This window comes from Peromyscus leucopus, chromosome 9 (assembly GCF_004664715.2).
Source record: "Peromyscus leucopus breed LL Stock chromosome 9, UCI_PerLeu_2.1, whole genome shotgun sequence".
NCBI lineage: Eukaryota > Metazoa > Chordata > Mammalia > Rodentia > Cricetidae > Peromyscus > Peromyscus leucopus.
The window spans coordinates 20,460,024-20,532,112 of NC_051070.1; the positions used below are offsets into that span (position 1 = coordinate 20,460,024).

Genomic DNA, 72,089 nt, shown 5'->3' on the forward strand with positions numbered 1-72,089 from the left:
ACCTGCATCAGGGGTTCTCATTAAACTGTGGCCTAGGAATTTAATCGTATGAAGCCTGATTCAGCTTTGAGGATCCACTTCCAAGTTAACGTTTATAAACATGCGCCAGCTCATTATTGGATTTTAGCTATAGGCTTTGGTTAGTCTCTAGGAATACCATCTCTTCAGGGAAAGCCCTGCTAGGGTAGGAGAATTCCCTCAGATCATGGTGTGGGCTAAAAGAAGGAAGAAAAGAGACAGAGGGCAGGAAGGAGGAGGGAAAAGACAAGAGAGAAGTAGTGTCTTAAGACCAAAGCCTGGTTTCTGCCATGTCCCTGGGGAATTCTGTCTTAGCAAAGTGAAATAAAAACGATTTAAGAGAAATTTCTACAATTTGTCTGAGTAGGACAGAAGGTGGTTACTAGGTAACTAGGTACTTAATTAACAAAGTGCTCATTCTTGGTTTCTGGACTAAACAGAAACTCCTTTGATTGCAATGCCTGTGGGAAGATGACCTACTGAAAATAATCTGGAAAAGGGAGGGGGGGAGTTTTATATACTCTAGTATTTGAAGACTATAAGATATTAGTACTGTATTAGGTCTCCATAAGTCCATAAGAAGAATGAAATTAACTCAGCCCCCTCTTCTCCCGGCTAGCTGGATACTTTGTTCTAATTATATTGAAGGAAGCCATGAGTAGCTCCTGTGAAAACTTTCTGCCTTGTTCAACTTTAAAATGAATAAACACGAATAGCTATAAAAAGACAACCTCAGAAAAAGTCTCTTGTAGTCCAGAAAGGGTCAGGTTCTTTCACCAATCAGCTACAGCTAGTTGGATCTTACTGCACAGAAAAAAATGGTCTCTCAAGATAGAGTGGAGCATTCAACTTTATCAAGATGATTCTCAGAGAAAGAAGAACCATGCACAAGTGAAGAAGCTTTTCCTAAAGTGTCAATTATAAGTAGGTTGAATAGAAGGATAATGTGAATGACTTCCAGAAGGAAAATGTTAATGACTTCCAGGAAAATTCACCTATAATGTAAGAAAAGGAGGATTTGAGAGTAGGATTTTAAATACAAACTGAAGACTGCTTCATCAGAGTCCTTATAACACTTGGAACTTTCATCTCTGTCAGTCCCTATTATACATTTGAGCCTTTCAGTCCTCATACTGGAGGAGGCAGAGGAGGAGGAGAGGAGGAGGAAGAGGAAGAGGAGGAGGAGGAGAAAGAAGAGGAAGAGGAAGAAGGAGGAAGAGAAGGAGAAGGAGAAGAAGCAGCCGGCTTTATATGATGCCTTCAAGAAAACAGGCTGAAATTCTCTTCTCCAACATTATCATGACATTGGCCAGCAAGTGTTTAGATGCTGCCTTTCAAAAACAGCATCTGGAGACTGGATTCCTATTTCTTTTTGGCTTGCAAAAATCACATTTTGTTGCTAAATATAGGACTATGTATAATAGACATTTAGAGTTTGGGTCTTTACCTTATAAGGTAAAAGTAGGTGTGGGACTGTCATAAAATAGATAATGCTACAAATTCCACTGGCACCATTAACAAGACCCAGCTGTGCATCTTAGAAGCCTCAAAGATCAACTTGTAGGCACTGTGTGCATTTAGCCAAGTCTCATTATTTCTGAGAACATTTCAGAATTGCTAACAGTTCTATTTTTGCATGTAACAGATGTATCAACAAATGCTGAATTTTTAAAAATAACTTCTTAAAAGTACTTTTGAAAATCCAGTAAGTTACAAACTATTAAGGTTTGTGACATGATGCTGATCACAGATCATCACTAAGAGATGGTTTATCTCCAACACTCTAGAACTTTGTACCAAAAACTGTTTATCCATCCCAACACTACAGTCTTTATGTAAAAAAGAATTCTGAACAGTAAAGAAATCAGTCATACTAATTCATAATGCCATAATTTATATGGATAATAGTGTTAAATATAAAGCTTTAAATAGTGTTCAGGGGCTGGTGAAATGGATCAGTAAGTAAAGGCACGAGCCACCAAGGCTGACAGTCAGAGTTCTATGCTAGGGTCCACATGATGAAAGAAAGAATCAGCTTCAGCAAGTTGTCCTCTGATATCCACACACATCTTATAACACACACACACACACACACACACACACACACACACACACACAATGGAAAAAGAAAGTGGCATTCTAAAGTAAAATTTGAAACTTCTGCTGTCCTGAGCCAGGTATTTATACCTTATACTACCATCTATGAAAGCAGCTTATCAGGAGCATGTTTTGTGTCTGTAACGAACACGTCATCTGAGCTGGTGTAGCTCTGAACCCGATGTCTACCAAACTGTTTTTACTGCTTTCTGTTTTGTTGGCTTGTTTTCAAATGGTTATTGTCAAACTGTCAGAAAGATCTCCCCTTTGTCTTTCTGACCAGTGAACCAAGTCATTGCTGACTTTCTCCCTGCCCCGCCCCCAGAATTCCTGATTATCAACACAGTTGATCATCACACAGAAGCAATTCAGGGCAGCTACAGATGCTGATGGTTATTGACAGTCCCATGAGTCCATCAAGTGTACAGTGAGGACACCCTTGCTAACGACACTCCAGCCTGCAGTCAACAGTGTCACCACATCATCCTTACAGAGAACCAGGAACTCTTTTCATAAAATGGGTCTCTGAAAGCTGGATATGGTGGCTCATACAGGCAATCCCAGTACTTGGGAGATAGAGTAAGAGGGCCAAGAGTTTAGTGTCATCCTTAGTTACAACCTGGGCCTAGATGAGAACTGATATCAAACAAATGAACTATAACAACAAAAACTGTCCACAAAACAGCAGCAGCAACAACAAAAATCTCTGATGTGTCCTAGACAACCACTCTATTCCAGACACTATACTAATGTTTTTCAAGTCTGTAATTTGAATCTTACAGTGGTGACCCTCTTCTCCTTCTCACCCAGGAGATGTAGTGAGCTGAAATGATTGACATGGGCTTCACAGGGAAGGGAGTGGCCGAGGAGCAGAGCCGTCCCCCTCTATCTCCAGCCCTCACTTTCCTGAAGGCCTGGATGCCCTCTTGGCTCTAATCCAGGGGTTTAAAATGAAGTTGTTATCAGGAAGGTACTGGAGTGTTTGCCAGCCGTGACAAGTCAGTCTTTGAGGCTTTGACTAGGCTTGGACTAGGCTTGGACTAGGCTTGGACTAGGCATTGACTAGGCTTGGACTAGGTTTGGATTAGGACCTCATAGAAACTTTTTAAAAGTAACTATGTTATTGTTCTAGTTTAGGAAGATTCTAATCCAAAAACTTAAAGGCAACTGTTATCCACAGAAGAGGAAATCTATTATAGACTGCAATCCTATGAAAATAAAGGCCATCTAAAGAGGATAGACATTACATTACGAGTTCTAGATGAAGTCAGTATAACATTGTTAACATCAAAGAGTATTCTCACACATATATAAACAAAAATACCCTTTTCTTATGAACAAACCTTGCATTAATTCCCTTAACTTCATCCTACTACATCATATCTTTGATTCTTAGATAAGGTTTGGTACTGTGTAGTTGGTTCCTTTGCTCATATGCTATGAATATTTCTATATTTGTTATATCTTGTTTATTTTGTGTGTGTGTGTGTGTGTGTGTGTGTGTGTGTGTGTGTGTGTAAATGCATGTGTGTGGAGGTCAGAGGACAACTTGTGGGAACAGGTATCTCCTTCCACTATATAGGTCCTGAGGATCAAACTCAAGTTGTCAGACTGACATCGGACACCTTTGCCCATTGAGCCATTTTGCCTCCCCACTGTGAGTATTTTTAATACTCAAAACAATTGTCGGTTTTGAGTCTGAAATGTATTTCTTCATATTGCACAAAGAAGACATCTGCAGGATTATTTCTGTTGTCAGTCACTTCCAGAAACTGGTTGTAAAGAGCAACATAATGACAAGTACAGGAAATGAATCACTGACCATCTGACCTTCATCAATGTCCTAAAATTTAAAGCACACACGTACTTGAACATCATTTTTCAGCTGCAATTGCCTATCCCTGAAGCACCATTGTGCTTCCAATCCCACTTCAGCTTTGCTAATGGTGGAGGCTTCACATACATTTGACAACCATAGAAATTAAGTTGCGGTTTGGAAGATGGATTTTGTTATTGTCAAACTGAGCATTAGAAATATCTTAGGAAATACTCAGGAGTCTTAGATAATGTGATGAAAATGCTGCAAAGACAGTAACATTTTGCCTTTCCTTCCTATCCCTGAAACAAATTCATCTTCTCCCTGGGGTAAAGGTAAGAATAGCATTGTGCTCAGACAAGGTTTTCTATTGACGGGAAGAAGCTATGTTGTGTCTGGAATTCCAAAGGAAAAGGACAGTTTTGGTTTGTAGGCAAATCTATTCGCATTTATATACTTTGGATTTAATAACTTAAATATGTTGTTTTTCAGAGCTAATTTTAAATCGAACACTGTTGATGTTTCCAGTGATATCTTCAGGAAAGATATTCCTCCTGAAAACAAAAGCTCCTTTTTAAAAAAGTCATGTGCTTCAACTAATTCTACACAAAAAAATAAATAAATAAAAAATAAGAAATAAGGACCCCACCCCTATTCTCTCTCTCTCTCCTCTCTCTCTCTCTCTCTCTCTCTCTCTCTCTCTCTCTCTCTCTCACACACACACACACACACACACACACACACACACATACACACACAGAGTAATAGCCACCTCCTTGTGGTAAACTAAAGGAATTAAATGTGCCCATAGAATAAATGATCAGATCATGTCACTGAAAATATAATAACAATAGAGAAAGATAATATAGTACATATATAGTAAGAATAACATTTAATCATTTGAATTCTATAAAATATTAATTACTTATCTATTTGCATGCATGAAAATGATTAAATGTACCTAAATAATAGTAATATTTTTCTAGCACATGTATTACTACAAAATAAGGATTATTCATTGAAAATGCACTAGTAACACTTCCAATAATTATTTAAGAACTTATTATCCAAAATAAATTTTCTATTTAACATGACAATAAGAAACTATCTTACTTATTCAAAGTTATAAAATAAATTTTATAGTTATTATATTTACTTAAAAGCATAAAGATTAATCAAAGGATTGGAAGAAATAAAGCTGCCACACTCTATATCACAACTCATGCTGTGGATAACTTCATCTAACACATCCTAGCAGTGATAATCACTCACTTTTCAACTAACTTGAAATTAGACAATTAGAGAAAAATAGAAAACTGTTGTAACACTTTTTCTATCATGTTCCTAGATGCCAGATTCATCTAAATTCCAGGTGAATAATTGTTGTTTGTTAAATGTGTTAGCAATTTCTTAAAAGAGGGAATGTGTCCTAGATTGGTCTTGGGCACTTCTTCTCTGTCTGTCCTTGTCCTTGTCACTAAATACAGACTTCCTCAATCTCAAATTCCCAGATAGGTTTACTCAAACTCTTATATAATGCCTAGTTTGTCCAAGGCCTTAACCTAGAACAAAGCAGGGTAAAGTTCTATAGCCCAGCCATCAGCCTACCTTTGCTATGGAATGGGATCTGGAGACTCAAAACACTCAGTGTTCTTCAACCTCAGACTTCTATATTCAGGAGTGTAAAACTAAGTTGTTATGAACAGTCTTCTGCAGACAATGGATAGATGATAGATAGATAGATAGATAGATAGATAGATAGATAGATAGATAGATAGATAGATAGAATAAATAAAGTAGTAGAAAGGTAGATATTATATATGTACATAAGAATCCATGTGAACAGATATATTTCAATGGATTATCTAAAATAATATGAAGCAATTCATTTTTAATGTGCTCCATTTATTCTCAATTCATTCTACAATGTATATATGCTTCAAAACATCAAGCTACATTTGTGTATGCCTATACTCTTATCTACCATTTTAAAAAGCCAACAATGATATAGGCCAAGTCCACCCCCCAAAGGAGCCTCTCATTCTGAATCCCCTTCTGTTGCTCCATGCATTTCCCAAATTCACTCTAGGAAAAGACAATTGATATACTTTTTTTTTAGTTTTGCTGCCCAAGGGGGACACAAATGGGAGTTCAGGATATATATGGGTGAAGGCCCTTTAACGTTCCCCACCTTAGGATAGAGATTCCAAAGTGTTACCTCTTAAAAACCTAGTATATTTACCATAGTAACCAAAAGGCAATGCGGTTTCCCATCTAACTGCAGCACAGCATCAAGCTATCTGCCAGCATCATGCATCCAAGACTAGTGCCTCCCACCCTCAAACCAATGTTTATCAACACTCTAGTAAAGGACGCTACACACCCAAAGATTTCTGTTTCCTGGACCCTGCCTGTTATTTCCTACTTGTCAGTCTCAGGCCACCACCTCCTGAAAGGAGACTTCATGCTTACTTGTCTTCACCTGGCAATTGAAAATCAGCCATGAGCTCAGGGGGCTTACAAACCTCATCTTCCATGAGTACTGTCCCTTGGCCCTACAGCAGACCTGCTGATCCTCTCTCACCTTTTTTCAGTATTTGTAGCACGTAGATGGGCACAAGCCATCCTCATGTCCTCCGAATCATACCTAGAACAGGATCTGTGTGTGTAGCTAGACCTACCGACATGCTTGCTTCACAAAAAAATGGAAGACATAATAGGACCATTGCTCTCCCATTCTCTAGCCTACTCAGAAGGAAACTGGATACAAGCCATGAGCTGCCCTATAGAGTGTCCTACATGGCGAGAACCTGGTATCTGGGAGTGAAGATAAGCAGTGTTCCAACAATCACCTTAGGAGCTCAAGCAGACTGCCTTAGTTTCTTTTCCTGTTGCTGTGATAAAATACCCTGACAAAATCAACTTAAGGAAGAAATAGTTTGTTTCAGCTCACAATTCAGGAGGCAGAGTCCATCCATAACTGCTGAGAAGTGGAGCTTGGAGCAGCTGGTCACATGACATCTGCCACCAGAGGAGAACTATGAATTCATTTTTGCTAGTGCTTAGCTTGCAATCCCCATCTTATGCAGCTCAGGATCTCCTTCAAGGAAATGGTCTCACATACAAATAAAATAGGTCTTCCAATATCAATTAACGCAATCAAGACAATCCCCAACTGGCCAATTCAATCTAAAAAATCTTCTCATTGATACTCTCTTCCCAGGTGACTCAATTCTGTCAAGTTAATAGCTACATTAAGAATCTCAAGATCTGCTGCCCTCACACATCAAGAAGTCTGTAGTTCAGAAGGCATCTGACTGTATCCTTAGAAAGATCCAGAAGAGCACCACTCACTTAAAAAAAAATTCTGGGATTCTTGACCAGGGGGTTTTATTTAACATTGTTTCTGATTCTAGCCACCAATCTCCTGCCAGCCTACCTGGTGTCTGATACCACCCCTTCTGGTATCTCTAAATACACAATTCTTTCTTCACTTGAACAGCCTCTGTTAGAGTCAGTCTCTATAGTGGAATCCAATTTTGTGGGCCTTTTCCATTTGTTTCAAAGTGTGGAACTGCAGGCATGAGAAAGCCAGAAGGAGAGATGGAAGTGAGTGAGAGAAGGGGGTGAGGCTTCCCAGATGTCCTGCATCCTCACCCTATTGTGAAGTCAAGCACACTTGATACTGCACTGCACTGTCCTTTCTCATTCAGCCACTAGCTCCTTCCTGTCTTCATCCATTTGAGCTCCAAAGGACGGAACAACGAAGATTTTCAGTAGTGCAGTTTACATTATAATTTATTTATTTGAACTCAGTCCTCTCCATTTCATTACAGAAGTGAGGGAAGGGCAATAAATCAGTTTCTTCAATCCCAAAACATTTAGAGAGTTTTATGATTCCACTATTTGTACTTTTCTATTATTGGTATTATAAAGTACTTAATTTCTGGAAGATAGTGTGGTTTAAATATAAGCAATGTATCTAATTGCCGTGGCAAATTAATTGAAAGATGAATTTATTTTGGCTTACGATTTTTTGAGGGGGCACAGTTGGTCATATGAGGAAAACGATGATGGTAGGAATGTGAGAAGTCCAAAAGGAGAGAAAAATGAATGTTTATATGTGGGGCCCACAGAGACTCCAAGGTGTGGCCTTATTCCATCTTGACTCAAGGTCAGAGAATCCAAGCTTGTTTTGCCCCACAAAGCTGCATAATAGGATGTTTTGGCCAAAGATGCAGTTACCAAATGTCTTACACTATAAGGCCTAATTACAGGATACTTTGCCATAAGGCATGGCTACTAGATGTTTTGAGAATTAAGGAAGTGTTTACACTTGTCTGTACTTTGTCCTTGGGGGAGGGAGGTCTTTTGCTTCTCCCCTTGCTGGTGTATAAAAAGCCCATGAGGAGTAAACTCGGAGTGACTGTGGTATTGACCCAGAGCTCTCCCGATGCTATTATCCTGAGTCTCTGTCTTTTTCTTTTACATTTACTCCTCTATTTTTCATATACATTATTTCTCAGTTCTCACTCCTCCCTTCAAGGACTGTTCAACAATCAAGCAGGACTCGGCATTTATATTCAGCTCATTATATATATATATATATATATATATATATATATATATATATATATGTGTGTGTGTGTGTGTGTGTGTGTGTGTGTGTGTACTTTTTACTTATAGAATGGCACCACCTACATTTAGGGTTGGACGCCCATCCTAAATAAACCTTTCTGGCATCTATGAAGACCAGTCAGAGAATGTCTCCTAGGTGACTCTAAATCCAAGTAACTTGATAATGAAGATTAACCATCACACAGTTTAACTTAAAAAATTAATTATGCCATTATTTTTCTTCATTGATACATAATCCTTGTATATAGTACCAGGTTACATAAGGAGAGTTTCATACATAGAATATACTATGCAGATATGCAAAGGTTTAGCCACCCTCTGGATTCGCCATTGTTGAACCCTGCCTGCCTCTCTACAGGCCACTTGGTACCTACCTCCTCAGCAGCTTTCCTCTAGTGCCAGACTTGTATCTCCCAGTTGTCTGCATAAGAAGTGAGTCTCTAGGTACAGCCCATGAGATGGCGTGAGTAGTTTCATTTGGATAGCCTAGTTGCCAGTGAAGCCACTTCAGAATCACTTTCTGCACGGGAAGTGCTGGTTCTCTTTCTTCATAGCCCCAAAAAGAAAAAGCAATTTCCTGTGCATGCACATTAAAGAGACTAAAAACAATCTAGTGACTTTGGGACAGCTCTGAGAGCTCCAGCGGCTCCTTCACCGAGACAAAGGAGTGCCATCACTCTGAGCACCTCATTTTTAAAGGACTGTAGATCTCACTCTTCATACATGTACAGTTAATAGAACATCCAGGAAAATCCTTGTTTCCCTTTAAGCTTTGGTGCAAGCAGTTCTGTACCCCTACGACTCAACTCCAAAGCGTGACTGGAAACCTTTGTGTTGGGGAAGCTGGCCTCAAACTCACATTCCTCCTGCCTCAGTCCTCTGAGTGCCAAGATCACAAGTGTGCATCACCACCTCTGGCTGTCAGCAGATACTGATGCCCAAGGTTTCTATTGTTAGAGCTTAATAACGCACAGAAATGAGATTGATATGTCTAGTTGGTTAAATACAATTGGAATAAGGGACATAAGCCTGCTGTGGAAATTGTACTTGATGTCTCCTAGGATACTCTATTCTGGACTGAAAAGACCTCTTCCTGTCTTTAAAAGAAACAGACTTCTATTCACCACTGGTGATTTATGCCAAGTTTCTCTGTTTCTTCTTTCTAACCTCTGAATGTTTCGCACCTCTTTGACCACTTCTGATATCAGAAGAATGGAATGGGGAAAGTAGAAACAAAAGAAAACAATTGCAGAAACTCATTGCAAATTATACACCACCACTATGTGAAATAATGTCCCCCCCCCATTGGTGCTTTACATGTGATTGAATTGTTCGGACTTCAAATTACAGCAATGTTTTCTCTATGACTAAATGATATAAAGTTTCATAGATGTCCTCCTATGCACTGGCAAACACAGAAAGCAAAGGTGTGCTCACCACTGGAATTCTGGATATATTTTTAATATTGTGTCAAAGAGTTCTGTGAAGAGTTTTAAATCTATAAGTCAAGCCATACAAAGTTTTAATTTACTAAAACTTTTGAAAAAAGATGGTAAAGAAAGACAATAATTATTTAAATTATTGATATGATAAATCATTATGAAATAGCTGAATTACAAATCACTTAAAATAATTTATAAAGGAAATGTGGTTTTTCTGATTTTTACCATTTCCTGTAAGCAGAAAAGAATTGATTATGCTTTGCTCCTTGTAATTATTAAGCCTACCAAATATCCACTGTATCAGAAGCTAGCAACCATCTATCACTATTAAAATTTCAAATCTTACATTCTCTTATAACCATACCTCTAATTACAAGCCATGTGCCAACTACAAAATTGGATCATGTGTATAAACTAAATCAATAAGACAGAAACAACGTCATATGAATGTTTTAGCAAAAATAATACCCAAATCCAAGAATTCAAATTTTGCTATTTTGCAAGAATACATGTGGTGTGAAAAGGGGACACTAGAACACATTCCTGCAATTGCAGTACTCAGGAGAACATGGGCCCTAGTGTACACACCTATCATCATCACAGCCTGAAAAGGGGACACTAGAACACATTCCTGCAATTGCAGTACTCAGGAGAACATGAGCCCTGGTGTACACACCTATCATCATCACAGCCTTCAGAGGAAAGACGACACCAGGCTGGTATACATAGGGAGTTCCATGCCAGTAGGGCTCTATACCAAGGCCTGCCAAGCAAACAGGTTGTTACATATATATTGGTGGCAGGGTGTACAAATTTCTCAAAAGTCTTTAAGTTGCCTGTAAGATGGCTAAGTGAATAAAAAACACTTACCACTAAGCCTAGGTGACCACTAAGCTCAAGTCCCAGGATCTATATGGTGGAAAGAGAAAGATGACTCCCCTGAAATTTGTTCTCTGACCTTCACACATGCATTGTGGCATATATGTCCACACATGTAAATAACATTAAGATGCATACATGCATAAAATAAGATTAAAATGCAATAAAATATTCTTCAACTTGTGTACTTGTTCTCCATTTAGCTGTTCACAAACTGTACCTTAATTAACCACTAGACCAACAGAGCTACAGAAACTTAATGGAAAAGAAAGAAAGGAAGGAGTAAATAAATAAATATTGGTGCTGTTTGCTATTGATTCATATGGTGACTTTAAATCTTTTTTTTCTTCACTCACTTCCATTTGATCACTGGCTCTGGTCCTCAGGGAATGTGTGGAGAAGCAATTGAGCCAATGCTGTCTGGTCTTTTCACACACCTTGTCCCTCAGCACCCATGACTTAGAAGGTTCAAAATAGGTTTCAAAGGGTACATCCATATCAAGAGGATTATATGAAAGTATTAGCTTTTTTGTGGCTAAAGGGGTTTTTCTTTTCTTCTCTCACCAGGGGAAAATGTTTGCCTTGAGCAAGCTCCCTGTGGCAGACCTCTTTGAAGAATATATTCTGAAGTGCATTCAACCTTGTCTCCAGCTCAGCTCCTTCTAGCAAAGCATTTAAAGGAGATATTGGGACATTACCCACCACTGCCTTTCTGACTTTGGGAGGTTGCCTTAGCCTACATGAAGCCTAGAGAAATTGCCTAGAAGACTGTCTTCATGAAAGGGACTTTGTAAAAATATTCCACATGGAGGTACTCTCCCAGAATTAGTTTTTCAAAAACACAAAGTTAGATCAACTCCAAAAGTTTTAATAAAGTTATTCTTAAACTTTGGTACATTTCACCCAATGTGCAAATGAAATTTTCACAGAACTAGTAAATTCATCAATAAAGTTAATAAGAGATTTCATATATAATGCAAAGAAAGAGATCGGTATCTACAGCAGTGCAGCCCAATCTATGAGGGGACAGTGAGGAGGAGGACGAGGACACTTGGCGGAGGTTTGTTCCTTCCAGTAGATTCCAGCACTCAAGTGGCCCTCCTTTACCCTCATCTCATTTTAGATTGTAGATTTTTAATAAATTTTACTCACACTGCTGTTTAAAAATAATTCCCAAATTATTAAAAACACAAGCCTCAGAAAAAGCTTCAGCCACTGGAGTTAATATTTCCCTCCATTTTACAAACTGAGACATCAAGGCTTAACTTCATGTGACTTTATGGAGATCACCCATGGGGGTGATATTTAATCTTTGCATTTCACAGTTACCCTTACAGGATAAGGTTAAATATTTAAGGTTAAATTTCAATTAAATGTCACCAAATCTATTAGTTAGTTTTCATTCTGATTATAAAACACCGGGCTGGAGAGATGACTCAGTGGTTAAGAGCACTGGCTGCTCTTCCAGAGGACCCAGGTTCAATTCCTAGCACCCACATGGCAGCTCACAACTGTCTGTAACTCCAGTTCCAGGGGACTCTCTCTCTCTCTCTCTCTCTCTCTCTCTCTCTCTCTCTCTCTCTCTCTCTCACACACACACACACACACACACACACACACACACACACACACGAGAAACACCAATGAACATAAAATAAAAATAAATCTTAAAAAATAAAATTAAAAAAAAAATAGAACACCCTGACCAAAAACAATTTAGGGGAGGAAAAGTTTATTTGGCTTTCAGCTCCGGGCTGAAGGCCATCCCTGAGGGCAAGTCAAGGCAGGATCTCAAGCAGCTAGTGACATCACATCCACATATCCAAAGCAGAGTGGCTTATCTACTACATGCAACATACCTGCTGCTTATGCTCAATCAGCAGTCTTCACTCTGTGCAGTTCAGAGTTCAGCCCATGAACCAGGTGGACCCACATTCTGAGTGGGTCTTCCCACCTCAATAAATATCAAGATGAGCACCCCCACACACACACACTAACACTTCCACAGGCCAACCTGATCTAGGTACTCTCTCATTCAGGGTCTCCTCCCAAAGTGATTCTAGGTTGTGGCAAATTGACATTTAAAGTATCCAGGGCAATAGTCAAGTATTAAATTATGTTAGCAGTCCAGAAAAATACTATACAAACAGGGACAAGGTAGACCTCATTGGGAACTAGCAGGAACATTCCTGTTGCGTGATGGACATGTGAACAGAGATGCTGAGAAAGAGAGAGGTGGAGGACAGAAAGCCACCAGGGAGTCCTGTGCACCCCAGGGGTGAAGCCTTGCCTAGGAAGGGCAGGTTCAAAATTGCCCTTGGTGGAGTGAGCTGGGCACATCCTTACTCCAAAAGCACTCAAAGAATTCCTTATTTGCACAACACTATAGATTGTCACTCCAGTCTACTGGGAAGCAGTTCAACATTAACCCTGTCTTCACCGAGGCACTAGGATAAAAATGTGTCTTCAAAACAGACAGACTTGGGATTAGCACTCCCACCCAGACCATTGTTCTCATGCCTTTAGCCTCACTCTAAACCACGTTCTTAACTATATTCCACATTTAAAGTTAACCTTTTAAAATAGACATTCATGTTCTGCTTCCAGCTTCATCGAAAAGCGTTGGACAGGAGCCAGCAATCCAAGATTGGGGTCCTAGCTGCACGATTGACTAGCTTTTGTGAAACCAAAAGGGTCAGGAGAAAAAGCTTCCAATTAACTGGCTGTGAAGTCCCTGGTCGCTAGGAGAAACTGCTGCATGGGATGATTTCTTCTGCTGTTTAAACTTTGCAGGCTCTACCGAATCTTGCTGACAGCAGAGGAACGCACGCAAACCTCATAGCTTTGAGCAAAACGTCACGTAAGTGACGTTCCCTTCTTTGCCGTAAGGACGGAACTCAAGAACCGACAGGGAAAAAAAAAAAATGTTTCATTGCTCTGTCTGTTAAAACAAGCATCAGGTTGAGTTTGTGAGTCGGCTGGCTTCCTGATTATTTTCCTGTCTCTGGTCTCGAGTCCCTTTTGGGCACAATAGGAAAATCCCCGTAGGGGTTTGATGACACTTCAGCACACAGGAAGGGCTGTACAGCACACAACGGAGGAGGTCTTTTAATCCTTTGCCTGGGCAATCCCTCCGCCCGAGAAGAAAGGATCCTGCCCGACATGTTGACTTGAAACTTAAGAGCAAAACAAAAAAACTAAAGGCAATTCCCCCCAAACCAACCAGATTTCAAGTACCACTATGGGACATTTCTGTGAGAAGTCAGCGTATTCAAAGTCAGGTTAATACAGAACCTTGCCCTAGTCTCCAGCTCCCAGAGTGCCATGGGGTATGTTAGGATCTTAGTTAAATGGCACATAAACAGCTTCGTGTGGGACACAATTCTGAGCCAGGACTGCCCCGTTCAGTGGGCAGCTGGCGCTGACACTGTCCAGGGATCGCCCAAAGGGAAAGGTTGTGGCAAGGTCGCTCAGAAAACGCGGGAGGGGTCTGGCGGTGATTGATGCTGAGGAAGGGACGAATGAATAAAAGTATTTGTCTGGGGACAGCCGAGACCCCAGTGAGCTGCTGAAGACCCACTGTCTGGCATTCTCTCAACCTTTCGTCAGAGCCAGAGCTGCCTAAAGCTGAAGGAGGCGTGCTGGGGAGCAGCTGAGATCCCGCTGCGAGTTGCAAGCCCCCTGGGCAGTTCGAGGACCTGGAAAGGAGGTCCCCTGCTGGTGGCTCTGAGCCTGGGGCTTCCAATTCGTGCGAGGTAACTAACCACTCTGATTTAGTGTTGAAATTAAAATCTGTGAGACTGGATCTTGCTCTGAGGCTCCCCGCTTGGCTTAGTAGTTTGGGGACTTGGAAGTAAGTAAAACTTACATGTAACAGCGATTCAAACTGAGACTGTGTTGTAAAGCGACTGAGTGAAGTCACTTGGAAAACACGAAAGTTGATGCTCATATTCTCTCAGTCCGTGCTGAGTGCATTGACTCATGCCCTTGGCCGCTAGGTGCCGGTCCCCACGCTTAGCTAAAACGGTCTTGCTTCTTCCCGGCAAACACGAGTGTTCTTTCCCTGGGACACCCAGCCTCCCCTGTCTGAAACACCCTTGTCAAAATGCTCCGCCCCATCGCGACTGGTCTATGGCAGGGCCAGGAGCTGGGGATTAAAACGCAGCGAGCAGGGTCAGGAAGGAGACTGAATGCGGGCGGGCGGGTGGCGCACACCCAAGTTCCCCATTGGCGCGCAAACTTAAGTTACTGTTACGCGGGTAGTGGCGGCCGGGCTAGTGTGAGTACTTGCAGAGGCGTGGCTGGCTGGGGTAGCTGACAAAAGTGTCCTGTCTTCTTCATTCCCCGGTTGGTCTCCAGACTGAAAACAGCGGAGCGGCTACCGGACTCTCACTAAAGCAAGCTGTAACATGCAGCCGCCGGCAAGCCAGTGCGGACGCGCCTTGGTGGCGCTGCTGCTGGCCTGCGGCTTGTTGGGAGTTTGGGGAGAGGAAAGAGGATTCCCACCTGCCCAAGCTACACCGTCTCTTCTGGGGACTAGAGAGGTAATGACGCCACCCACTAAGACCTCCTGGACAAGAGGTTCCAACTCGAGTCTGACGCGTTCCTTAGCACCTGCGGAGGTGCCCAAAGGAGGGAGGGTGGCTGGAGTCCAGCCAAGATCCTTCCCTCCTCCGTGCCAACGAAATATTGAGATCAGCAAGACTTTTAAATACATCAACACGATTGTGTCCTGCCTCGTGTTCGTGCTAGGCATCATCGGCAACTCCACGCTGCTGAGAATCATCTACAAGAACAAGTGCATGCGAAATGGTCCCAATATCTTGATTGCCAGTCTGGCTCTGGGAGACCTACTACACATCGTCATCGACATCCCCATTAACGTCTACAAGGTAATGCACCTGATGTGAGGGGCTGGAAGAGGGATGGGGCGGGGGGGGGGGGAGTCGGTAAGTGAAATAACCTTTAAAGTATGGGGGAGGGCTTCCTCAAGGACACTGCTCCTCTTCTACTAGTGACCGCTGAACCACATTTTCTTCTGGGTTTTTTTTCTCAGCCTCTGACAAGTGTAGCTTTTTGAGCAGTAACATTGTTATAATTGGAGACCTGTTAGAAAGGAGAATTGGAGTTCCCCAACCCAGGCATCCTGAATCAGGGGCTCTGGAGTAGACAGATGATTGCAATTATATATTTTTAAAAATCCTTTCTATGTGACTATGACAAAACTTAACGTTTGAGGATCACAAATCCTGAAGTCAGTCTTTCTAGGTACAGCCTCTAAAAATATGGTCCACTAATTGGGAGTTTGTTAAGAATGCAAATCTTCCCCAAATAGATTTTACATCTTTAGATGGGCAAGGTTATTTTAGAAAGCATTGTTCTGAGGACCCAGAAAGTAAGGGTCCAGTAAAGTTTTGGGAAACAAATGGCTTGGAAGAAAGAGGCCCAGACTGGTGAGTAAGTAAAACGTAACTCCTTCCTGCAAGAAGCCTTGGATACTCTTCATGGAATAAATATGTTCGGTTAGATGTGTTACTTCCTTTATCCATTCCAGCAACCCACAAGCAGACAGTTATTGCCATTTTACAGATGCCTAATCGGAGGCTCAAGGGCTCTCCGTGAGGCAGAGGTGGCCATCAGGCTCCAGTATGTCAGATCCCAAAATGTAAGCCTCCTGATACTGTCTCTGTTTATTTCATGGACAAGACAGAGGAGAACTCTGCAATAAAGTCTATAAAATTTTCAGTAGTAACATTGCTGTGATTTCCACAGTTATCAGAAGAAATAGGCTCAGAGAATAAGGCAGGTCGTGAAGATCCACAAAGTTGACTCCAGGTGGTTTTGGAAGTTGGGATACGTCCTGTGGATCTCATTTTCTTCTACTCCCCAGTAAAGTTTCTAGTGCTCACCTATGGTGAATCTGTGATGTTAACAACAACAGACCAATTGAGAGAGAGCCAGAAATGTTTAGAGTTGTGCAAATGTGTGGCACTGCTTCCGTTCTTAGCAACAGAAAGTCACACATAAAAACAACCGAAGTGTCAAGGAATGAGAGTGCACTCTGTGGACCTGTTCAAGGCCAGCCCTGGCCTCTGTACACGGGTTGGGGAAGGTCACGTGGAGTACTACAACCTAAGTGACATGAGTCGTTATCACAAGACAGCCCTCGACACTTCCCTTCATCGGTCTCTGGGAATCCTAATCCCAGTAGCCACATTTTAAGGGAATTCCAGACATTTCTGAGGCTTAGAGATGGGACATAGATTAGGATCCAGACCCTGGAGGGAAGTGCTACCAGAAATTAAAAAAAAAAAAGAAGGATGCTAAAATCTGAGGTAGCGAATGCTTTGACAAACTCCATGGCTTTGCCTGGAGACATACAGGCTGAACAGTTCCTTAAGTGTAGTCACCACTCTGGGAGGATCAGCAGTGACCGGCTTACTTCCTATAGAGTGGTAAGTGAGGTCTTTCCATGGTGGCTGAGGGAAGCATGTCAGTTCATCTCTTCAAAACTCAACTGGGAAGCTCTGCAGTGGGAAGTGTGAGGAATTTAAAAACAGCAGAGATTAGAATCTACTTTTGCACAGAAAGTTGATGGAAGTCCTGTTGGGAACAGCCTTGATTGACCTATACGTTTAACCAGGTTACAAGCCTCCCTACATCACCCAGCCATTGAACGGTTGTGAGGAAGGTGGGGTTGAGAACATTTTCTTCCCTGATGTTGCCACCAGACCAGATATAAATTGACTCTTCTGAGACCACTGTGCTTTCTGCCTGGTCAAATGACACTTTTGATAAACCTGAGAATATCTGACTGAGCATGCAGATTTCTTTTCAAAGTTCCTCTATTATTTCCCTGGGAAGTTATATCCTTTGCCCTGAAGCTATTCAATATACTAAAGCTGTGTTTTTACTTCTGAAACAAACTGATGAGTCATTATATACAAAACTAAACAGTTAGTCATCTAAATCTGTCTGAAACAAACCCAAGTCATCAACTTGGGTCCCACAACTATGAGTGCCAGTATGAATTCCTACAAATCCTGCGTTGTTGCCTTTGGTTTAGTTTGGGGCAATAACAGTGGCCACTATTTATTGGGCAATATGTACTCATTTTATTTAATTAAATTACTTGGATGACATGACTCAGAATGTGTTGCTGTCAACCCTGATTTAAGTCACTGAAGAGGTGAAGAAGTAACTTGCTTAATATCACACCATCAGAAACTGATTACTCTGGGCCTGAACACAGTTTATGTTGTCCTAGAACCTGTGACCTTCCTTATCACACTATACCAAGAATGCTAAAACAGAGCACATCCTTCTCCAGCCTGAACTTCCTTAGGACCTCAGTTTGAGTGCACAGGTGGAATTGTGACACATGATCACGTTAAGTAAGACACATGGTAAACATTTTCAGAATTCATTTGAAATGTCAGAATTGAAGTCTGGGAGTCCTCTTCAGATAGTCTATAATATACATTGTTAGTGGGTGCTATTCTAAAGACTATTTTCCAAAACACCTACAATGAATTAAAAGCCATTTTATTCCCCTAAAAAATTATGGCAGCAAGTAACTTTATAAAATATGTCTTTAGAATTTCAGATCATTTGGTATTATCATTCCTAAAGAATAACTTTAGTGAACTGTGACTGCTGTTTTAAATGTCTTCCAAAGTGAAAGCTTTGGATTGCTAAAGAAGTAAGCTCTAACTCTTTGACAGGTTGTTATAACTCTCTTTGGAAATCCAATATATGCAATTTGGGAGGATTCAGAGTCCCACAGCTCTTTTACTGATATGCCCTAGCAGCTCAGAAGTATCTTTTTGAATCTATTGCATTCATCTGAAGGTCAATACAGAGTTCCAAATGCTGACAAACCATAGAATGTCACAACTACTGTCAATCCTTGAAGTCACTCTAAAATGTAGGCAAGGTTTTACATGAATTCTGGCAAGGAGCTGACAACCTTGGGAAATCTGCCTGCCTTGCCATGCCTTGCCATGCCTTGCCATGCCCTGCCATGCCCTGCCATGGTCATGCCATGCTTCTTTATAGCACAGGGTACCTAGAAACGTTTGGTTGGAGCCATTCTGCTCTGTGGTATCCTTTATCAAGAGGACCCTGTGCTGAATGCCAGGGGAGTTTCAAGAAACTGAGCAATCTGAAACTATTAAACACTTCAAACACTCATGTAAATTATGTGTGAAACAATAACTTCTTTGAATCCTTCACATTGGGATGCACAAGGCTGTGCTTACATTCCAGAACATAAAACGGATGAAAACATGGAAAATTCAATCATCCACAGTGTATATTTTAAAATGACACAAGGATATGATACCAAATGTCATATGAATTTGTAGATAAATAAGTAGACAGATAGCATATGACCCTGGGCCTAGTGCATAGTAAGCAAGTAATAAAAGCTATTAGAATGTTTGTGTATTAAAATACGAAGGGAAATTGATGTTTGGAGTGGTTTTTTTTCATCTTCTGTCATTACAAACGTGACTATAAACATCACAATTCATACACACAAGTTTGCACACATGCATATGTGTAATTGCCTCTAAAGGGTAAATTTCTAAAACTACAATTGCTAAGTCAAAAAGTGTATGTATTTGCAATTTTGATAGATTTTGTCATATTGTGTGTTATTATTGTACTCTTGGTTCTGACTACTACCTTAAATAATGCCTCTAGGTTGATACGCATATCTTAACATCTGTGATATGCTTGTGTGTATATGATGACATGGTGTGTATATACACCTGAACTAAAAGCTATAGTTCAAATACCCAATATAAGGCTTAATCTTTCCTTATTCACAAGCTGCTTACTATGCACTTCCTACTTACACTAAAATGATGGAGGCATCTACTCTGTTGCACATAAGAACCCGCTGTCTGACCACTGAGTTGCATTAGCCCAGGTATCAAAGCTGTGTAGAAAGCAAAAGAGTTGAGAGTACCTCTGGATGCTAAAGCGCTTTAATATTTTACTCATTGGCTGGTTCATTGCTTCAATTTGGTTTGGCTTAGCAGTAAAATATTTTTTAAAAGATTGATGGATGGCTGGGGATAGATTTTTAAGTTCTTGAGCAAATAATGAGCTTTTGAATTAATTCTGTATTTTACTTAAGATGTGGTTCTCTTTTGTATTGTACTTACAAGAATAACTGAATATATACATTTCTCAAATAATTGCTTCCTTTTCATGTAAGCAAGTTGAACTTTGTAAACCCTGCTTGTAAACTGGAAGGCATATTGGATTTTTATGTTAACTGCTGTGATAAGGATCTAAATGGAATCTGTGTGCAGTGGTGCTCAAGAGCTGAAAATTACCCTAGGAACACACTGGAGTGATGTTAGATGACCTTGCTTTTAAGACTGGGTATGCCACCACAAGAGAGAGAGAGCTATAGAGACATAGTCCCAACAGGCAACATTTCTGGTCTTTAACATCTACTCAGGTATGTTGGAGCACACATAGCATTAAACTGCTGGCCTGTCAAAATGTCAGAGTCCTTCACTGAACCCTCAAATGAGTTTTGAATGAGGTGACCATGGCAGGAAGTCAGGCATTTTATTTTTGCTTGTGACACCATCAATTATCATTATAAACAAATTCACTTTTCTCGATACCCTACATAGATCCCTTGTAGTTCTCAACAAATTTGAGTAAAATTAACTAGTTGGAAAAGTAAACACTGAGGGACCAGCCTCAGAGTTAACTTTTGAGGTGACAGTTTTCCTCCCAGTAAAGCTGAAGAATATGTAGACTCATCGATAGAAGAGGGCTCAACATCACTGGGAGGGGAGTATCATCATCCTCCAAATTTAATAACAATGCTCTCATTACCAGTCAAGTAACTGAGATATTTCAGTTATATCTTAGTGCCATTTAAAGATACTGTGATGGCAGAAGCATTTTGTTCCAAAAATGAAACCAAGGTGATCTTTGAGATTCATTTGTTGAAAAAAGAAGCCCCAAGTAAGCACATGAAAATTAGTCTCTGGGAAAAAAGCTAATACATGGGAAAGCTATTGTCTCTGGGTGACTTGGAATCTATTAACAAACAGCTCTATGCACATTCCGTAGAGTGACTCCACCAGCCAGTAAGAGAGGAATGCCTGTGCACAAGTGATGTCATACAAAGGACATCCGATCAAGGGCCTTTTCCACTTAGAGTTTCTACAAATGTCTAACTAGAAAGAAGTGGGAAAGTTGATCCCTTCTGTTTGAGGGTGTTGGTCAAACCAAATAACAGATCAATAGCAGATTCAAGTAACCCAGAAACTAAAGACGTCACGTCCCCAGTGCACTGCTTCACATGTTGGCTGCAGATTCCTGCGACAAAATGCTTAGCAAACATTGGGATCTTCTCAGTGAAAGCTTACATTTGCCTTTGATCTGACACTTGAACACTCTATGAATTGAAGCCTCTAAAAGTGCTGTGTAAAGTTTCTTTCAACATTGTAAGGATTATCTATCAAAGGCTTCACATTATTTTCTTTCCTTATTCATGTAGAGTGAGTTGTTCAAAATTGAAAATATTTTCATAGTTGTACAAGATGATGACATGGCCAAGCTCTTGTGTCAAGGCCAAGACACTCTGTTCTTCATTTCACAAGGAAAACCATATAAGGTTATCTTTGTGTAGCTATTATTCTATAGTTGATTATTTTTAGAGAAACATGTCAAATGCTAATAAATGATTAAGTGATTTAGAGTGTGCTGACAGAGAAAGCCTGAGATGAAATAAGATTTTAGCTATAATTTATGATGTGAAACAGTCTCCTTCAGAACTTTGCAAAGTCTTCAAGAAGTTGGCTATGTTTCTAGATGCATACCACTGTGGTGTCTGAGTATACCTTGGTCCAAACACAGCTAATTCCAGCCTTCTGTACTCTTGGTGGTTTATATTAAGTTCTCACTCTTTGCCTGTAGACTCTCCAGTGAAAATGTAGAACAAGAAAATGACCAAAACATGGTGGAGAATGTGGGAAGGTGAATGGAGAGTAGGGGTAGAAAAGGCTGGCAACATCATTCTTGAGGCAAAAATGGATCAGTCAAGTGGACTGAAGCATTTTCCCAAGCAATTCTCTCTTTTGGAGGCTCCGGTTCCATTTCCCCACTTCAGTTTCACTGTGGATTCCAGGAAGAAGACAAACTAACCTCAAAATGTTTACACTGTACACAGCCTTTGCCCCTCATCCTGTGATTTAAAGGGCTTTCAGGTTCTGTAGAACTCAGACATCTGAGCATAGATTATCAGTGTCCCATAAGTTATTACACAGACATTGCTGGGCCTAACTATCATATGAAATGACTTAAAAACCATTGTTACATTCATTCCGTCTATGTTTATTCTGAGTCCTGTGGCTAAACAGACCCCAGTTCTCCAGTCTCTTTGGGAATTAGAGGGGATCTTCTTAGAAGATCAGATAAATGAATCTAATGGCTTTGCTATTTCTCTTAGCTGGATTTCTTAAGAATATATAATGTGTCAAGAAATCTTTTAAGCACAAACTGTGGGTATGTTTTTAAGTTCAGATAATAGGACAGTAATAATCTTTATTTTTCTTTGTCATGCCTGCTACTGACGTAGAAACAAATTTCATTGTGATAGCAATAGTGAATATGTTTGAAGTAAACTTGAATTTCTCCTAAGAAGCATTTTCAATAGTTTTGTATTTCTGATTTTCCTAGAGATTTGTTACAAGCACTGTATTTGACACCACAAGCCAGCATTCCAGTCAGTCACGAGGGGAATGCTCCGATGTGTCAATAGATAAAACAGGTTCCCAGGGCATCTGCTTTGCACAACTCTGCTTGTCACTGTGCACACTGGGATCTACTTAAGTGCTGTCCTGAGGGGCATTAGTTGATATAATTTCTGGTCACATATTTCTAGCCCACATAGCCTAATGTTTGAGAGACTATTTTGATCCAGGCTAAGCACTTGTAATCTATGTTTGTCCCTGAAGCCATGGGCACAGTATATATATATAATGCTATGGACTTAGCCTGAAAAATAGCATAAGTTCTTTCAGTGTATAAATAAAAGCAGTTCAGACATGGATGTCCACAAATGAGACTGTCCAATCTTATTGAAACAGTAGCTCAACCATCTCCCACCAAAACAAAACTTATCTGCTAGAAGAAACTGAGATTTAAAAAAAGAAGACTATTTTCTTTCCTAAAGTTTGAACATGTAACCACCCCATTATTCACTTAGTGTGGCACTTATACAGTAAAAGCTCTTCTCCAATGCCAGGCATTTCAAACACATGCTCCCAGCTGTGTCACGGGACACAAGCGACTGGCTGTTTCTCCTATGCATTGTCACCCACCCTCTTAGAGATCATCTCTTAGCACCTGTGTGTACCAGCACTGAGGTCCATCCAAGAACACAGGATCTCTCTGCACAGAGAGAAGAAGCAGAGTCTGCTTCATGTCAGTCACTTCCTTGACAGCTCTGCAGTAGGAAGACAGCTGTGGGAGAGGGATTACCTTTCACCTCTTCCTGTCAGCTGGGAAAGCCAGAACTCAACAAGACCTCAGCTCACCACTGAGCCTTCATCCCAGAGGTCCTGGCTCTGTGGCCAGAGAATCCAATCAGCTAGGTAGCAGATACAAAGGGCAAACACAAACTGGCCTCTCCGTTCTCTAAAGAAAACATCTACAGTATCAGACCATAAGCATTATGACAAAGCTCAGCATCCATTTATTTCCGTCTTACAGTCAAATTCAGTCACTTGTTCACTCATTTTTATTCAACATGCATTTAATGAGTGGCCGCCGTGTGCCAGGCATAGTTCTGGGCACTCTAGATGTCATGAAAACATTCTACAGGAATTTTTACTCAAAACTCAGTGGACACTCCTAGTTTTAAAAATGTGAAAAGAAAATGGTATGTGTGGTTAATGAGGTGAGTGAGCATTTCTTTGTGCATGATGGTTAGCTTTGGTATTTCCTGGCTTTATGGGCTTGATTCCTTTTGGTTTGAGCTGGGTATTAACAGGTTTTTCCCCCCATTTAATTCTCAAGAATGTAATTTTTAATTAAAAAAGAAAAATTAAAAGTGTAAAGCTTTTTGGAGGGATTTTGTATTTGTTTAATAACCATATAGAAAGTATTTGTTCCCTACTCATGTTACTTATCCTTTTAGAAAAAATTTAACAGCTATGTAATATAAAAATAATTTTATAATTTGATATTGAAATAACTTATTTGCGTTCTCATGCCTTTTTCTTTCTAAACTTAGAAAAGATTATAAATTAAAGACATGAAAGTGACCATATTGAGTACAATTCTTATAATCGGCCTGATGGTGTCTATTTTCAATTTACTGTTTATTTGTTTGCTTTTATCACTCAGAGAAAATGTGCTGTGGAATCAGTATAAGCAAGCCTCAGGGGAAAGAGGCCAGTACAAACACAACGTGCCATTTTGTCAAATAAACACCACAGTGCAGTGCCTGTGGGACCCGTCACTAACAAAAGATATTGAGTTAGGTAAGACAAAATGAAGTAGAAACTGATGTCAGTTACAGGAGTTGTTGCTCACTGGCCCACCATGGTGACAAATATGTAATATATATTATATACCTTACCATTTTGTTTTGTTTTGTTTTTTTGAGACAGGGTTTCTCTATGTAGCTTTGGAGCCTGTCCTGGATCTCACTCTGTAAACCAGGCTGACCTCAAACTCACAGAGATCCTCCTGCCTCTGCCTCTCAAGTGCTGGGATTAAAGGCGTGTGCCACCACTGCCTGGCTCCAACTTTGATTTTTTTTAAAGTATCTGTAAGTTTAATTTCTATAGAAAGGACACACTGACACTCTTCTTTTTCTTTTGTGATGGGGATTTAACCCAGGATCTCACGCCATGCTAGGCTTGCATTCCTTCTACCTTAATAGTTTCAGACCAAGACTGATTTTTTTTAATCACATTTGGTTCATATTCAACATCAGGTCAAACCTTTAAATTATCCAATTAAAGAGGTAAAACCCAGAGATAAAAAACAAAAATTGGAAATAAGAAATGTGTTGTTGCTGCCTTTAAAATAAAGTTGCTTCATCTTTCACTAAAGTGTATCAATGTCCAATGATCGGTGGAAGAGTGAAATTTTCACATATCATTAAAAATGTCTAAAAATGTCCACTCACAAGGTTTTAAAGACTCTGTCTTGGTAAAGAGTAGGTGTCTGACAAACTTGACAGGTTTTCAATAAAGAGCCAAGTGTTGAAGAAGTGGATGTCTCTGCAACTTCAACAAGCCCCAAACACTGACTTTCCCAAAGATAACCACTGGAGACCACGTGAATGACAGAGCTGATCAACTATAGTGGGCATGGATTCTGTCGGAGGGCAGCAGACCACGCTGGGTCTCCACAAAACCTTCTCACTTTACTTTTTTTGGTTAGATAGCTTAAGGGTAGTGTCTAAATAGCGAAGATGGATCAAGCATGTCATTTAAAAAGTCAGTTTGGGGCTTTGTAAAGGAAGAGCACTAGAGACGGACGGTCTGAAGTTCTCTTCATTGCTGTAGAATAACGGGAGCAACAGTGAGCACTCTTTCCTCCCCTCTTACCTCTCAGAACAGCAGCTGCCAGTTTGGAATTGAAAGCGGGAGATACTGAAGGCTGATGAAAAGTAATACTCTCTTCTCTGTAGCCCCTTTCCCTTCAAAATCATAGACTGGAGAGTGGTAATCACTCAGCTATGAGTAGGCTCCTTACTATCTCTCTGTTGAACGAGAACAGCACTGCTACAGTTTCAAGTTTATGTTTGCCTGTATTCTGTGATAACATGGGTCAGAGGTTGTGCTGCAGGCCTCCCAGTGGTATGAAGAGCAATAGTCCAATGTCTCAGCTGAGCCAAAAATAATATCAAGCTAAAAACAGATCCTAGATGCAGGACAAAGCTCATTTTAATTGGTCAGCATGCTTCCCCTTTGTTGGACTGAACACTCATACATCTTAATTCTTCTTATGGCTGGTATCTACCTACAAGGTGGTAGTATTAAAATATTTGGATTCAGTTTGAGAAAGAAGGAGTAATTTTAAAACAACCAAATATTTGAATATGATATGAAGAAACAGCTTGAGATTTAAACCAAGTCTCTTCACAAAAATGAATTTTTAGAATAAACAAATGAGTGGATAGAAAAAGTGATAGATAGTAGATAATGATATTGATGATAGATTATGATGATGATGAAGAAAGAAAGAAAGAAAGAAAGAAAGAAAGAAAGAAAGAAAGAAAGAAAGGAAGGAAGGAAGGAAGGAAGGAAGGAAGGAAGATAGATAGATAGATAGATAGATAGATAGATAGATAGATAGATAGATAGATAGATATGGGAACTTAGAGTATTGTGAAGCTGAGAAGTTCCACTATCTACCATCTACAAGCTCAAACATGGTAGTATATCTCCATCTGAGTCGAACAGTCTGTCAACCAAGAGAGTCATTGGTTTAATTCCTAGTTCAAGCACCACATAAAATGAGAGAAGTCCAAGCTCAAGCAATCAGGCTGGAAAGAAAGTGACAAATTCTTCCTTCTTGCACTTTTTTTTCTATTCAGACTCTCAATAAATGCCCACTCACATTGCAGAAAGTAATCTACTTTACTAAATCCAAAGATTCAAATGTTAATTGAGGTATTGAATATACCTCAGTGTAAGTGCTTACCTCACATGAGGCAAACACTGGATTTAATCCCTGATACTGAACATACCATTTCACTCAAAAATAAGGTTGTGTTAGTCCCCCCACACCCCACAATGTCTGCCAATCAGTAGGTATTTAAAGTTAACCATCACGTTAAATGATTAGGACACAGTCTTATGCTGCAGATAGATATTTTGCACACAGCTATGGGATTCAAAACAGTTTTATTTAATCTAAACATGTACTTTCTGTAAGGCCAGCTTTTGTAAACACTGTTAGGCAGATATCTCCTTGGATACAAGCACAGACTCTAGAGGTATGCAGTTGGGTGCAGATGTGTATCTGTTACATAAGTTGTTAACTAGAGCCAGACAGGGTTAAGATGAAGAAGAACAAATCATCGTACAGTTTCAAGACTCAGACAGGGAAGCAGATGTTATTTCGACCTGTGGCAGGGATTGAGGAACAGCTCAGTTGGAAGACTCCAGCATAGATTCTTTCACCAGGGTGCACCCCAAAGACTGGATGGCCCTGCACTTCCTGGAATCCTCGATCAAGCATTTGCTGGCTCAGACACTTGTCACCACCTTGCTCCTTGGTTTTAGGAGACCTCAAATCTCTGCCATGTTGGCCACTCAGAGAAATGTTTGAATGTTCTTGTAACACAGCAGCTGGCCCCCTCCAGATCAAGTGAATCCAGAGAGATGGCAAGGTCATTGTATGTCTTTTATCAACTTTTCAGAAACATTCATGCATTTCTGTTTGCCATATTTTATACATTAAAAAGAATTTGCTAAGTCTAACCTCAACCAAGAGAAGGTAAATAAGCTTGATCTTTGGAAGGGAGATACACCATATACTGTATAGGTATGTATAAAATCATCATAGCAAGCTAATAAATGTCTAAGTGCCTCAAATTTCCCTTCTGCAACATTGAAACAGTAGACATAGTGTTCCTCAGAACTCCTTTGAAGAGTCAATAATACAAAAAAAAAAAAATGAAGTATATCATAAAGCACCTGGCACCTTGCAGAGAACATGCAAATGTTAATTTTGCTTCATTTTCTTGATTCATCTGTGGACAATGAGAATGATTAGGAAGAATATTATGGCCTGAGTTATTTATAGGAGATAGGGTCTACTAGTGTCATTCTAGCCATTTGAGGTCTTTTTATTCAGGGGCAAGTAGCAATTCTTTATAACTAAGTTTACAGCTGAGGCAAAACTAAGGTGTCCAGAGTTTCCCCATCTACATGGCTTCACTATTCTCAAGATAAGTTTCATGAATACCCCGACTCTGAGCATCTATGCCAAAAACTCATCAGGAATTCCTACTACCTGGCTCACATATTGAGAACGGTCTTAGAGAGATGGCCCAGTACCTAGTTTCTTGAAACTAGTGAAAGAGGCTGGATATCCTAGGATATCCCTATAAATAAGTTCTTCTTGTCCAGACATGTCCTCAAGCCTAGGGTTCCTTCTAAACCCCTACAAATAAGTACCCAACTGGAATGCACCGGATGCCTCAATAGATTATTTAAATTGTGATCTAGGCTACAGGATTTAGATTTATACAGGTTTTACAGATTGGGTCAAATAGAGGATCTACAACCACTGTGTTTTGAACATTTGGTCAATGTTTTATATGTTGTATTTGCCATTAACCAAGATAAATATCTAGAGTGGTTGGTTACCACTATAACAATGGTGCCCTGTTGCACACATTGGCACATCTTGCTTGGCAGTTTGGTTTATAGTCCATGGAGTTCACTGTTAGATAAGACTAGTGTTCTATTTTCCAGCAACCTACACAACACCTTCCAGCACTTTGAAAGCTAGTCTGCAGGGAAAAGGGTTCCAGCTCAATTATTCTATATTTTACAATCATGGTAATATATGTCTTCTGATGAACTGACCTTTAAAGGTTTAAAATAGGGGGACTGTGGACCATGAAGATAGCAAGTACTGAGTCCTCTACAGGCCAAACAAAGAGGAAGGGGGCAGGTAATCCTTACCAAGATAATCCTGGAAAACAGAGCCACCACGTGGTTTTGCCTTACACAAAATTTAGCTGAACTCCAATTGAGAAAGGGAAATACAATACTACTTTTTATTATAGAACAGGATCCAGGGTATGTCCAGTCTTGGGGTCTATGGCAGAACTAAAGCTTCACCATAGAGGAGTTAAAAGGGGACGGGGGGGGGGGTCTAGGACTAGATAGTTAAGTCAAGAGTTAAAAGCAAATTTTGTCCTTTCAGAGGATTGGGGTTCTATTCCAGTACCCACAGATAACAATCACCTCTGATTCTATTTCAAAAGTATCATCTGACCTACACATGAACCATTGCACACACACATACATTCAAACACACACACACACACACACACACACACACACACACACACAAACATATACATAAAATAAATGACTAAGTCTTTTAAAAAGTATAGACTGATTATACAAGGCCTCTTGAGTAGTTTTCTTTACTTGATACGTTACTTTGAATAGCCATTTTATTCTATCAGACACTCCAGTAAAGTTAGGAACCATGGAAAATTAGTTATTGATAAAAACCAAGAAGCTGGTATGGTCACAAACCAAGAGGGATTTTGTATGACATATCTAACAATCAGTAAAATATCCTGCCTAGGCCAGATTTTAGAAGATCCTGATCAAAGAGCTGCCAATGCAAATGAATTCAAGATTGGGGGAGAAATAATGTAAATAGAAAGCATATTGATTAGTTTTAAGGAGAATAAAAAAACAAACAAACAAGAACATAGAGATAGATATCTGGAGACAAACATCTATGTTAGTAACTGTGGTGGTTGCAAAGAACATGGTCCCCAAAGGGAGTGGCACTATTAGGAGGTGTGGCCTTGTTGGAGGAAGTGTGTCACTATGGGTGTGGGCTGTGAGGTCTTTTTCTCAAGCTTAACTCAATGTGACAATCAGTCAACTTTCTGCTGCCTTCTGATCAAGATGTAGCCAGCACCATGTCTGCCTGCATGCTGCCATGCTCTGCATCATGATAACGGACTGAACCTCTGAAACTGTAAGCCACAACCTCAATTAAATATTTGCTTTGTGAAAGTTGCTATGGTCATGGTGTCTCTTCACAGCAATAAAAAAGAAAATACCCTAACTAAGAGTAATAAACAACCCGAAATCAAAGATAGTCTTTGGTCATTGTCTGTTGAAGAAATTCTTTTGAAGAGAAGTTTTAAGTGTCTGTGATCAGATTGCTTGTCCACTTCTTGTTGGTTGCTCAGTCAGATTGTGATGGGGTGAACCTGATTGGGGTGTGGTATATTTAAGGTTTAATCACTGCATATTTAAAATCCAAGTGGGCAGTGAGCAGAACATCCTAGCTTCTGCCCTGTTTTAAGGCTCCAAGTTCATTGTTCATTTTAGGACTTGAGGGCTTAGTCTCAATCCTCAAACTGATAAGGAAACGAGTCTATAAAAAAAACTGATTGGAAACAGACTCATGAATAGAATATAGGCCCTCATGGAAGAGTTGTGAACAGGGCCTAAAATGATTGCCCAGTAGTTTAAAACGCTGCTCTTATAGAGGACCTGAGTTTAGTGTCTAGCACCTGCAGTGGCTCATAGACACCTAGAACTCCAGCTTAAGAAACTCCTATGCCCTCCAATGTGGAGATGGGCATACATATACGTGTGTGTGCGCGCGCACACACACACACATACACACACACACACTAACAACAACAATTTGAATAGCCGATGATTGAGCTTTCCTTTCCCTAGTATCATATCTTTCTCTAGTAATCTCTCCTATGTTCATTAATATGGTTGTAACTGGATCCTGTCCCTAAGCACTACTCTTACCTGATGCTAGATAGTATGAACACCTTATTCCGTGTCAAGTTAACTTCTTGGTGGATTCTTGAAATCATTCTTTCTAAAGTATGTTTCGTTTCACTGTCTTTCTGGTAGAGTGCGTTCTCCTTGAAGTGTGTCATTTCTTGGTGACATTAGGACTTTGAATACTTCCTGTGTTATTTAATCACAAAGCAATCACTTTATCACTCACATAGAAACCACTAAGTAAAGCTTGTGGAATTACAGGATGGTATAGTGGGCACTAGAGACCGGGAAAGAGAAGTGGAGGGCAGGAAGAATTAAGAGAGACTTGAGCTACTAGAGTGATGATGGGTGGAAGAGGATCCTGAGCAGAAGGGTCTAGATACAGTCAATGTACAATATGTATGTATGTGTATATACTTTCTACAATTAGTATACAACAAGACTGTAGATTAAAAATTAAATAAAATGGAAGGAGGAAGGAAAGGAAATTCTTTCTAATTCTGTTTTTGTTGATAAACCTTTTACCTTATTTTTCCACTCTTGTGGTTTCTTCGGTTTAGGACTGTCTTCCATCCCTCGCAGGTCTTCTTCCTTGCTGTAAGGCCCTCATTATTATCCAAGGAAGGGTCATTTTTATTCATTCTTTTGGTTCTTGTCACAATCCTTTCCATTTTCCATACAACATTCTGAGTGAGTGCTACTACATTTTCTGATGTTCTTCAAATCCTTCGCTAGACCTCTGCTGTTATAAGCATGAAGAGCAACTTCCATTATGTGTGAGATGCAAGTTCTTAAAGTACCACTCACTTTTGTCACTTTCTTTTTATCTGAGGAGCAACTGGGCTGATGGAAATCATATTTATCTTTTCTTTTTCTGGAACTACAAGATTGGAATCTCTGTACCCAATAGCTGCACCTCCAAAATTCTGAGAGGTCCTCCCAATAATTTTATTTAATCTCCTGTATTTGAAGATGCTTTAATTTTTCTCCTGTTGAAGTCCCATCAATATGCATTTGCATAATTTCAAAGGCACAGCACTATGTATGTCTCATTTGGACTCTGCCCTAGGGAGCTCCAGCTGTCTGTGGTCTAGCAGGAGTGTTTTTGGATCTGATGTATGTATGAGATATCTGCTGTGGGATGTTCTGTATGGCAAATGTGTTGCTCTGATTGGTCAATAAATAAAATACTGATTGGCCAGTGGCTAGGCAGGAAGTATAGGTAGGACTAACAGAGAGGAGAAAAGAAAGAACAGGAAGGCAGAAGGAGTCACTGCCAGCCACCTCCAGGACAAGCAGCATGTGAAGATGCTGGTAAGCCACGAGCCATGTGGCAAGGTATATATTTATGGAAATGGATTAATTTAAGCTATAAGAACAGTTAGCAAGAAGCCTGCCATGGCCATACAGTTTGTATGCAATATAAGTCTCTGTGTTTACTTGGTTGGGTCTGAGCAGCTGTGGGACTGGCGGGTGACAAAGATTTGTCCTGACTGTGAGCCACTCTAGCTACAGATATCTGTTCTTCTCTCTTGCTTTCTCGGGAACCACTGGGGTTATTTAGCTAATATGATGTTCACAAAACCTGAATATCAACCCAAAGGAGCGATTGTTAGGACAGAGCAATTGCCAGCACTATTTGGAAAACTTGTGGTGACAGAACACTGGTGAATTCAGAAATAAGCTCTTCCTCCTTCTTCCTCCTATTTCGTGTGGGAAGGATGGGCTGGGGTTGTTGCTGCTGAAGCAAACTTGTGCATTTGCACCTATCAGGTTCATTCTGATAAAGTAACATGAAGGCGTCTACGTAATGCACTTCTTCCCATTTTTCTTTTACCTTGTACAACAATTCTAGTAGCTAGAGGGCATGATCATCACTGAGAATCCTGTTTCTCAGCCATTTTCCTCCAGAACATGAAGTGTACTGAAAGCAAACGATGTTACAAAGAAAGATCATTTTCTTTCTTTTCAGAGGCTCCTAAGTAAAAGCAGTCCAACCCATAGCTGAAAGCTGCAATTTAGGACTAAACTGGAGTTGCTTAAGACATGGAGATAGACAAAACACACCACACAAAACAATTATTCCTGCAGAAGAGGAACAAAAGAATAATCCCAGTAGTTCCTCATAGTTGCTCAAAGCAAGAGTCCTTAGGTCAAACTGCCTTGAAGGTACCTGTGCTTGCAACCTAAGAAACCAAATACAAATGGAAAGAAAGAGAATTCTGTAAGTGCTGAGGTGGCTCACACAACTGGTTCAAATCAAAAGGACACTGAAGCCTAGAAGTTTCACTACTCAAAAGGGTTTTGTGCCAAAGGTACATTTTCTCCCAAAGAAGAAAATACTCTGAAGCTTCAGGTATTCCTATGGTATCTGACTTGGTGTGAATGCCCCAACCAACTCACCCTGATCACAAAACTCCTGGCTGGCTCACTGTATTTTTATACAAAACCCAAATATGAGTCAGGTGCCTAATATACAGTACAAACTAAAAATGTAGAGAAATAAAAGCTCAGGGAAAGTTCAAGCAGGAAAATAACAACTGGGAAGGGTAGGGACAAGACCTCAAATCCCCCTCCAGCTATGGTTGTGGATTGTATAAAATGAAAGATCACAGGAATAGAACTGGTAGCCTTGCAAGTTTTAATGGAATCAAGATTTCCAGAATTCTCAAAGTCAGTGGACATCTGGTATACCATTTAGCAATGTACAGTTCTGAAAACTAAGCTTGTAATTACCCTGTGACATGCTTAGCTTATTTTTGGTACATATATAACCAAAAAATGATTATTAATTTGAATATGAGGCACCTCATTGTCCAGCCCACCACCACTTTGTACAAATCCTTCTTTTCTTTACCACAATCTCAGCAGCAAGTTGCCTTTTAAAAACAACATCCTACCATTTTCCTATTCAGAGTTTTGCAAGTGGATACCATTGAGCAAACACTGGAACTCTTACATCTTCAACTCCTGTTCATTTGACTAGTCACCCACTTCCAACTTGGAAGGCTTCCTGCTATCCTTCCAGTTCCCTGGGCTTGTTCTGACCACAGGACCTTTGTGCTTGCTCCTTTTGCTTCCTATTATGCCCTGGGATGGTTTGCTCCTTCCTTCAGCCAACTGCACACTTAAGTATTATCTCTTCAGAGGGATCTTCCTGAGAAGCTTATTGATAACACAGCCCATCACACCACACAGTCCATCAACTCTCAAGATTTGGTTACTTCTGTTGGACATCTATCAAGTTCTGATGTATTTTTATCTCCCTCATTATATTTTCTCATATATAATGACTCATATTTTCTATAAGCACCTTCCTCATTATATTTCCTCATATATAATGACTCATATTTTCTATAAGCACCACTAGTTTGCTTTGTACTTAGAATAATCTTTGTAGTGAATACTCAATAAACATTGCTTGGATGAATTAACTAATCAGGAGGTGATTGACTAATACATAAACTATAATATATGTTGTAGAATCTATTTAGTTAATAGACATAATACTATCTTTTAAAATGTGAGTTAACTGAAACCTTTTATGCATTATACAATTTTATATGAAAATTGCAATTTCTGATTTCTTTAGAAAAATTAAGAAATTTTTATATTTGAGGTTCCTTAACAAATAGCACATGATCCTTATTAGAAAGAGATTATCCCAGACCTCATCACTCCTTGTGACCTTCCTGACACCAATGACTGGCTTGCACTGCCTTTACTGCTTTCTTACTTTGCCTGGCCCCGTAAGTTTCCAAAGCCCTACATTAAGTACACATGTGGAAATTCTCCCAACCTTTGTTCCAAATATCTGTGTAATTTTTCATATCCAATTTAGAAATTAAATTGGTCTCCATCATAATGAGACACACTCTGTAGCCTGTGGTGCCGCGCTGATCACACAACAATCAGGTGAGCTTGACAAACTCACCGGAGTCTCCATTACTAGTAAAAGGGAAGAAAAATCCAACTGTGTTTCAGAATACTTCTCACTTTTGTAAGGTTATTTTTAAAAAAGAGTTTTCAAAACCCATAGATTATAAATATGTTTCCTTTATTTTCAAAATATCATGAATATGAGATCCAGATGTCTACCTAAAGTGATTCATTTACCAGTGGGGGGCACCCAGTGTCTCAGAAGGAAAACGGCTACATTTAGTAAGTAGTAGAGGTTGAAGCCAGACAAAGAAAAATACAATGTGTAAATAAGGAAAGAGAAAAAAAAAAACACATCCTTTTGCTCAGCACCTATGTGTTTTAGCAGCATGAATATTTGCCAAGTGTCTGCTTTATGTCAGACACCATACGAAGCAACTGAGAAACTCATACTCAGTCTCACACTCCAGAGAGTCAGACAGCAAAAACCAAACAAGCAATAAAGTAACTTTTATTTGCAGTAAGAGTGAGTAAGAACCATAATAAAAAGGGATGAGAAGGAGGGTAGACAGGCCTGGCCAGCGACTGGAGTAGAAATGTGATCTAGGTAGGTCCTGTGAGGAGAGGCAATCTGAGCAAGACCTGAAGGAGGTGAGAGAAGACATCTCTATCTGTAGTGAGAAGACTGTGGAATAAAGAATGGCATAGACCAAATACCCCGTAGCAGGCACACAGATGGTGTGTTCAGGGAGCAGTGTGACTACTCTGGCTGAGTTAGTTAAGTGAACTGACTACTGATAAGAACAAGACCTTAAGTCCTCATGATGCTCTCTACAGAGTACTATCCCACGGGGGGGGGGGGGGGAGTCCAGTCTTCTCCATACAAGACTATTGATTTTTTGGTTTAATAAACTTATATTTTAACATGGTCATGACCTGAGGCTTAAGGCTTTATTAACTATGCAGGTTCTATTTTTCTAAAGGGTCAATAAACAACTGGAGCCACTGGCCTTGCAGATGAGACCCTGACAAAGCCACCGTCTACACACAATGAACTCACACACAGGCTACCCTTGTGTTGTTCCAAATGTAGACTCCTGTTATACCTATGGACACAGGTGCTTTTCAAAGGGCAGTCCTTCCCTCTGCCTGTTATGCGCTAAGAGATCAGTTCAGAGGCAGCTTTGGGAAAGCCTCTCTAACAGAACTTTCTGTCTCCTCTATGCAGCTGCTTGCAGAAGACTGGCCATTTGGAGCTGAGATGTGTAAGATGGTGCCCTTCATACAGAAGGCTTCTGTAGGGATCACTGTGCTGAGTCTATGCGCTCTAAGTATTGACAGGTAAGAGTCTATTCTAAGGCCAAGAAGATCCTAAATACCATATAACTGCTATGTAACTTAGGGGGTCAGCTGTGCAATTCAATAAAACCAAGCTCTGCCTGCTTGAAAAATATCTCTGTTTACATCTTCAGATATCGAGCTGTTGCTTCTTGGAGTCGAATTAAAGGAATCGGGGTTCCAAAATGGACAGCAGTAGAAATTGTTTTAATTTGGGTTGTCTCTGTGGTTCTGGCTGTCCCTGAAGCCATAGGTTTTGATATGATTACGACAGACTACAAAGGAAAGTCTCTAAGGGTCTGCCTGCTTCATCCAGTTCAGAAAACAGCCTTCATGCAGGTACGTTTACCTTCTTTTTCTTTTGGCACTTTCCTTATAAATATTTAACTATTTTCCCTAGTTCCCCACCTTGGTAAGCTATTGATTTATGACTACCTTTGGCATAAATTAAGAGTTTGGATCCCAAGACTGTGAGGGTAACCATTACTAATGACCCAACCTACAAGAATCAGGATAATTACTTCTCCAAGAACACCCTAGATATCAGGGATCCAGATAAATCAGGTTCCTAAACAGCCGAATGACTGTGGCTTTATAGCTTTTGTATCTAAAGTCCCATGAAGATAGATCACTATTGTATAACCTACAGAAGACAACCCAACACTGTCAGAGAAGCAATGGCTTAAACTATATTTAAATAGAAGATACCTGATAGTATGGATTTGGAATGGCAGCCTGTCTCTTCATCCCTTTATATATACATATACATATATATATATATATATATGTGTGTGTGTGTGTGTGTGTGTGTGTGTGTGTGTGTAAATAATTTTGGCCATCTATTAAAGAACTCTTAATCAGAAAACAGGGAAAGAAAAAATGGGGATATTATTCTCTAAAAGACAGATCCTAAGTATAAGAGTTTTTTTCAACAGAATTGGTTAATACAAAAGGAGTTGGTCTAATTATCACCAAAGACTATTTTCTATTTTACATGAACAAATGTTGTATAAACTTTATGAACTATGCATTCATTAATAAGTAAACACACACACACACACACAAAGATGATGCCAATGTGAAATAGAGAATGAGGTTGTTGTTTACTAAAGGGAGAGTACCACATCGGAAACAAAATCCTTTCTAAGGTGGATATATCTGGATTGATAATGTTTTTGAAAAGGTAACAGCAGAAATGAACACAGGAAAGGTAAAACTCACAAGCATTTTTTTAAATTAATATTACATGTATACACTATGAACCTGAATGGCTAATACAGATCTCTTCATGCCTGTTTTTCACACTAAACATACTTAGTAGAGAGGGGACACTTCACCCAAACACTGTGATTTGTTACATACTTAACACTAATAATACCTAAAATTTGAAATACTTGGTTATTCAATGCTTTATCTTCACATAAGAATTTTGCTCAGTTGCTTAAATCTACTATACTGTCCCAAAGAATTAAAATTATGTACTGTAATGTTCATTTCATTTAATGCAGTTCTTTAGTTGTGTTTTCAGTAGATATGACCCAAGAAATTCTATGAAATATATGAAAGGCCTGTTATAAAATCATTGCGCTTTTATGAACATATTTTGCTTTTAGTTGACATTGGATACATAAGGTTTTTTTTTTTTTTAAGAAGGTATTGATCATAAAAATTCTCCCTTCTCCATAGTTCTACAAGACAGCCAAGGACTGGTGGCTGTTCAGTTTCTACTTCTGCTTGCCACTGGCTGTTACCGCTATCTTCTACACCTTGATGACCTGTGAAATGCTGAGGAAGAAGAGTGGCATGCAAATCGCCTTAAATGATCACTTAAAGCAGGTGAGAGAAAGCAAGGGTCTAGTGGGTCCATAATTACAGTCACAAAGATGAAATTCATGATGATGGAGATGTGGATAATGATAGCTAACATGAGACCTTAGAACAGAGTTTCACTTTCTTCCTTCATTCTGCTATTTTTGTAACAAAGGACATTTTATGTTACTTATTCAGAGACTGTGTATGTCATCTAAAAGGATCTAGAGAGAACTATTACCTTTTGTTGTTTTGTTTTAAGATAGAAGCTCAGGTAGCCCAGGCTAGTCTTGAATTTAAGGATGACCTGGAACCTCAGATCCTTCTGTTTCGGCCTCCCAGATGGGATTACAGACCTGCACCAGTTTGAAACACACACACACACACACACACACACACACACACACACACACACACACACACACAGAGTCACACACAGTCACACACATACATAGTATGTATGTATATATAATATATAATTTTTAGACTTATTTTATGTTGGGTGAATGTTTGCCTACATGCATGTGCACCACATGCCTGGTGCCCATAGAGCTCAGAAGGGGGCATCAAATCCTCTGGAACTGGAGTGATTGATGGTGGTGAGCCACTATGTGAGTTCTGGGAATTAAACCTATGTCCTTTGAAAAGCAGCAAGTGCTCTAAGCTGCTGAGCCATCTATCCATCCTCCCAAAACCTTACCTTTTAAAGATGAATCTCTAGCAGTTTTAATTCTAATTCACACTATCTAGTTGAAAGCTCATTGCCTTGGGTCTTTGGTTCTGTGAATACTGTTAAATATCCTGTTTGAGGAGAGTGTGTGCTGTGAATGCCAAGGGGTAGCTTCATACAGGCTTGTGGTCCTATTTCAGAGACGAGAAGTGGCCAAAACGGTATTCTGCCTGGTCCTGGTTTTCGCTCTCTGTTGGCTTCCGCTCCACCTCAGCAGGATTCTGAAGCTCACGCTTTATGACCAAAGCGATCCTCACAGATGTGAACTTTTGAGGTAAGAAAGGAAGACTACCGTGGACCTGGAGCACATGTGACATGAAAGGGGAGGTGGTGACTATTGGGGGGGAAAAGAGACCAATGAGCAGAAGACGGAGAGGAGGGGAGGGTGCTGAGCGAGACGGGTGAATAAGAGCAGCATGTGACGACGTGTGTGAACACCCAGTGATGAAACTCATCTGAATGCTAACTTAAATTTTAAAAAATAGAAAAATAGAAATAATTGTGTAATTGCCATTCAGATGTCTCTCTGTCAGTCCTCCTAACAGGCAGGAAGAATATTATTTTCTTATCCTTAGAGGCCAATTAAGACTCACAATTTTACCTTCACTCCTGTTTTGGATGGACAAATAAAAGAGATGTAAGAAAAGTCTGGAAATATATAGGCACAGAGTTGTCAAAATGATGGGTGAGTGGCAAGAGGAAACATGCCAGATCTGAGTCTTCACTATACACATAAACCTTTTCTTTTCTGAAAGTCTCATCATTTCCAAATGAGAGCTTTATTTTTAAAAATAGAGCTGGATATGGAAGATAAAGATAGGAGAGGGCCGTATAGATGACAAGGACTGAGTCAGAGGAGAAAGGCAGGCAGACAGGTGAAGACAGATACCTTCACTAGCAAATTAGTGGTTAAACTTAAATTGTCGGATGTGGGTGATTTTGGTTTTCTTCATGAAAACATAAAGGCATGCATAAACTATATACTTGAAGACACATAATTTTTACAAACACATTTTGGGCTTCTTGCAGCTTTTTGTTGGTTTTGGACTACATTGGAATCAACATGGCTTCTTTGAATTCCTGCATTAATCCAATTGCTCTGTATTTGGTGAGCAAAAGATTCAAAAACTGCTTTAAGGTAAGAGAATACTCTAAAATAAAACATTTCTTGTGATCTGGCATCACTTCAAAACCACTAGTATTTCTATCTAGAGAGAGTTGGCAACTTGCTAATTTTCCTTGCCTTGCAGCATATATGATGTGTTTAAATATCACTTTTGTATACAAAGCACTATAGTATATATTTACTTGTAAAATCCTTGTCAACATCACCCATTAGTGAGTAGCCACTCACTAATACTATTGGAATTGCTCAGATTAACAAAATTACATGCACTGATAATCATAGTAGTGAAATAAGAATGGAACATAATGAAATGCACTCTTCCTCTGATTTTGGTAGATTTTTTTATTGTTCAGCTACAATGTCTGTTATAAATAAGTTAATTGTCTTTTCTTATGTGCTATGGGAATAAAGTCAAGGGCTAGGAGATGCCTCAGCAGGTAAAAGTGTTTGCTCTGCAAGAATGTCTAAGTTCAAGTCCCCAGAACCGATGTAAAATGTCAGACATGCTGTGCTGGGCACAGTGGCACACATCTTCAATCCCAGCACTTGGGAGGCAGAGGCAGGCAGATCTCTATGAGTTCAAGGCCAGCCTCCTTTACATAATAAGATCCGATCTCAAAACAATGAGAGAGAGAGAGAGAGAGAGAGGGAGAGAGAGAGAGAGAGAGAGAGAGAGAGAGAGAGAGAGAGAGAGAGAGAGAGAGAGATCAGACAAAGTTGCTCACATGCCTATAGTTGTAGTGTGGAGATGAGAGAGGCAAGAGGATTGCTGGGGCTTGATAGGCACTAGCCTAGCTCCAGGTTCAGTAGGAGACCATGTCTTGAGGGAATATGGTGGAAGGGGCCAGGGGCCAGATTAGAACATTAAATGGCCTTCTCTGGCACATACATCACACACACACACACACACACACACACACACACACACACACACACACAGCAAGTATAAAAAGTTTAAATCATTTCTACTTCATCTTTTATACCTTCTATGTATAGTGGCAATATGTCGCTCCATGCAAAATATAATTACACCTTACTCAAATGTTGACACTACAGCACTCATCCATCATTCAGTCTCTCAATACTCCAACACCAAGTAAAACATGCTTCCTCTCACATGAGAATGAGCTATTGTCCCTGGTATCTCATTATTTGAAAACCAAAATTCGTTTCACTGTAAACACTAAAAAAGCTAAAAGTGTCTTTGTTCATTCATGACTCTGAGATTAGGGGTAGAAGAGAACTTTTATCAAAATCAAGGCCCTTCTGTACAGATCAGAAAACCTGCTATTTCCTTAGACTCATAGTCTATCATAAAATAAACAGAGTGAACAAAGTTTTAAAGGATTTAAAACTCTAGTGAAAAGTGGAAAAACAAAATCAAGATGTTTGCCTCCTTTATATTCTTATTGCATAATAATATTGAAAGGGCCTGTGAGAATAGCAAGTATGTTAAAATAGCAAGGCAATATTAAACTTGCTGACGTGTGGAGAGGTGTATGTCAGGGTCAAGTGAGAAAAAGCAGGTAATGGAGCATGTGCACATTATACACAGACATAAAAACACAAGCAGGTGCACAGTTGTCATATTTCTGTGCTCAGAGGGAAATGCTTGGCTTTCACAGTTGTCACATTTTTTTTAAGTAAATAAGAAAATATCAAAAATTTGGCTTTGGGGGCTAAGGGGGCTAAAGAGATGATTGAGTGGGAAAGATCAATTGCTATGCAGGCTTGAAGATCTGAGTTCAAACCTACCATGGAAAAAGCCAGGCTTGACTGCCTATGCCTGTAATACCAGCTTTACAGGATGAAGACAGATCCTAGAGACAACCTGAGCAGTCTGCTGGTCAGAGACCCTGAGCTTTGGATTCAGTGAGAGGTCATGTCTGAAGGGCATAGGGGAGAGTACAATAGAGAAAACAGCAGAGACATCCCCCTCTGGCTTCTTATGTACACATTTGTATGTACACATACACACACACACACACACACACATATATAGACACACACACATATATATATATATAGACACACACACACTAAAAAATTGAGTGGACGTTTCTTGGGTAATGTTAATCACATAAGTTTTTTTTTCCCTTTTTTTTAATTGCAAAAAATCAGCACATGCCACCAATGCAGTTATCTTTTCAGTTTTTAAAATTGTATTTATTATTACTGTGTGAGTGCAATGTGTGTATGAACATAGGTGTGAGCACACTATGGTGCACAAGTTCTGCAGTGTGTGTGTGCGCATGTGTGTGCATGTGTATGTGTGTGTGTGTGTGTGTGTGTGTGTGTGTGTGTGTGTGTGTGTAGACAAAGGTGTCTGTTCTCTTTCCACCATTCATTCTGGCTCTCAAACTCAAGTCGTCGGGTTTTTACCCAGAGAATCATCTTGCTGACCTTAATTACATCATTTTTGAGGGGGGAAATGAGTGGATGTGGAAGGACAGGGCCAAGAACCCTACCCTTGCAAGGAAGAGTCAGAGCCCCGAGAGCAGGAAGAGTGGTGGCCTCACGACTGAGTAAACACATAACGGTTGTTCTGTTTCATACAGTCCTGCTTGTGCTGCTGGTGCCAAACATTTGAGGAAAAACAGTCCTTGGAGGAAAAGCAATCCTGCTTGAAGTTCAAAGCTAATGATCACGGATATGACAACTTCCGTTCCAGCAATAAATACAGCTCGTCTTGAAGGAAAGAATATTTGCTTAATCTCATCGTCCTCATTTTAGACAGATATCATTGGAACAAAATGAAACCTTCGCCAAATCCAATGGAAAGCAGTGTTTGCAGAAAGACATGCACAGATGTAAGAGGGATTATTTTCAACAGTTGTGACTTTTAACACCTGATATTCATGAGCTGTTTACAACCTAAGAAAGCAATGAAAATGGATGAAGCCTCCGTGGGAAGCACTTAGATTTTTAGTCAGCACTTCAGCACAGCTCTTAAAAGCTCCCAGTATATTCATATGCCACTTACATTTAAAAACGAGTTAACTCAGAACTTCTCTTAAGGAGTTTATCAACCAGTCATATGAATCTGAGTCAGGGAAAGTGTGACATTGGGAAAAAAAAGTTTAAAATGAAGTTTCAAGTACTCAATTTGAAGCTTAAAATAAATCCATTAATAAACTTTTTATGCATAATGCCATGCCATTTAAATTGTAACTGTATGTGAAATGTGAAAGCAATGTGGTTGGTGTACTCTTTGGGTCATTACAGACACCGAGATGATCAGAAGCGGGTATAAGAAAGAGAGATGGGGAAATGTTTGGAAATCATTATGCTCTTTACATTCAAATAAGAGCAAATGTCACAGAGAAAAAACATGGGGATGTGTGAGCTGCTCTCACTGAGACTTCTGAACTTCCCATTCACACACACTAAAGAAAAACACAGAACAGAACACTACCTATGATTTCTCATGGTTCTTTCAAATATCCTTCCTTTTGATTAGTTTCATCATCTGTAAATACTTAGTTACATGCACTACATGTAGATGATTTAACAAAGGGCAGGTCCCAGCATTCATAGCTTTATGACGAAGAAATGCCAGTAACCAGGTAATAGACAGAATGTGAATTGCCTGGTGCAGTGTCCACATGGCAAAGAAGCAAGGCGCATCCTTCCAGCCGTGCTACGGTTAAAATGGTCACAGCACGATATGATAGTTAAAACACCATCTTTTAGAGTCATAGAAATTAGTCATTGTAACCAGCTATGTTGGAGTTATATTGCTAATTTTTTTATGTTATTTCTGGAAAAAGTCAGTAGGAAGGTGATCTGGACATGGTGCTTTTTCTAAAACTTAAGAGGCCAAACTGCTTTGGGAGACGGCAAAACGCCCCACACTGTGTGCGTTCTTAATCTGCTTCCCCGACATGCCCTAGGTTCACTCCGGATGAGCAGCGTGTGAAGAATGCCCAAGAGAAAACCAAGAGAGAGGAAATGAGGTGGGGTAGGAGGAAGCCTGTGGGGGAAGAGTCCCATTCTTAGCCCTGCCTTCGTCACTGCTGCGTCATATCAGAGCGAAAGGTCCTGGGTTGGCTCCAGCAAAACACAGTGCAGCGTTCTCAGGGTGACTGGGGAACAAGTCAAGCCCGAGAGCTTTAACTTTGTCTTAAAATATAACAGAATTTCCTTTTTTTTTTTTCTTTTAGTAACCCAGGCCACATGTTGAAAATGAGCTAAGAATGCAGTTTTCTGCCAAAATCTACTGTGGCAATACAATAAACCCAAATACGACAATGAGGTAAAAAAAAAAAAAAAAAAAAAAAAGGACAATAATGAGCTGGCATGCCACAAGGACTCTGCTTAGGAGTCACCCAGAGTTCTGGTTTATGGGTTCCGTCTCATCATTTTTTACAAATACTTTTCATCATAAAAAACATCCCAGATTTTCAATTTTCAATTAGCTATGGGTCTCCAGCACTTTCCCAGTGTGAATGAACGTGTTTTTAATTCCCATCATGTTTTAGATGGATTTTATTGCTGTGTACTAAGTTCTTGCATCTTAATGTCCTTCTAGTTTAACCCAAATGCTTTTCCCTCTAAATGTCAGACTCGTGAGCAAAAATCATCTTGCCAAATTATGAAATGGCATAAGTAAACTATTCATACAGTATTTGCAATACAATTGCATTCAGTGGCTTTTTTTATTCAAAATTTTAGCATACAGATAAAGGGTGATAAGAAACAAACATAACCTCTGAATAATTAAAAATCAAGATAAGAAAACATGCCACCTTCTAACTTTATAGCATATTTGATAATATTCAAGCTGCCTAATCTAGTGACGCATAAAAATAGTGTTAATAAGGATGTTTTACGTCAAAAAATTGATAAGTGATTTTAACCTATTTTCTCCTCAATTACCAGTGCTAATGTTGGTCTGTGTTCAAACATTTCGTATATCGACAATGTACAACAGGCCAAGGAACACTGTTTTCATCGAAACTTGGGTTTGTTGTATCTAACATACAATAGTAGTATAGTTATGTAAAATAATTGTGTTTTGTTGTGATATGGTCACTTAAAGTGGCAGCTGGTATAATTGCTGACTTTGTATTGTGTGAACAAACCAATAAACATTCAATTCATTTCCAAGAGCAGCTCATCTTTTACTATGTGGACATTCATCAATTCATACTTCTTAAATGGTTAAAAGAATAAGGATGCTGTAAATAAACATTATTTATGTTAAATATATAATTATCAAGGAATGAAAGCTAAATTAAAATGCCACAATTCTGACTTTTGCTATGTTTCATTGTTTATATATAGCCATCCTTTACAACTGATTATCTTCTTGACAATCACTGGGATCTCTACCTTTCTTTGTCTGCATAGCTTCTTTTGGAGGCTTTCCATCTTTAAGTCTTATTGTGCTACATTAAGGATGACATGAGACTTGGGGATTACTCAATGCATTTCACAAGCAGCCTTTTAGTGTTGACTATGTGCATGGTAGAATAAAATTATTATAGGCTAAGCACCCCTCATCAGAAAATCTGAAGTCTGAAATACTCCAAAATCACAAACTTTTTTGAAAGTGAAAAATTCCACATTTGATCTCCTGCTATATAATACAGTTAACATCCAAATGAAACTAAAAATGTCAAATAAAATGACCTAAATACAAAACAGATAATTGTAAGTCCAAAGGACCAGATCCTCACATCCCAAACTTGTAGATGTAACCAACCGTCTTATTAAATAAGAAACAAAGAACCAATGTAAAAGAGAAAGCCAAGAGGTCAGAGCTCAGAGCTAAAATCTTACCCTTCCTCCTGCGGTGCTCCTACCTCTCTGAAAGAGACCTACTTCCTCTGTGTATGTCTTTACATAGTCTTTCTGTTCTGCCTTCTCATTGGTTGTAAACCCAAACACGTGACTGCCTCGTCACTGTCTGTATGTACAGCCCTCCAGGTCTTAAAGGCGTGTGTCTCCAATGCTGGCTGTATCCCTGAACACACAGAGATCTACCTAGCTCTTCTACCAAGTGCTGGGATTAAAGGCGTGTGCCACCACCGTCACACTCTTGCTATGGCTCTAATAGCTCTGACCCCCAGGGCAACTTTATTTATTAACATACAATTAAAATCACATTTCAGTACAAATAAAATACCACCATACAAACTGCTGTGTGTAGCTGGTGAGTTTTCATCTAAATGACCTACACAGTTCTCTGAGGGACAGGTGGCTTACTTTTTTTTAATGACTGTGCCAAATTATATATAGAATTGTAGGCACAGTCACAGCAGGGACAACAGAAGGAAGGATTTGTTCTTTTCCTGGAATTGAGGGTTAAGGACAACTTTACTCCATCAATAGTGAGATTTCCAGGCTCACCAATTTTAATAGTAACTCAGAGCCATATACACCGTTGAGCAGCAGGATGAAGTCTCTACTTGAAGAAAATAATTAATCTGTAGATGGAGGATCCTTCAGACACAAACACGCAGAGTAAGAAGGGTTCTCACTGAAAGGGTTTATGTGCCCTCTCCATTCTGTGCACATACATAGAATTTTTAAGCTGACTCTTGGTGCCACGTTTTAAAGTGTCAGAAGTCATCGGTGTTTGGGGAATCTTTGTAGTGAAAGACATAACTGATCACTAATGGGAAAATAAAATGTGAGGAGGCAGAGGAAGCAAATGAAAAAAAAAGTCAACACAATCAGACTTAATTTTCCCAGAGTAATAAGACTAAGAAAGCAAAATCAAGGTGTTTAATGACCAAAAGAACACTTGGGGATTCGGATACTGTTCTTGAAAGCTGAAAATATGCTTGAAGAGATGAAAGACAAAAGGAAAAGAGCTCCAGCACCCGGAAGTGACAACAAATAGAATGTGAAGAGATGACTCTACCCAGCTATGCTCACTAAGTTGGACTCAGGAAGGAAACAAGGAAGGCAGCCAGGAAACAGGTGAACCACCGCAGGAAACTCAACAACTGATGTCGGCAGGTGAAGTGGCAAGGACTTCAGCTGTGTAAGGAGCGGTCAGTCCGATAGAAGCAGAAGAGTGGACAGAGGACAGCTTCGAGAGAGAAAAGAATTAAAAAACAGGAAGACTGCCTGGTATGTTTAATGACAGTCACAGGCGTTTATAATTGTATGACATCATCTGGCGATAAATGAATAACGGTTCCAAGAAAACACTGATATTACATGGTTGTGAAGAGTTGGAGAGAGAGTTAAGCAGTTAAGAGCAGTAGTTGTTCTTGCAGAGACCCGGGTTCAATTCTAAGCATCCACACTGTGACTCACAACAATCTTATAACTCCAGTTCCAAGGGATCCGATGTCATCTTTTGGCCTCCACAGGCAATAGGCATGCATGTGGTGCACAGACATAATATAGTCAAAGCACTCCTACGTATAAAAAATTAAAATAAAAAATAACAATAAATCTTTAAAAATTGGTTTTAAAAAGGCAACTGTTATTCTCCATATAACTTCTTGTCTAGATAAAAAAAATAGACATTCATAGCTTCACTGCTTGGATAAAAGCAAATTTACCTTGTAAAAATAATACTGTTTTAATCTAATCTGTGATATGAATAAATTAAAAAGTATCTTGGCAGTAATTGGATAGGAAACGCATTCTTAATGTGCTGCAGTAAAACAATCATGCATCCACTTTGAGAGGCACTTGGGAATTAATATAGGAAAGAAATATTTATCCTAGAACCAGACATTTCCACTTACAGAGAGTTTCTCATGGGATCATGATGCAAACACCAGAATGTTCACAGCTCTGTTTCCGTCCCCAAATGAAAACAACTCAAACTCCAATAGCAATGTTTTAAATTACTTGACCATATAATATGTCAATAACAGGGAAAATAGAATGTTCTCCATAGGTTGATCAAGCGTGTCATGACTAAAATTTTGATAGAGCAAATTGTCATGAGTGCTGCCCTGTGCATGTAAAATGTTTGGCAGACTACTCAGCCTCTCTCCATTAAACATCCTCTCCAGTCATGAGAGCCAATGCATTCCCAAATATCATCAAATATCTCTTGGGGGTGGGTGATCAACCTTGCTGTAAACTACTGTGAAATAGTATCATTCTGATGTTATAAAGTTCAAAATCTGGCACAGTGAAGCTCTATGAACAAAGACACATACATCATCAATAAAAGTTAAAGGAAATTATAAAACAAGTAAGAACAGCTGCCATTCTCTAAGGATGGGCGACAAGTGAGACTTGGAAAAAAATACATAAGGATCTTCCATCCTTGGATCTGTATTTGTAGAGGTTACCTACAAATTTACATTATTGTTTTGATTATAACATATCATACAACATATTTCTGTAATAAATGTCTAATTATTTCCCTAAAATAAAAAGATATATGCCCTCTTCTGTATAATGAACAATTTTAAAAGTAAAGAAAACAGAAATGTCCATAGGTACAATTAATTGAAAAATTAGGAAACAGCATTCAGTGCAGTCCCAGCATGTTTATAAATGTGAAGAGGGAAGGATGGAAAAGCTAGGGCAGAGAAGGAAAAAGTTATTAATGGGCAAAGCCAACCCAGAATGCTGTGTATCTTCTTCCTAGTCACAGATGGCTAAAAACTAAGCAGCATAAAAATGGAGTGGTAAGGGGATGCAGACTCAGTCCTTCTACCTTATGTGCAAACGTAACAAGCTGACCTCATGCTTAAAGATGACTTGCTTTCAGATCTGCACATAATCATGCCATTTAAGTTGTGACAATTGAAAGGTGAGCAATAAAATAAAATTTTCTAACCATCTGCCCACCTGTACCCCACCCCAATACATGCACACATACAAAAACACATCTACACACACGGGTGGACACTCACACAGAAACACTGCACCTCCAGCTTCATAAGACATGTTTTCAACTCACCGCTAGATCAGAAAACCTTTTTCTAATAGGGTGCAGCATGTTTTCTGAAATAAATCCGTATCTTGGAAACTCTTTAAAGTCCTGAACATAAAGGTTGCAGGTGCTTTCTTTTTCATGTTCACTTCAACTGAGATCATTCATTTCTAGGAAATCTGGGAAAATTTAGAATTATAGTTGTATGAGAATATGTTTTCCTCACTGGGGGATATCCCAGAACTCAGGAGGCAGAGGTAGGCAGATCTCTGTGAGTCTGAGGCCAGCCAGGTTACAGCCAGAGCTAGTTCTGGGACAGCTAGGGCTATTATACAGAGAAGCCCTATCTCAAAAAAATAGAACATATTTTCATCTAAATGACCTCACACTAACCTGGGTTTACTTTATTTCAAACTATTTATTATTTATTTATTTATTTTTATTAATTTTTTTTATTTTATATTATTTTTATACAAAATCTTACTATGTAGCCTTGTATGCACCAGGTTGGCCTTGAACTTACAGTAATCCTCCCATTCAGCCTGAGTGCTGGATTACAGTTGCCAGTTACCACACTTTGGTTAACATATAAGAATGGGCCCCATGGTGATATTGTCATGCATATTTATCATTACACATCCCTCCTAGTACCTATACTATCTCCACCTATTAATGATGGTCCCTTTCTCCTCCTCTCATTTAATATTTCCTGCCACAGGCCATGACATAAATGCAGCAGATGACAACTAATATCCAACAGGCAGACCCACCAGATGGATAGCTCTCTGATGGGGAGCCCCACTAAGCAAAGACCATGGGGTCATTGATTGTGGAAACTGACTGCTTCTGTCTGTAATTTTTCTCATGTGCTGCTACAATTCCTCCCTGAAAAGAACAGCTGTGGGGTTCTTTCCACAGCCCATTGGTGATGTGTTTTCTGATTTTTGTGCATTTATTCTGTGGATGGTTGGAAAGATGATTTCTTCAATAAGCTGTATAATGTAGCTGAAGTTTTCTCCAGTCCTGCCTGGCTCACAGTCAGGACAAACCTCTCTCACCTGCCAGTCCCACAACTGCTCAGACTCAACTGAGTAAACACACAGAGACTCATATTGCTTACAAACTGTATGGCTGTGGCAGGCTTCTTGTTATCTAGTTCTGATATCTTAAATTAACCCATATTAACCCATATCTATTAGTGTATAAGTTGCCACGTGGCTTGTGGCTTACAGGTACCTTACATCTCACTTTTCATGGCAGCAGCTGGCAGTGGCTCTCTCTGACTCAGCCTTCTACTTCCCAGGATTCTCCTCTCTCCTCTCTCCTCATCCCTCCTATACTTCCTGCCTGGCTACTGGCCAATCAGTGTTTTATTTATTAACCAATCAGAGCAACACATTTAACATACAAAACATCCCACAGCAGTATAATTTTGATGAATAGAAGTATACTAGGATATACTTCATAACTAGAACTATTGTTCCATGAGGACTGTAAGACACTTAGTAGCCTGTTTTATTTCTTTAGCTCAAGCTGACAAGACAAGCTACATAAATTTAGCTGATTTAAGACCTCAAAACTAATTCAAAACAGACTAGTTGTCCCTACAAATGAAATGCTCAAGGACAGATTATAGGGTATCTGTTTATGGAACCAAGGTCAGGCATGAAGCAACTTTAGTAGACATAATTCTCTCAGCAATTGGCTCTCTGCACGTACTCCTAAATCTCAGTTTTACGATACAAGGCTCAAGGTTCAGCCAACTAACTGTTCGTTGCTTTTCAATGTCACTCTCTGTAGGGGAACCACTCAGAACTGTGCTTGCTACACAGTCTACGTATCAGGGAACTTGACTGATAGCTGAAAGTTGCCTTGGTTTCTCACCATGCCCAGTCAGAACAACATTTCTAGCCTGAGAGAGGCTTTGTGATTTCTCATGGCTCTTATTGTTTACTCAAGTAATGCTCTGTGACCCTGAATATGCAACTTATTTATTGTTCAGAGTTTGTTCTTGGATAGAAGAGTGTGTGAATGAGTGAATGAATGTGTAAAAGAATAATGAGTGTGTGAGTAGTGATGAATGAATGAAGGAGTAAGTGAGTGAAGTTGGGAGTGAATGAGTGAGGAGTGAGTGATGTAAAAGAACAGTGAGCATATGAGCAATGAGTAAGTGAATGGAGTGAGTGAATGAAGTAGAGAATGAATGGGTGAAGAATGAGTGAGTGAATGAGTAGTGAATGAATGAGTAAAAGAAGAGTGAATGTGTGAATAATGAATGAAGGGAGGAATGAGTGGGTGAAATAGAGAGTGAATGAACAATGTAGAAGAGAAATGCAAGTTATGAATCAGGAAATGTAACAGGGTAGAGAGAAGAAAGATGTGTAGAAGAGAAATATATGAAGAGAAGAGCTATTGATGAGATGTATAGCTGTGTGGAAAATATAGTTGTGAAGAGAGAAAAGAGTGAAAGAAAAATGTATGTTGTATGGAAATAGAGGGGAGAGCTGTGTAGGGAGAGCTGCTGTGTAGAAAGAGATGTAGAGAGGAAAGATATGTAACTGTGTGGGAGAGCTGTGTGAAAAGATGTGTAGCTGTGTAGAGAGAGATGTGTAGAGAGAGGTGTAGCAATGTGAAAACAGATATGTAACTGCATGGAGACAGATTTTTCAGAAAAGGACTTTTTTCAAAATGAAATAAAAAGGAAGTTACCATCAGGAAGCATGTATTTCTTTCTTATTTTCCCAGGTAGGAAAGGTCTTGCCCTCACCACATTTGTGGATTTTTTTTTTTACACACCCTGGGTGCTGCAGGGAGACTAGCTTTCCAGTGATAATTTCCCTCTTCTGTTTTCATCACAGACCTGAAAACATACATACAAGTATTTTCATAAAAGGTTGCATGCATATATAAAATATTAGTAAGTAATTCCATTCTATATTCACCCAAGAGAAATGAATGCATACAGTCATAAAAGATTTGTACACAAATCTTGACGGCAGTGTGGATCCAAGTTCCTAGTGTCGGTGGAGCCACGATTCCAGTAGGAATTCTATAAGGTTGACAGATTAGAACTTCTGGGGCCACGCAAATCCAGAAACAAAATATCTTGGACTATCATCAGTCATTATTGCACCCACTCCCCTTCATTTTGACAAGACAGAGCCCTGGCTAGCCTGGAAGCCTGGAAATCAATATGTAAACTGACCTCAAACTCACAAAGATCTGTTTGCCTCTGCCTCCCGAGTGCTGTATTAATGACATTAATCCTAGTAATAACCACTCATTAGCCACCTCTGTGTTAGGCCTAACATCCTGTGACTACCAGGCTGCATGAAACATACAAACACAGCCTTAGTTTCCACCAACCCGAAGACTGACAATGTCACCAGGTAACATCTGGGCCTATAGCAGAGATTTCTTTCCTTTACTGAAACACGTCTACTTGATGTTCCTATCAATGTATTATAAAAATATCTTCATTTATGACATTCTTTATTCTATTACTATAAAAGCATCATAAAACTGTTGCCATGTTGGAACCTGGTATTTGGGGTAACCCTAACCTTTGTTCCCAGGTTATGGTCACTCATACTTGGCTCCAGAAAAAAAAATGTCTTGTCTTCCCTTTGAGCTGAGAGCTGTATTGTTTTGTTTCTTAGTTAATATCAGTTTTGCTCACAATATCCTGAACCTGGAAACAACCTACATATCCACATCCTGGTAGAGAAGCAAAGAGCGGGATATCCATATTGTGGAATTCTGTCATTAGCAGAAAGGAACAAAGACCTGATAAATGTCATGACATGAATGGATCTCAAAAAACTATGCTAAGTAAAGCCAGACACAAAATTCAGACACAAAGCCTACTTACATAGTCACCTTATGAAGTGCCTTAAATAAGCACGAATAAGAAAGAAGACTACTGACAATCTACGACTGGAGTCTGGAAAAGGGTACTGATGACAAGCGGCTTCCTGGTGATGAGGCTTTTCCAAGAACAGATTGCAGCAATGGTTGAAAATTTGTCAAATTACTAAAAATTATTAAGCTTACATTGAAATCAGATAAATTTTGTTATATAAACTGTATGGAAATATAGTTCCTTTCTCAAAAACAAGGCATAGACATTTACGAGATGCTTGTAAATCCTGTACAAAGAGATATAGCTTACAGAAACTAGAGTAGCAGTGCTCCACAGCAGAGTCTACTAAAACTTAAGGTAACTCAGGCTGCACAAAGTAAATGTTATCCTACCAGAAGATTCTTTGAACCACAGCCCACAGTAACATTAAACCTTCACTCTGTCCTTAGTATGCCTTGTGCTGACTAGTTAGGATTTGTTTTATTGTGGCAGCATACTAACACTAACTTTGCCATCATAAATATTCTTTTTTATTGAAAATAGATTTTTTTCATACAATTTATTCTGATAAGGATTTCCCCTCTCCCTGCTCCTCCCAGTTTCTCTTCTCTATTGAGATTCACACCCTTTTTGTTTCTCCTTGGAGAACAAACAGGTAACTCAGGAATAATAATGTAATAAAATCAAGTAAAGACACAGAAACTGAAACAGGACAAAACAAAGAGAAGGAAAAAAGCCCAAGGGGGAAAAATACTAGAAACACATATAGACACAGAGACACATATTCATACACACAGAAATTCCATAAAAACACAAAACTGGAAGATATAACATTTACACAAAGGACCTGTAAGGTTAAAAAAAAATACCCTTAAAAAATCTTTATCAAAGAACCTCCAAAGATACCACTGAGTTCGTTTTGTGTTGGCCATCTATTGTTGGACCTTGTGCCTTCCTTTAAGAGTGTTTTGTTTCCTCAATGACACTCCCCTGGAAGAACTAATTTTTCCTTGACAAGTGGCTGTCAATAGGAGATGGCTTCTGGATTATGTTGGATCATGTGTCCACTTCTTCTTTGAGCCCTAGGACCCTATTTGGTGCAAACCTATGCAAGCCTTGCGCATGCTACCATAGTCTTTGTGGGTTCATAGTGCATAAAGGGCCTTGTTTCCTTGGTGTCCTCTATCTCCTCTGGCTCTGACACTCTTTCCACCTCCTCTTTAGCAGGGTTATCTGAGCCCTAAGGGATTTGATGGAGACATCCCTTTTAGAGCTGAGTGTTTCGAGATCTCTAACTCTCTATATATTGTCTGGCTGTGGTTCTCTGTACTTGTTCTCATATGCTGCAGAAAGAAGCTTCTCTAGTGATGGCTGAGCAAGGCACTGATATATGAGTATACCAGAAAGTCATTAGAAGTCATTGAATTGTTTTTATTTTTTAAAGAACACTAACATCTAGTTTTACCCTAGTTCTCTGGGCTATCTAATCTCAGCTTCTTGGTCACACAAGCAGTGCTGAATATAGGTTCATATTAAGGAGTGGGCATTAAGTTGAACAGATATTAGTTGGTTACTCCCACAAATTTTGTGCCACCATTGCCTGTGCTGGGATATTTGATCACACTGTGAAACTTCAAGACTGCTAATAAAATTGACTGGTTTGGAGGTGGAGCCAGCAACTAGTTGACAGGAATTAGCCATAGAGAGGATGTAGGAGCCAGGAACATGGATAGAGAGAGACACAGAAAGGAATAGGGAGGGACTTAGAGAGTCATAGTCTTTTTGGTTTTGGACAAGTAGAAAGATGCTTCCCTTGCTGGTTCTCCAGTCAGAAAGGAAGGTCAACTGGTTGCATCTCAGCTTCTCTAATCTAGCAAGTTTTCATCCCAACATCTGGCTCCCGAGTCTTTATTGGTAAATAGAACAATAGAGACTTAGTTAAAGCCCACATTTAGTGGCCATGACCAAACAACTGCTAGCAGCACCAGAAACCCTACCAGGCCTTGGGCTGACCAGTGCGGGTGCTGACTGTGGGGCTGCAGGGCACAGATAGTGAAAATATTGGTAGATTCAGGTACAGCTGCTAAGCTGTAAGAAAAACATTTGGCATTCCAGTGTAGGTCCCAACCACATGGAAAAGCCACTGAGGCCCCACCTCAGTTAGCTGCAGCTCTTGCAATGCTTGGCTCCAGCCAACAATGCTGCTTGCAGGGAAAATAAAGGATGGACTAGCACTCAGGAATTGCAGAAGGGGCCATGGTCTTGCTGCTGATGTCACTGTTGCAGACAAACTGAGAAGTCAGCAGATTTGGTGAAACACATGGGAAATTCTTAGAGAGTTAAGCAATATTTTTAAAAAGTAAATAAAAATTAAAATTTTTCCCACATTAAATGGAAGTTAGGAGTCTGTATAGTGCTACAATGGATGGCTTAAAAATGGGGAAAAAAATCAATGAAGAGATAAACAACTTAGCTGGGATTGACATAATGACAGTTATAACTGCTATCAGTTTGGTAATTCACAATTTATCCTTAAAATTTGGTTTGATAACTGTGCCAAATATGAAAATTTGATTGATAAAATACAAGCTTCAGAAAGACTCTCTATTGATAAGATACATGTCTTAGAAAGACCTACTAATGAAAATAAGAAAAATACTCAGATACAGACAGAGGAATTTAAACAAGAACCTATCACACCACTGAATGATGAAACTGAAAAGGGGCAATCCAAGGTTGTTAGAAAATCAACCTTAGTTTATCCAGCTACTATGGTAGAATAACTAGCAGACAATAGGCACCTCTGAGGTTATACAGAAGTTAAACTGAATCCTATAGAAATATTAGGTTTGAGGAGATTTAAGAAACCAGTCATTTCATATGGTATGCATGCACCCTATGTGAAGCAGATGTTAAATTCATAGACAACTCAAAATAGAATTATCCACCAATACTGGAAAGATTTAGCTATGGTAATATTGGAAGCTGGTCCTCAGTTACAATGGAGAGCATGGTGGAAAGAGGAAGATCGGGCCACAGAACAACGAAATAGGGCTAGAGGTATTGATATTTCCCAAGAGCAGATTCTCAGTGAAAGTCAATATGATGAACTGCAAAGACAGTTTGAATTTAATGATCACACCTTAGTCCTATGTTGTTTAGCAGCTTTGAATGCTTGGGACAACGTTGAAGAATCAGGAAAGAGGTTTGAGTCATTTGCTAAAATTATACAAGGCCCAAAAGAAGCCATCACTGATTTTTTGCAAAGATTGATTTTTAGCTGCAAATAAAATAGTATCATATTCAAAATCAGATAAATATTAATTGAATCTTTGGCTTTTGAAAAAGCTAATTCAGGATGCAAAAGAGTGATGAGGCCCTTAAAGGCAAGATCAACACCAACAGATGAAAGGATCAAAAATACAGCTGATATTGAATCTCCTGTTTGTCAGCCTTTTTGAAAGAAGAAGTAATTTCTAGAAATTTTAAGAAAAATCAAAATGTCAAATGTTACAATTGTGGTAAACAAGGTCATTAGAAAAGGGACTGAAGGCAATACATTCCTAAAAACAATGTTTTTTCAAGAGATAATTCAAACAGGAGGCACCAGCCTTCTGGAGTATACAGAAGGTGTAGCAAAGGTTGGCATTGGAGTAATGAATGCAGATCAACAAGGGACAGGAAAGACAACACTTTACCATCAGGAAATACCTTAGGGGTTTTCTCACAGGCCCCAATATCAAATTTTGTTCAATCATTCCCTGCCAGTATCAGAGAAATTCATCCACAGAGCAATTGAAAGGTAATACCTGTTGTTAAAACACACTGCTATAGATGTGATTAAGGACAGACCAGCTTCAGTAGCTACAACAAAATTTTCAGGAGAGACCAGAAAATAAGTTTTTTGGCAGTCTGCTACAAATGATCAGAGACCAAAACTAAAAATAGAAATAAATGGCATTATAGGTTTGTTGGACTAGGCACAGATGTAGCAATAATTTCACCAAAATGTTGGCATCCAGACTGGCCTCTTCAAAAAGTAAATATTCAACTTCTAGGGATTGGACCTTTTTCTCAGGTAGAACAAAATACAAGATTGGTTGAATGTACACGGCCAGAAGGACAGATAGGAAAATTATAGCCATATGTGGGTGACATAGCAATGTATTTACAGGGATGTGATTTCCATTGTTGCAGAAATGGAAAACATAGATTAACATTCTTCTAAACTCAGAAACAAACCATAAAAAAAGAATACTTCTGAGAAAAATATTAAAATGTATTATCAAGAACAGTCATAGACTGTATAAGTTGTATACAAGCAGGGCACAACAGCTGTTGTTCTTTCAAAGGTACCAACAGCCCTGCCTTTAAAATGGTCAACTGACAAACCTGTGTGGGTGGAACAATGGGCTTTCACATTAGAACAACTACAGGTACTGGAACAGATGGTACAGGAGCAGCTAAATACTCGCTATATTGAAGAATCGACCAGTCCTTGGAATTCTCCTATGTTTATCATTAAAAAGAAATCAGGAAGATGGAGAATATTAACTGATCTAAGAGCCATAAATAAATTGATTCAGCCAATGTCTTTACATCCTGGAGTATACTTACCTTCTTTATTACCAAAGGATGGTCTATTATAGTGACTGATTTAAAGACTGCTTTTTCACTATACCTTTACAAAAACAGGAGAAAAATTTGCCTTCACAGTGCCCACTTATAATAATTCTCAACCTGTTAGAGGATACCAGAGGAGGGTTTTATTACAAGTAATGTTAAACAGACCCAACTTGTGTCAATAGTTTGTACTACAGCCATTAGAAATAATTTGTAAATATTTTCCTCAATCTATGATTTACCATTACATGGATGATATCTTTTTCTTCTTCTTTTTTATTTTTTAAGAAATTTTATATTAATTTTAAATACCAACCACAGATGCCCCTCTCCTCCCTCCTTCTGCCCCCAACCTTCCCCCCCCAACTCACCCCCTATTCCCACCTTCTCCAAGGCAAGGCCTCCTATGGGGAGTCAGCAGAGCCTGGTACCTTCAGTTGAGGCAGGTCCAAGTCCCTCCCCCTGCACCAAGGCTGTGTAAGGTGTCCCACTATAGGCATTAGGCTCCAAAAAGCCTGCACATGCACCAGGGACAGATTCTGATCCCACTGTCAGAGGGCCCTTTAAGCAGGTCCAGCTACACAACTGTCTCACCTATGCAGAGGGCCTAGTCCAGTCCCATGGAAGCTCTACAGCTATTGGTCCACAGTTCATGAGTTCCCACTGGTTTGGTTTGGTTGTCTCTCTACATCTCCCCATCATGATCTTGACCCCCCTTGCTCATATAATCCTTCTTCTCTCTCTTTGACTGAACTATTGGAGCTCGGCCTGCTGCTTGGCTGTGGATCTTTGCATCTGCTTCCATCAGTTACTAGATGAAGGCTTTATTGATGACAGGGTATTCACCAATCTGATTACTGGAGTAGGCCAGTTCAGGCACCCTCTCCACTATTGCTAGTAGTCTAAGGTGGGGTCATCCTTGTGGATTCCTGGAAAATTCCCTAGCACCCTGTTTCTCCCTATCCCCATGTCTCATTCTATCATGGTATCTCTTTCCTTGCTCTCCCACTCTGTCCCTGTTCCAGCTGGACTGTATATGGATAATACCTTACTGGCAGATTCAGAGGCAGGTACCTTAGAAAAAAATGTTTGATGAAGTAAAGAGAATTTTGCCTTGTTAAGGATTACAAATTGCTCCTGAAAAAAATACAAAGAGGATATTTTATTAATTACCTAGGACAGATTTATAAAAATTCAACCACAGAAAGTACAAATCAGGAGAGATCAATTATGAACTCTTAATGATTTTCAAAAATTGCTGGGAGATACTGACTACAAGCCACAACTGGATTAACTACTCAAGAGCTAAGTCATTTATTTCAAACTTTACAAGGTGATAAAGACTTAAATAGTACAATTACAGTTCTCAGCTAAGGCTGAGAATTGGCTCCTCGGGTAGAAAAGAAATTACAGAATCCACATGTGTGGATCACTTGGATCCAGAGCTTAACTGTACTCTTGTTATTTCACCTTCTATGCATTCTCCCACTGGAATTTTTATGGTATTTAGAAATAAGTTTCTACCTATCTGACAGGTAAATAAGGAAACACACACGCTTTCTGGTAACTTTCTCTTTTACTTCATCTTAAAAATTCTCTTTCTCTAAAAATCTCTCTGTCTCCACACAGCTACATCTCTTTGCAAACAGCCATACATCTCTCTTTACATACACACAGCCACATCTCTTCCTGCACAGCCAAATATTTCTAAATACAGTTACATCTCTTTTTTTACATAGCTCTGAATCTCTCTTCTATACACATTTCTCCTCTCTACTCTGCTACTTTCTGTCACACACTGCTAGGATCATCACTCTTTACTCACTTACTCTCTCATTCATTTACTCTTCTCTACACACACACCTCTCCCCTACAACTCTCTTCTATATAGCTATGCAAGCTCTTTCTTCTACAAAGCTAGTCAACTTCTACCCAGATAGATCTCTCTGCACATATCTCCTGCTCTCTTAGCAGCCTGCAGAAAAACAAAGAATCCTTCTGGGAGCCTGATAGCTGTGGCCATTGTAGGTTCCAGGTAAAATGTGTTTCTGGGCACTGGAAGCTGATACATAGGCATGGGGATGGGCCAGGAGGGAGGGGCTGAAGGGTCCACAGGCAGGAGGAAAGCAAGGTGTTCAACCAACATCTGCTTAGTCCCTGGAAATGGAGGCAGAGAGTGAGTGAGGAGAGACCACAGCAGGTAGTCTGCAGAGCAGGGGATGAGACCCAGGAACTGGCTTTATAGGAGCAGGGAGAGTGGGGATCTGGAGCTGGTCTACCTGCTTTGCCTCTTGGAGTTGGGAGCTGAGAAAACAGATTGCATAGGGAAGAATTTTGGGGGAGAAAATCTGTGTGATGCACTGCAGATGGGCGAAGATTAGAGGGAATGCTGCAGCCTGTGGTCGGCTACAGAGCTGGGGGTGAGGCTCGGGGTTGGATTTGGAAGAGCGGAGGGATAGATGACGATCTGCAGTTAGGCCACCTGCATTCCTGGCTGGAGTGGTCTGTGGGTTCCCAGTGAACTGTATCTTCCTGACTGTGAATGGGGGAGGGTCCAGCTCACTGGGGTGGGTTTCAACCCCTGAGCTGGTGGGCCTAGGTGTTTTAAGAAAGCTGAGCGAGTTATGGAGAGCAAACCAGTTAGCAGATTTTCTCCATGACTTCTGCATTGATGACTACCCTGCTTGAATTCTTATCCAGACTTTCTTCAGTGATGGCCTGTGATGAGGAACTGTAAACTAATATAACGCCTTTCCTCCCCAGGTTGCTTTTGGTCATGGTGTTTTATCACAATAGAAACCCTAACTAAGACATATACCTTGCTAGAGAATTCATTATAGATGGGAATTTGGTCCTGGGAGGAATCAGACCTAGTGTATTGCTTCTTTAATCATACTAGCATGCCTTCCCACATCCTTCACTGTATGGCCTCCCTACAAGTCAAGACACAATGCTAGGACCAGATAGATAATGGGTTTCAATTTTGTTGTTGTTGTTGTTTGTTTGTTTAATATGACCATGATCTAGTTCCCAGGTCCTGATGAGAGGACAATTCTAACCATACTCCAATATCTTCCCTTTCCCTGCCCTCCTTCCCCAACAGCCTTAATGGCCTCAGGGCCAAGCACCAGAGGATTATGAGCCATCTCTATGCCCAAAGTATTCAAATTAGCCAATTAGTTGGGAAGCCAGAATCCTGGCAATCCACACTCCTTTGACACAGATAAACTGCCTCCTACTGTTTCAGCTTGCTGTTTCCTTCCCTGCCTCAGAGTCATTTACAGAACCCTCTATGACAGCCTTGGCCTTCTTTCCTTTATACCCACATGTAAGGAACTCTTCCATCTATTCAAGCATTGGTGTGTTTTGTCCCACCTTCCTAAGGACCCTTAAGTCATGTATAGCCACAGAGAGGATTGTGATGGCTAAGGAAGGAGGAGATGCTCTCATGGATCTTTGCATCAGTAGGGCTGTGGAATAAGCTACTCAAACCTCTTCTGTGCTAAGTTCTTTGGGAAGCCAGTCTAGCTAGCCCCAAAGTGTCTGTCCCCAATTTTTCCCCGCATGTTATTGTATTCAAGTATTTGCTCCAAAGTTATTTGTTGGTTGTTTATTCTCAGACGAAAGACAAATAGTCACAGAATTTTTGGGTTGAAGATGATTTTGATGCTGAGGCAGACTACATATCTTTTTATCAACCCTACACAAAAAAACTACAGGCAACTAAGGAATGTTGAGAATGAAAGAAATAGTCTCCCCCAGGGAAGAGCATACCAATTGGTTAACCAATACTAAAAACATATACAGACAAGTAACATTATACAGACTGAGCAAGTTGTATTTAGGACTATATATGTGTATAAATATACACATATGTATATAGCAACAATTAATGAAAAAACAACTATTTAGGGAGGGCGCAGTGCCATGAGGCCTGGGTGCATGGAGGATAACTTCAGCCCTGCCTCAGGACTCTCACGCTGGGCAGGCAGAGATCAATTTCCAGTAACTTGGTGCCTGTGGCTCAGATTATGGTAATCCAGTATATAGTAGAGAAATGGAAGAGCGTGAGAGTCAGAAAGGTTCATGTGCATGGATTGCCCAGAGTCTGGGGAAACTGCTACATTTGGCATAGGATATCTCAGGGGAAAAATCTACATACACTATGCTCTTATGTCTGTTAACTTATTCTGCTGAAACAAAATTTTACCAATTCAGCTACAGCTCCATCAGGTATTCAGGGCAGGAATAAATCTAGATGCACCAAGCTCCTTGTCTGTCTACTTTATTTCTCTGGAATGACATCCTGTCTACGTAACTTCAGTTCTGTCCTGACACTCAGTTCTTCTTTGTCCTCTCTTTTATTGTCTTCTCAAATCCTGCTAACAACTAAGCTCTTATGCTTCCTGCCTCATCTTTATCTTTTTCCTTCTCCCTCTATCTCTACTTGCTCTCTACTCCTGGGCTTAAGAGTTCTGCCTTACCTCTGTGTTCTTCTCTTTTCCCTGGTCATGCCATTTGGTCTCTACAGAAAATGCCTGTTCTTTCTTCCCCTCAACAAGCAGTTTTCTGCCTCCTCAGGAATGTTGTTCTCTTCTACCTTCCACCTTGATATGTGAAAACATTTTGTTCTCAGTCAATTGCTCTGGAGAGCCACTAGGCCTCAAGGCAAGAGGATGGTATGAGCTTCATTTGCACAAGAAACAAAGCTATGCATCTCCAGCCAGCTTGTCTCCTAGGCTCGGTGAGGGAGTTAGTTACCTAGAAGTTCAGCAGGTCTGAGGACCTGAACTGTTTGCCAAATGTTCTGGGAATATTTGGGAACGTAAGAATTTCATAGCAGAAGACAGCTGAAATATTAAAAGCTGGATAACACCAAATATTCATAGTAAATTGTAGATGTAACCAACCGTCTTATTAAATAAGAAACACAGAAACAATGTAAAAGAGAAAGCCAAGAAGTCAGAGCTCAGAGCTAAAATCTCACCCTTCCTCCTGTGGTGGTCCCAGCTTCCCGAAAGAGAGCTATTTCCCTGTGTGTAAGTCGTTTCATAGTCATTCTGCCTTCTCATTGGTTGTAAACCCAAACACATGACTGCCTCGTCACTGTCTGTATGTACAGCCCTCCAGGTCTTAAAGGCATAGTAAATGGCTTGCCTTTTGACAGAACCTTGTCTGGTCAAAGTATAGCTTTAATACAAGGCTGAATCTCTATAATATATTCTTGTGACTTGCCACACATGTGCTGGAGAAAGAGGCAAATCTGAAGAGGCCAGAGCAATGAGAAACAGGCTGAGGTGGGTAGCCTTGTTGCCACCCAGGGCCATAGTGATGTCTGGGCCTGGGCTGCTGCCAAGGGCCATGTCTGGGTGCATGGCCATGCCACAGTCTAGGTCTGTACTGATGTCCGTGGCTTCTATTACCACTGAAGACGATGAGGATAAGGCTGCACAGGGTTGGCTCCACCACTCACTGGCTACAGCACTAAAGAGAGCTGGTCTTTCCCCCCCCCCCCCCCACCTAATACAGCATTCAGGAGAACAGGTCCTGAACCTCACCTGGGCAGCACTGGTGGGGTGTAGTGAGCCTGCCCTTGAAGGCATGAGAGTGGGAGAGTTGGTCCCATTATCTGTTTGTCACATGGTAGTGTGGCTGAGTGAGAGATGCCCCCCTTACCCCTTGCCACCTACTGCAAGCAGAAAAGTTGGTCCTGGGGTCACAAGAGTAGGAGAGCTGATCTTGCCCCTTAGCAGCTTCAGCACTCAGGAGGAGAGCCCTGTACCTTGCCTGGACAGCACGATAGAGCTGCCCCTGTTGCTATGGGATGGTCTTTCTGTAGGTTGTAAGTATGTGTTGCTGCCATTGGTTAATAAAGAAGCTGCTGTGGCCTATAGTAAGACAGATTATAGTCAGACGAGAAATCCAAGCAAAGATACAGGGAGAAGTAAGGCGGGATTGGGGGAGATGATGCAAGCTGTCAAATTGAGCAAGATGTAATAGAACACAAGTAAAGCCACAAGACACATGGCGATACATAGATTGATAGAAATGGATTAATTTAAGATGTAAGAGCTAGCTAGTAGTAGCCTGGGCCATCGACCAGTTTATAATTAATATTAAGCCTCTCACTGGTTATTCAAGAACAGTCAGGTGGGAGAGATTTGTCCATTTACACCCTGTTGACAGGGGCACAGGTGATCTGACCCCACCCCTCATCTGCCTTATGGTGAAGTGGGCAAGAAAGAGATGTCCTCTACCACCCCCAACCCCCAACCCCTTGAAGCCTGTGGCTTGTGGGAGAGCTGGCCCTGAGGTCATAGTAGGAGAGGGGCACTGCCTCTCACCAGCTGCATCGCTAGGGAGAACAGGCCCTGCACCTCGCCCCAGACAACCTAGTAGAGCTGACCTTGTTGACTAGGGTGCAGGTGAACTGGCCCTGAGGTTGTGAGAGTAGGAGAACTATTCCTGCTCCTTACCACCTGCTGCAGTGGATGAGCCAACCAGGGCAATGTTGGAGAGCTCACCCTGTTATTGAGGGAAAGCTGGCAGAATGACCAGCCCAGTTACCACTCAGGCCCAGAACCAGAAATATGAATTGGCCCACCCTAACATCCACATCATCTATGAACTGCTGAAGATGTGAAGGGGCCAGATCTGCAGATCCAAGGTTGCAGGATTTCCATGACACAGGCAACAATAGGATATCCAAGAGGAGTCCCAGTATCAATACCGTAGCAGAAGCCAGAGGCCTCGAACCAGAACAATGGCTCATTGTAGTGAACACTTACAAGTAAAGATGTATGGAATAAAGAGTGTATTGTGTGACTCCCTTTGTCATATAGCTTCCACACTGAAACTGTGTGTGTGTGTGTGTGTGAGTGTGTGTGTGTGTGTGTATAGTTTGTTTTGCTTTTGTTTTTTGTTTTTTCTTTTAAATTTTGTTTTGTGAGGAAGGTTGCAAGGGCAGAGGGCAGATATGAAGGGGTGGGGAGATGTATGGGATTGGGATGCAACTCACAGAGAATCAATTCAAAAATAAAATAAAATAAATGTGAATATTGTCAAGAAAGATACTGCTAGACTTTACACTATGTGCACACACAAATATAGAACAACAATTTTGTAAGTCAAAGCCCAGTTGAAGTGTACTAGTTGTTGCAAGATAAATAAGCCATATTAGAAATGCATTTTAAAAGTTATTGAGCACAAAAAATTAACTTCCAAATAATATATTTAGGAATGTATTATATATATATCAACAATTAATGAAAAAAGGACCCTGAACTTCAAAGAGAGCAAGGAGGAGTATATGGGAGGTTTTGTAGGGGGGAAAGGGGATAAATAATGTCATCATATTATAATCTCAAAACTACAAGAAAAATTCTAATACACAGACACACATACACACACACACACACACACACACACACACACACACACACACACACACGCACACGCACACACATTTACTGCTGCTAGGATTTTATTATATCCTAGTACTGCTATCCAGGGGTCTTGAGTTAAGTTTGCTGTCTCTGCTGATGAAAGAATTAATAGGAAGGAAGTAAATCACAGTCACTGTAAGCAGATGTTTTATTGAAAGTGTAGGAGCCCCCAACATACACAACACGCAGAGTCAAACTTTCCACAAGTGAAAAGGGAATGTGCAAACTGAAATCCATTTCTTCCTGGAGGGCTGGGGCTTTAAGGGTTTTAGGTGGCCTGGGAAAGGTCTCCCTCCCCTCCTGGGAAAGGTCCCCCTCCCCTCCTTTTGGGTTGGTCAGCTCTTAAAAAGTAGACTTGCTCACAGCCCATGCAAGCTTAGACACAGGACCAGAGCCTGCCTAGGACATATTCAGGCAGGTCAGCCAGAAGGGAGCTCTTGGTAGGTGTGAAGGAGAAGAAGCACACCAAGTCTTGCCTGGCTTAAAAAGAAGCTGGAAGTATGTCATCTTGTTGTTTGTTTATGGCCTGTTCCCTTTCTTATGTGCCTGTCAGAGTCCTATCTGACTTCCATATTCTCACATTAGGAAACTTCAAAATGAGAGGTCAGTGAAATTATAGCAACACCTCTTCTCAAGTACAAGTAAAACTAACACTATTCTCCTTATAAAATTTGAAACTGAGATGTAGACTTCCAGGGGGACAATCAGCATTTATTCTCATGATTGGTGAGTTAGAGGTACTTTGGATAATTAGAAATCTTCCTCATCCATCTGTCTTCCAGAAAGCTGACTGTTATAGCAACAAGGTACTCATTGAGAGAGTAGCCTTTAGTGCTTCCAGATTTTCTTTGGTAAACTCTTACATCCAAAAATTAGTAGTGTGACGTACTTTAGTGAAGAGGAATGCATTGTTTACTCCGAGAGTCTGTCTGGAAGATAGTCTTATTCTCTACACTCAGAAGTTTGCTCTTTATCCCCCTCACTGGTACAGAAGTCAACAGCAGGCCATGTGGGTCATACGGTACCGCTCAGAAGTGTGTCTTGCCTTCCACCTCTAATAGTTGATTTGGATGGTCTCAACTGCTTCAGTCTAGCTTTCTAAAGTCAAGTAACAGTAGGGGAGACAGATGAGACTTAGTGAGTATTAGATGCTGAAGCTCATGCAAATGAACACTGGACTTACCTCTGTAAATCTCTGTTTTCCCCATCAGAAAAAAATTCATCTGCACAACCACAGTCATTTGCATTTATATGGACTTCTAAGAATTCACTCAATTAAGTTATCAAATAGTGTCTGAGAGAACCATGGTCTATGGAGACTTTAAGTCCTCCAGTCCCTTTACTAGTTTGCCAAGTGCTAGAGATTTCTTTTTTTTAATGTTGGGAAGACAGATGGGGGAAAAGGTTGTGGCAATGTTATATTTTTGAATAGTTATTGCCTTGAGAATTTCCATATTAAAGGGCAACACTGTCACATAGGAAGATTGTGACCATAGATGGGCTTATGGAATTTCCCTGTGACAGAGAAATGACGTTCTGAAAGAATGTGACCCAACATTGCCTGGTCATCCTAAAATCTGCTTTTGGGATGGTGAATATGGAAAGAGCTTTTTCTTATTCATGCTTATTTGTTTGAACAAACCTTAAAGTTTTACTACTCCTGGGCTAGCAATCATCAAAAATTTGTGACAACTCTTTTATGCCTGGCATGAACCCTTGAGAAGTCATGGAATTCTACTTCACCAACTTTATCTCCACTTGAAATTTGACATAATGAACAACAAAGACTGTTGTCTAAAAAGGTTGGTAATTTAGATAAAAGAAATTATAAACAACCTGTTTTTCACACATAAGTTCAGATCTGTACCTTTCCAATGAATATGCATGATTGCCTAGGAACTGACTAGCATCATGTTTCCTATATAAAAACCAAAATTCTCTGAATTTCACCAGCGAAACAAAACTTTTGTCTATGAGAAAATTTTACAAAAAACCTACTTAGAAGACACCAAAGCACTCGAAGAACAGAGCAGGGGCTCTTCTGAGAGTATAGTGTGCAAATTCTTGAACTCAAGTCTCTACAATATTAGAACAGAGAACTACCAACATTCTGAGTAAAAGCTGTATTCATAGTTATCCAAGTATATCCAGCCTCCAGAAAAGATGTGTATACCCATATGGGTATTTTAAAGAATTACATGTTGAAAAGAGGTAACATTTTAAAATATATTTAGATTAACTGAAGATTTTGCATGAGCTAGAATTTATATTTTAATTCTGTTCTCTAACAAGTGTTACTGGAGATTTGTCGACTTGTCATAGGGAGTAAAAAATATCAACATCATTGGCTTGAGAATTCAGATTCTATTACTTTGTACACCTTATCCTTGACAGAATGGCATTAATTCAAATAGAGAATGTAAGGCTCTGTTTGATTAGAAAATGTAAGAAAGGAGACAGAGGATAGATTTTTGGAAGGCTGCTGCTGTCAGAGACCCAGTAAGCATCTCTATAGAACATAGAAAATAAAAGTTCCCAGGCCGGGTGGTAGTGGCGCATGCCTTTAATCCCAGCACTTGGGAGGCAGAGTCAGATGAATCTCTGTGAGTTCAAGGCCAGCCTGGGCTACCAAGTGAGTTCCAGGAAAGGCGCAAAGCTATATAGAGAAACCCTGTCTCAAAAAACAAACAAACAAAAAAAGTTCCCTCCCAGCACCCATTTCTCTGTAAAATTATGTTTGCCCCATTTCCCATCAAGTTTCGGTGTATGATGATTTTGATAGAAGTATAAGAATTGGGCATTATATACTTAAAGACCTGTACATTAAGCTTTTATCTTGTCTTCTTAAGTGTGCGTGAGCCCAAATCACCCCTGATTCACTTCAGACATTCATTGGAATCCTCAGTTATAACAGGATATTGCTTGGATTCTTTTGAGCTAAACCAGAAGAGCTCAATGAAAAAATCAAAATTTGTTTCTGTGGTATGTTGTAGACTTTAATTTCCTTTTGATTCTGTTTTAGGAAGTTATTAAAAACCTTAGTTTTATTTTTTTAAAGCATGTTTTGCTTTCTTCAATGGCAAACCCTAACTGGAATAGAAGTGAAAAATGAAAGTTGAATATTTATCCTTGAACATTTAACAGATATTCCTATAACGATGACCTTAAGCAACTAAAAAACAAACTGGTTAGATTCAGGGGGCTCCAAGGAGGGATGTGAATGCCATGTACAGGCTCCTGTTGCTTCAGTGTTTTAAAAGGCTATCCTCGTGTACTCATGCATCATCGGTACAAGTACTCGAGAGGGATAAACCTTACATTAAAATTCCAGTTCCAACTGTTGTCTCCACTTGTACCCATGCACAAGAGAAGCTTCTTCTATGGATCACAACTAAAGGATTGAATTTGGCATCCATTCAGTATTGCTGTCCTTTAATATAGAGAGTACTATATATAGATTTAATATAGATTTTGCTCTACGAAATTAGAAATAATTTAATTCCATTAAGCTGGTGATAACATTTCCAACTATCTTAGAGATGAGAGAAAACTGAGAGCTGATTTTAGCATCAACTACCAAGTCTAGGTTGCTTTTGATGAGCCTCTCACCTTAGACATCCACACCATTGCCTGTTTATTTACCACTAGGTCTCTTTAATTGGCTCAAGCGTCCACTCTACATTTCCAGGCATCCAGCACTGGTAGCATGCAGCAGAGCCACCCTTAGTCCCTCTCCTCAAAACCTCACTTCCCACAAATCCCAAACTAATTTTAACTTTTCCTCAGCCCACTCACTCACACATCCTCACACCACATATACCCACACACAGCCTTTCCGTCAAGTGATTCATTCAGAGAAACAGTCATTGAGAATCCTCGAAGGACCACATTGCAGACCTCATTCTATTTGCTACTTCTGTGCCAGCTCAGAGCAGCAGCTGCTGGCCTTGACATTAACACCAGACTTGGTGGTTTCTTCCAGATGTTCTGAGGAACACGGAGTTTCAGCAGCTGTCTCCTTACAACGTTTTGTGTCAACGTGCAAGGTTTTGTATGTGTGTCCCAGCTATTCAGCTATGTACTAAGTCATCTGAAGCACCTTGTTAGTGCCACCATTGCCAACTGGTGTCACAGTGGAAATTACAATGGTGTATGCCTCTTCTAGAGAACAGATCTGCTTAAGACATAATTGACCCTAATGTCTTGCTGTATTATGGCTCTTCCCAAATTTTCCAGAAAAATTCCACTGACAGCAGATGAGAAGGGATATATGACCTTCAAGGTTTTGACACATAACATAAAGTTGTGCAAATTTAGGGAACTTTGCAAGCACACATTTCTTTGATGTCTCATAGTTTAACTAAAAAAATCTATATGGTATTTGAAATACATTGAATAACACATCTGTATTTTTCTTGATGAAGAATGCTTCTTTCCTCACCTTAACCTTTCAAACTCTTAGTGATAATAATACCATTGCTAATATAGGGATTCAGGTTCATTTTTTTATTTTGCCTGCCTAAGAAACATTTGTGTATCACTTCAAAGGTTAAGATAAAATTGAAGAAAGAGGAGGAGGAAACATCTATGCTACTCACACAAAATCATTCTCTCTCTAGGTGGATTGAGCCTAGGTATTCAGCAAGCACTCTAACACCGATCTAAACCCTAACCCTATTTTGTGCTTTTTCTTTTAAAACAAGGTCTCACTAAGTTGCCTAGTTAGGCTATGACTGCTGTGGATATTGCTCTGTATGCTGTGAATGTGTTGCTCTAATTGGTTAATAAATAAAACGCTGATTGACCAGTAGCCAGGCAGGAAGTATAGGTGGGACAAAGAGAGAGGAGAATTCTGGGAAAAGGAAGGCAGAGTCAGGAGTTGCCAGTCAGACATGGAGGAAGCAAGATGCAAAGATACTGGTAAGCCATGAGCCATGTGGCAAGGTATAGATTTATAGAAATTGGTTAATTTAAGATGTAAGATCCAGCTAGCAAGAAGCCTGAGCCATTAGAGCATACAGTTTTAATTAATATAAGCCTTTGTGTGTTTATTTGGGTCTGAATAGCTGTGGGCCCTGGGCAGGACTGGGGAAAACTCCAGCTACACTTGACCTTTCAGTCTTCCTATCTCAGTCTCCTGAATAGCTGGGATTACAGTGCTGGGCTGTTTTACCAAGTTATTGCTGTGTATCAAGAGTTATGGAAAACCTTTGGCAAGCAATACCTCATTGTTAAAACATCACCAGTTAGTATCAATAGCATCCTCATTTTATAGATGAACTGCATGAGGCAAAAGGATATAAAACAATTTGCCAGTCATACATTGTGATTTACAAAATTGAGGATTCACAATATGACCCCTCTTGGTAGTGGAAATTATTCATTTGTTTTTCTTATTCTTCATTAAGAAAAGGATATAACAGTTTCCTATCATGAATCCCAGAAGGGCAAGGCACCTAGAGACTTAAGAGGATCTTGAACCAATTAACAGAGACCCTTCAGGAGAAGACAATAGCAGGACGTTACCAAGAAGGCTATTTAGGGATAAAACTGAAGGAACTAATTAATGCCTAAATAAAATCGTCTGTTCAATTCTTTTACTACTTTCATTTTATCAAGCTCTGGATGGAAGTTATTTCATAAATAAATTCTCTTTTTGATCCCTACAGAACATATAGTCTATATTGGTTACAACAGAACCCATGCTCCAAGACACTTGCCCTGGGAAGGTTTAGTGTCACACTTCCTGATGACAACTTCGCTGTGTTCTCTTCATGCCCTAAAGCAGGAGTCAGGTTCTCACTTCTCTTATGTCTCTGATGTTGCCTGTTCCTTTAAAGTTTCTCACCCTACTTTCATCAGCCTTCTCCAGGCAATAAATAAACTTCAAATAACTAAGAAACTAAGCCAAAGTTGAAGTAGATCTTAATAAGTATCTCTTCATAGAAAACTAAGATACCTGTGCAAACCAGAGCTCAGGAATACATAGAGCAACTGCTGTGTGAGCCACAAACTAGATGTGAGAACTAACTGTGAGGAGTAATTAATTTATACCTAAAGTGCATTAGGAATAAAAGGTCTTCTCTCCGGACTTGGTTCTTTATGGAGCCAGCAGCTGCTTCACTGACCTACTTTAAGTATGTAACATCTGTATTCACAACATGTCTCTGCAAGAAGCGTTCACTTGAGCAGTGTGCCAGTGTCTTTTGTAAGCCTTTCGCTGACATCATAAGTCAGCATTCAAGACCTTACATGAGGGTCATCCCAGGAAATTTCCACTTCAAATCTCATTCCAAAAATATGTCATCTCTGAAGAATACTTTTCATGTACTTCATTTGGAAAATGAAAACCACCTCACATGTTTCCCCTTTGCATTGCTTGCCAGGGATTCTGAGCTCAATCAGATGCCCAAAATGAGGCAAGCAATATATTTCAGGTGCTTGCTGCTATCTTTTAATATCTCCTATTGCTTCAGCAGTTATCAACGCTTAGTACACAATAGGTTCTTCTTCTGTTTCAAAAATACTTGACGTCTTCCATGGAGCCAGCCCAGATTTAAAGGTAATGTATTGCAGAAGACTTCCACCGTGATTCTGAGTTGAAAGCCACTTGAGAACTATTTTGCTTTGTTTTTATGTCAGGTGTTTTACTTGTGCCCTAACTTATATATCCCAGCTCACATTCTTTTAAAAGTTGCCATACATAAATGTCTAAATCATCAACCTTAAGTAATGACTAGATCTGCTTTTGAGTCTTTCTGGGCCTTGTCTATTGTTTAGTATCACCTGGGGAGGCGCTAGGGGTCCTAAAACTCAGTCTTTACCTTAAACCAATTGAGTCATAGTCACTAAGCATAAGATTGAAACACTGGCCATTTTTAAAGTTCATCAGCTGATTTTGCTGTTCAGCCAAAGCTACTTTTCCATATTCTCTTCCCACTCACCAGTATCTGGGCAGAGTTCTGAACAGATCAAGCTTGGCTTGAGTTTCCAGCCAAAGCTTCTTCTGGTCCTTGTTTGCTCCTACAAGCTTAGCATCTGTATCCTGTTCTTGATATAGTACAAGCTGGCTCCAGAGACACTTGCCTATCTCACTCTGGATCTCCAATCATTCAAAGACTATTTCTCAAAGTACAAAAACTGCTCCCCTCTCCATACTCTCAAAGCCTGACTAGTTATGTGCAGGGACACTCATGTACAAAAAGAAAATCTGTTTATTCTAATTAATCTCTACAAATGATAACCCATTCCTCCTTTTCTTTTGTATATTTTTTTCTAAATTTATATTTTCTGAGGAAAGTTTCTAAGTATCTCTTTTGACTGAGTGTGCCTTAATTGGCTGAGCAGTTTTGCTATTCACTTCATTAGTCAGCATCTTTGAAATGCTTATTCAACAATTCTAATTTAATTGCCAACCATAGTGGCTCACTTCTGTAATCTCAGATACCAGAAAGGCTAAAGCAAGAGAGTCATGAGTTCAAGGCTAGCCCAGCTACTTCACGTGACATTGCCTCAAATTTTTTTTCTAAATTATTTACAAGTGGGTATCAGATTCATATTATGAATTATCAATAGGGTCAGCAGACAAAGGCATTTGCCAACCAAGTCTGAGGACCTGAGTTCGATCCCTGGAACCCACAAGGTAAAAAGAATGAATCAGTTCCCACAAGCTGTCTTCTCAACTCCACATATACATGCACACACACACACACATACACACACACTCAAAATAAATAAATGAATAATGTGAAGAAATAAAAAGAAGAAATATATAGTATTTTATACTCTTTAGCTGGTGTTGGCCCAAGTGCACACCACTTCTTTGTGATGTCCAACTCCTGCAAAACACGTACCTGGAGCCAATGGCTCTCTGACCATTTGTCTTACAGTAAAGAGCAGACTTGTACTTTCTTGGGGACAGGAAGGCAGTGTGAGCAAAGGGAAGGTGAGTGTGGCTGTACACTGACCACATGTGGTAGCAGGGTGAAAGAAAGGATGTAGTCGGCATCCTTCACC

At 39.9% G+C, this 72,089-nt stretch overlaps 1 protein-coding gene across 1 annotated transcript; it reads left to right on the forward strand.

The window, feature by feature from the left end:
• Positions 1-14,541: 14,541 nt before the first annotated feature.
• Positions 14,542-44,392, forward strand: Ednrb (endothelin receptor type B). Its single transcript, XM_028864826.2, has 8 exons — positions 14,542-14,645; positions 15,250-15,782; positions 35,509-35,621; positions 35,753-35,957; positions 37,305-37,454; positions 38,298-38,431; positions 39,187-39,295; positions 41,842-44,392. Exons 2-8 carry the CDS (start codon positions 15,300-15,302, stop codon positions 41,974-41,976), a joined length of 1,329 nt encoding a protein of 442 aa, XP_028720659.1. The 5' UTR covers positions 14,542-14,645; positions 15,250-15,299; the 3' UTR covers positions 41,977-44,392.
• The last annotated feature ends 27,697 nt before the right edge of the window (positions 44,393-72,089 follow it).

Excerpts from the sequence above, each read along its gene's own strand:
- Ednrb (XM_028864826.2), top strand. The coding sequence starts at position 15,300 with ATGCAGCCGCCGGCAAGCCAGTGCGGACGCGCCTTGGTGGCGCTGCTG. Across the intron at positions 35,622-35,752 it reads TGCGCTCTAAGTATTGACAG|ATATCGAGCTGTTGCTTCTT; the intron begins GTAAGAGTCTAT and ends TTACATCTTCAG. Across the intron at positions 39,296-41,841 it reads GATTCAAAAACTGCTTTAAG|TCCTGCTTGTGCTGCTGGTG; the intron begins GTAAGAGAATAC and ends TGTTTCATACAG.